This window comes from Nicotiana tabacum, chromosome 5, assembly GCF_000715075.1.
Source record: "Nicotiana tabacum cultivar K326 chromosome 5, ASM71507v2, whole genome shotgun sequence".
NCBI lineage: Eukaryota > Viridiplantae > Streptophyta > Magnoliopsida > Solanales > Solanaceae > Nicotiana > Nicotiana tabacum.
Window position 1 is genome coordinate 145,771,166 of NC_134084.1, and position 72,089 is coordinate 145,843,254.

The following is a 72,089-nucleotide window of genomic DNA, read 5'->3' on the forward strand; positions in this document are numbered from 1 at the left end:
AACTACAGTTATCAGTCGAGTATTCAGATGGCTCCTTATGAGGCTTTGTATGGGAGGCGGTGTATACCTCCAATTGGTTGGTTTGAGCCTGGTGAGGCTAGACTATTGGGTACAGACTTGGTGTATGACACTTTAGACAAGGTGAAGGTAATTCAGGAAAGGCTTCGTACAATGTAGTTGAGACAAAAGAGTTATACTGACAGGAAGGTTCAGGATGTGTCCTACATGGTTGGTGAGAAGGTTCCATTGAAGGTTTCAACCATGTAGGGTGTTATGAGATTTGGGAAGAAAGGTAAATTGAGTCCTTGGTTCATTGGGCCTTTTGAGGTACTTTGCATGATTGGGGAGTTGGCTTATGAGCTTGCTTTTCCACCCAGCTTGTCGAGTGTTCATCTGGTATTTCAAGTTTCTATGCGTGCAAGTATATTGGAGATCCGTCTCATGTATTGGATTTCGTCACGGTTCAGTTTGATGATGATTTGACTTATAATGTTGAGCTAGTAGCTAATTTGGGGTGTTAGGTTCGAAAGTTGAGGTCAAAGGATATAGCTTCAGTGAAGGTGCAGGGGAGAGGTCAGCCCATAGAGGAGGCTACCTGGGAGACCGAGTAGGAGATGCGGAGCAAATATCCTCACCTGTTTGAGGCTTCAGGTATGTTTCTTGACTCGTTCGAGGACAAACGTTTATTTAAGAAGGGGAGGATGTAACGACACCGCTGGTCATTTCATCAGTTACCGCTCCGTTTCCCCCATTTCTGCTTCTTATTGTTTTGTTCAGCTGTATTATATGTTATCATGTTGGTTGGCACGGGTTCGGAAAGGTTTTGGTAAGGTTTGAGAAACTTAGTCTTTTTTGAGTAAGCTTAAGTTGGAAAAGTCAACCGGATGTTGACTTAGTGAAAAACGGCTCGGATGTGAGTTCCGATGGTTCGGATAGTTTTGAGAGGTGTTTTCAGACTTAGGAGTGTGATCGGAAAGTGTTTTGAAGGTCCGTAGTAGGTTTAGGCTTGAATTGGCGAAATTGAGATTTTGACATTTTCTAGTTGATACGTGAGATTTTGACATAGGAGTCGGAATGGAATTCCAGGAGTTGCAGTAGGTCCATTATGTGATTTGGGATGTGTGTGCAAAATTTCAGGTCATTCGCACGTTGTTTGATAGACATTTTTATCAAAAGCGAAATTTGGAAGATTTTTTTAACCTTAGGCTTGAATCCGATGTTACTTGGTTGATTTGATGTTGTTTTAGCTGTTTTGAAAAATGGTATAAGTTTGGATAGTGGTATATGACTTGTTCATGTTTTTGGTTGATGTCCCAGGGGCCTTAGAGTGATTTCGGATGGTTGACAGGAGAATTTAGAGTTGAGTTTGTCAGCTGATGTTTATTGTTGCTGTCATAACCGCACCTGCGGTTGGGAGGCCGCAGGTGCGATGCCCGCAGAAGTGGCCAAGAGGGAGGTCAACTGGTACCGCAGAAGTGTCTATTAGAGTGCACCTGTGATAGCACGGGTGCGGGCGTTTGGTCATAGATGCAGAAGAGGGCTTTTAAGTAATAACCGCAGATGCTGTCACGCAGGTGCGTATTTGGGACCGCATGTGTGTATTCCTGGGCCAGAAAGTATATGAACCCTCTTTCATGATTTTCAGCCTTTCTTCTCCATTTTTAAATCGATTTTGGAGCTTTTGAGGGATTTTGAAGAGGGAATCAGAGGGAACTTCATTGAGGTAAGATTTTTGAACATAAAACTCGTTCCTATGGTGTTATTTTATTGATTAGGCTTGAAATTTATGGAAATTGGTGGGTAAATATTAAAGAAACTAGGGCTTGAGATTGGAGACCTTTGATTAAGGATTTGAGGGGTCACTTGTGGTCGGATTTTAGTACTTTGATATGGATGAACTCGTGGGAGGATAAGGAGTTTATTGATGTAATTTTTATCGGATTCCGAGACGTGGGCCCTGGGGTTGGGTTTGGTTAATTTCGGGATTTGTGTTGTAATTTGATTATTTTTGCATGGGCTTCGTTCCCTTGGCATATTTTGACGTAATGATTCTGATTTTAGATAGATTCGATGCGAGTTGAGGCCGAGGCGAGAGGCAAAGGCATCGCGGGCTAGAGTTTGGACCCGATAGAGGTAAGTAATGATTGTAAATGCTATCATGAGGGTATGAAACCCCGGACATCACATCGTTGTGCTACTTTGAGGTGATGCACACGCTAGATGATGAGGGTGGGGTCGTACACCATTGGGGGTTGTGACTTAGGCAGTTCCATATGATTGTTTAACCGCGTATTTGATTGAAAACTATTTGCTTTCATCATGTTTTTGGTTGAATTCCATATTTGGGACTTGTGCCAACTGTCTTGGACCCTTAGGGAATTTTTACTACTATTCCTCACTGTTTTGACGTCATATTTGTACTCAGTCATGCTGTTTTCTACTGTTTTCACAACTCAGTCATATTACTTTGTTTTGATATCATAAATGATATTTTGGGCTGAGCATCATATTTTACTGTGCCCGAGTGGCTTAGAGAGATTTCTGACTAAGCGAGGTCAAGGGTCTGTGTTGTGAGGTTATTATGGGATCGGGCTGCGTGCCGCAACGGTATTGTGTTGATTCATGATTATGATGCCGAGAGCCTGTTTGATTATGCCACGAGATGGCTTGTTATTGCGCTTGGGTCGTAAGGGGCCCCTCCCGGAGTCTGTACACCTCTAGTGAGCGTGAGTACCCAGTGTGAGATATGCTATAGCCCGAGGGGCTGATGTTGTTCCATGTTATTGCCTGAGGGACTGATATGAGTGATTGTGAGATAGCCCAAGGGGCTAGTTCTGTTGGTATTTTGCCCAAGGGGCCGATTATTTTTTTCTATCTTTTCTCCATATTTTCATTCACTCGTTGAACGGCTAAAAGATGTTTTAAAAAGGTTTTTATTGAACTAAGGCGTTTCTACGAGCTTTTACTGTTATATTGCATTGTTTTGGTTTCATACTGCCTCGTTGTAGCATTTTGCTGTGTTTTACGTGTTTTATTATCGCTCAGCAGCCTTTTCTTTTATTACTTACTGAGTTGGCGTACTCACATTACTCCCTCCACCCTGTGTGCAGATCCAAGAGTCTCGGGTCACGCTAGCGAGAGCTGATTTGCTTCCACCGCAGGCTTATTTGGAGTTAACTAGGTTGCTGCTCGGCATTCGCAACCCAGTGCTTCTCCCTCCTATCTTTACTTTCCTTTTTACTAGCTCTACAATAAACAGTGTAGTCCTTTTTCATACTCTTAGACGAATGTTTAGATGCTCATGACTGGTGACACCCCGATGTCGGGCTGTGTTATTTCCGCAATTGTTCTATTTCACATTTTATTTTGGGATTTATAGCATATTAATGACTTAAATAATATTACTATAATTTTTCAATTGATATTGGGGGTTTGTGTCGACTGGCCTTGTTTCACGATAGGCGCCATCACGACTGGGTCCGGTTTAGGGTAGTGACAGAACCATCTATTTAACTTATAATAAGTGGGGATCACATACCTTGAGTTGCTTGAGAAAAATCTCCCCTTGAAGATCTCCAAAATTTTCCAAACCAAATGAAAATTGGAGAAAAATGGGCCAAATCCCCGTTTTAAAGAAACCTCACTACCCAGCGCCATTTTCGCACCTGCGACCTTGTAGGTGCGAGACCCCTTTCGCTGTTGCACTTGCGTAGATGCCGCCAACCCTCCGCACCTGTGGTCCTTCCTCAAATTGCCCAGCTCCGCTTCTGCTACTCCTAGGCCGCTTCTGCGGCTCCGCACCTACAACAAAAACCTCACAGGTGCGGTTACACTAGATATTAGCTCCTCAATTCTTCTTCAAATTCCAAATTCGATCTGCTAACCACCCGGAATCTACCCGGGGCCCCGGGACCCCGTCCAATTATACCAACCATTTCCAAAACATAACGGGAACCTTCTCGATGCCTTATATCACATCAAACAATGCCAAAAACATGAATCACACCCGAATTCAAGCTTTATGAACTTTAGAACTTCGAACTTCTTCGTTCGATGCCGAAACCTATCAAATCACGTCTGATTGACCTCAAATTTTTCACACAAGTCATATTTGACATTACAGACCTAATTCAATTTTCAGAATTGGGATCTGACCGCGAAATCAAAAAGTCCACTTCCGGTCAAACTTCTAAAAAACCTTCACATTTGTAACTTTCGCCAAATGATCCCAAAATGACCTACGGACCTCCAAATCCACTTTCGGACGCGCTTCACCATACAAAGCTATTCCCAGACTCGGAATCCCAAACTAACATCAATAACATTGAAATGCACTTCAACCCAAATTTATGAAATTCTTCCAAAATGCCAACTTCCATAATATGCACCAAAATGCCCCCGGGTCATCCAAAACCCGATCCGAGCATACGCCCAAGTCCGAAATCATCATACGAACCTACTGGAACCTTCAGATCCTGATTCCAAGGTCGTTTACTCTAAAATTCAATCTTAGTCAATTCTGTAAACTTAAAGCTTCCGAAATGAGAATTCCCTTTCCAAATTAACTCCGAATTCCCTGGAATTCAATTCCGACGATGAGTACAAGTCATAATACCTGAAGTGAAGCTGCTAATGGCCCCAAACTGCTGAACAATGTGATAGAGCTCAAAACGATCGGTCGGGTCGTTACATGCTCGCAACACAGAAAGGTAACTCATAGATCCCCCTGATTACTAATAGCTCAATAACAACCGAATCAATACATCCCTCACCAATAGCAACTCAAAGTCAACAAAGTCATCTCGATGCCGAACCCACATCCATATAGGTCTACCAATGAACCACACATCAACTCTAGTTACCCACAATAAATAAATAATCCTCCGAAGGATCACAATGACTGAAGCATAGCACATACTATTATCTAAAAAAATTACCCACATCTTTGCCATCCACAACCATGAGCTAACCTGTATATGAGAACTTCCAGTCTCCAAGTCCATAAAGCACATGAATTACCATATCTGATCCCAATACCGCCGCTCGCATATATAACACACCTCTAGTACTTAATCATCTTATGAGAGGTACACCTATAATTCTTCTGAGCCACCAAGAAAACTCGAATATCATCCATCTATCAGACAAGATAGTACCATAATACCAATAAAGCATCCGTAACTCAAACACATCGCCCTTTCTGAAATGTTATACCCTCATCAAGCCACACCAATCAGTAATACCATTTCCATTTCCTTAATCATCTGAAACTTCACGTGCTGCCTAAGAATTTTATGACCTTCCTATCAGAACTAAACCGTAACCTTACGCAGGCAATTCTCAATCCTCCAGAACATACATCATAAACCGTACTATCCTAGGATAACCATGAGAATTTCATATCCCTTCCGAGATGTAAGAAACTATGTAATCCACTAGCCAAGAACTTCCCATTGATCCCATGCTCCTCACGCCAATAGGAAAAATATACCTCTCTAACTGTGGTGGAAACCATTTAGAACTCTCTGAATTCCATTTGCATAAATCAAAATTGTCAGGACTGAGTCCTTCTAACTCAATCGGCAGGTCACTAAAACCTAAAAGAATTGCCGCGAATCACCTGTAGAATCTCATTACCTTGTAAGCATCCAAGAACTAATCATATATTTACCATATCGACTCGGCCTACTACAAAGCTATCCTATCTAACCGAGTTTCCTTATAATTTACCTTCAACTTGATACTCCTTCTTGCTATAACATTATAATTCCTCAACCCATATTTACCACACGAGATCCCAATATAAAGCCACACCGTCCTACAGTCCATAAGCCGCTGAATACTCTCTAGATATTCCCAACAACACCACGTTCATAATGCTTACCCTGAAGAGACTTCCTACGAATCCAAAGTCATTACATTCACCTTCCTGATATTGATATACAGAATCCCATAATTAATATAGAATTACCACAAGTCTTGACATCTTCCAATGAAAACTCAGTTTCTAGCCACATATACAACTTGAAAATATCCAATTGTTACATGTAAAATCTTGAACACATTAGTATCATTCTCGAGAGTCATTCACTCTATTCCAACTGCAATTAGCCTGATCAAATGAACAGAACCACCCGTGCCTAAATAGCACTCTGACACCGTAGAGTGTAACCTCATCTTAAAACAACCAAGCAATTTCCTGCTCTATGCACCGAGCATACATTACCAACAACAACTCAAGATATTCGTGATTCTCATACACCTATGAAGCATATTATAACCTTTGTCAAGAATTTTCCTTTACTCGAGCCATCTTCGGTCTCAAACTCCGTAGGCCATAACTGATTCTCCCGCACGCCTCAAACTGGAACCAACATAGCACATAACCGTGCAATCAACTAATCAATAGCGAACTTCTTTACTTGGCTCGAAGCCATAGACCAAAACATACACAATAACTCATAATGCATGCACTCTATTGCTGCCATAATACCATAGTGAGATTAAACTCAATCTTTAATAAGCTTGTGAAACACAGACCATCTTGTACTTTAAATCTTCTGCAAATCTCGCATTCACTCTCATAGCAGTTAAACCCACTCTCTTAAGCGACCCAAATTTAAACTCCAACACATATAATTTACTTGTAAATGAGATCTTCTAACAGACAACATAAGGATCACACAACATCAGAACACTCCACAGGAGATAACCCCACATGCTTTGCCTCAAACTAACATTTTTGTATACCTTCCACCGTCATAAACGTTACGCAGTCACGTAATCTTCCTAAGTCTGAACTCATACTATAACATGAAATTTACTTCACTCCCAACTAGAACACATGAAAAGATTCTTCACACACCCATAACTCAGGGCTATACCTCAAATCGAGATGAAAATCAAGTACCTAATAGTTCTTTTATCCTCCAGCAAACCCTTCTCGTCGTTTCCAAATCATATGACTACACCTCGCATTCATAACATACTCATCACGTATCTATCCAGTAATTACTCCCCTTAATAGGGACACAATAGAACATATAGATCTAGAAGCACGCGCTCACGAAATCAATAGCTCAAGGCTCGAGCTATAGGCAAAAATCCGACCTCAAGTCTTCTAGACTGGCCCAACATCAACACACAGAGATCACATCTCGCCCCCTGATCGGGGAATCACAAGCCATCGATGCACATTGGATACTGAGCGCTCATGTGTGCATACGAAGTCATGGAAGTAATTCAAAGAGTTACTTTTAAAGTTGAATCAAGGACGCAGAATAAGAATTAAAGAATGTGAAGTTTTTCCAAAAGGTTTTGTAGACTCCAGAGGATAAGTACAGACGTATCCGTACCGATCCGCGAGACTCTACTAAACCTGTTCATGACACGTGAGACCTATTTAACCTAGGCTCTGATACCAACTTGTCACGACCCAAAATCGACCCGATCGTGATGGCGCCTATCGTGAAACTAGGCTAGCTGACACAACTCCCGAATCAACCATTTTCCAATAAAAGTTGTTTTTATACCATTTATAAACAATAGTTCTAATAATGAAATTTTAAAGAAAATTGCGTAATAATTACACAAGCCCGACATCGGGGTGTCACTAGTCATGAGCATCTACCAAGGTCAGAATACAACTAGAGCCTAAAAATATATTAAGTACAGTAATGAAAATGAGAGGAAGGGAAACAATGCTGCGAACTTCGTGCAGCCACCTTGCTAACTCCGGCGACTCTGCCTCTAAGCAATCAACACCCGCCACCAGGTTCCGAAATACCTGAATCTACACACGAGGTGAAGGGAGTAATGTAAGTACTCCAACCTAGTAAGTAATAAGAGTAAATAAAGACTGAGTAGTAAGAAAACACGTCAACCACATCATAGCACTATAGTGATTACCACATGTTCCCAAATCAGGATACCATTCAAATCATTTAAATGTTAAACTCCCAACTTCAGTAAATCCTTTAAAAATTATCTTTCTAACCTTTTCAATATAGGCTTAATGAAATATATATATAGTGAAGATGATGAAAATCATAATCGGCCCCTCGGGCAAAACATAGTTCGTATACAGCCCCTCGGGCAAAACATTCATAACTTAAAAAATTCAATTTAAATGAAAATTGTTTAAATAATTTGTTCAACATTTTCAATAGAGGCTCGGTCTAAAGATGAGTGAAAGCAATAATTAAATCAGCATATTCGATAGAAATTCACTTTAAGGAAGAGTGAAAGACACTAAGTTCATAACCAGGCCCCTCAGGCACGCATCACTCACACATATGTGTGTATATATAGCCCCTCGGGCGAGCCTCTCAGTCACTAGTGACTCAACTCTTACCACTCACAATCACTCGTAAACAGCCCATCATGCATACCTCACCATCACTCATGCCTCCCAGTCACTGGTCACTCGTCACTCGTCATTTGGCACTCGCACTCAGTAGGTACCTGCGCTCATTGGGGATGTGTGCAGACTCCGGAGGGGCTCCTATAGCCCAAGCGTTATATCAAGCCACCTCGTGGCATAAATCAACCAGGCACACACACACACACACACACACACACACACATATATATATATATATATATATATATATATATATATATATATATATATATATATATATATATATATATGCAGCCTGATCCATAGATATATAATCCTTAAAACCAGGCCCTTGGCCTCTCTTAGTCATTAACCTCACAATCAGACTCTCGGTCTATCTCAGTCATCAACCTCACAATCAGACCCTTAGTCTATCTCAGTCATCAACCTCACAATCAGACCCTTAGTTTATCTCAGTAATCAACCTCACAATCAGACCCTTAGTCTATCTCAGTCATCAACCTCACAATCGCTCGGGTCATTAATAAATTAGGGAACTCAGGCCAAACATTTTTCACATTTTAAGAAGTAATGTAACAAAACCAGATTTAAACGATAATAGGTAAAACATGACTGAGGATATGCTTTCAAAACAAATAGAGTGAGGAAAAGTAGTGAAAATTCCCCTAAGGGTCTCAACAGGTCAGCACAAGGCCCCTAACATGGCATGCAGCCCAATATATAATATCAATCTCTAAAATATGGAATATCATAAGATTTCAAATCAAATACGCGACTTGACAGTCGTACAGGACGGACCAAGTCACAATCCCCAACGGTGCACAACTCCACGCTCGTCATCTAGCGTGTGCGTCACTTAAAATAGCACAACGAGGTGAAATTTGGGGTTTAAAACCCGTAGGACAGTATTTACAATCATTACTTACCTCGATCCGGTCCAAACTCTAGCCCGCGATGCCTATTCCCTCACAAATCGACCTCGGGATGCTCCAAATCTAGAATAATCAGTACATAACCATTAAAATATGCTAAGGGAACAAAGCCCACTCGAAAATATCCAATTTATATCAAAAATCCCAAAATTTTTCAAACCCGACCCCCGAGCCTATGTCTCGGATTCTGATAAATTTTACATCAATAGGTTCCTTATCTTCTCACGAGTCTATACATACTAAGAACCTCAAATCGGACCTCAATTGCCCCTTCAAATTCCAATTTACACTCTCCAAATTCAAGCCATAATTCCTTAATTTTAGGCTTAATTTCCATGATTAATTAGGTAGAATTTACACAAGAATCGAGTATTCAGTTCAAAAAACATACCTCCAGGTGTTATCTCTTGAATCCCTCTTCAAATCCTCTCAACAAACTCCAAAATCGCCCAAGCCAAATGAAAGAAATGGGCCAAAACTCGTGTTTAAAACAATCTGCCCAGGCTTAATTGAGTTGTACCTTGCGCTGCACAGGTTGTACATCCTATTACAATTTTCCCGTGCTATACACCTTCTGTTAAAATGCTCATAACTCCTTGTGTAATTATCCAAATGACAAACGATTTGAAGATTTAGAAACTAGACTCGAATATCTTTCATTTTATAGGTTGAAAACCATATAACTCTTTATATATTTCGAGATATGAGCTTCTAAATTCGGCTCCATGCATCAGAAAATTCTGTCGAAACTGCTCCACCAGCAATCTTTAATCGATCTTAACGTTCTGATAAAATATCCAAATTATGAATGTTTATCTTTCTGGAAACTAGAATGCAAGCACAACAACTTTTATGTTTTGCAAAATTTCAGATTCCTTATAAATTTCGATATATAAGCTTCGAAATCCAGCTCCGCGATTGCACTAGTTGCTATCAAAACAGCTTTCTGCAGAAAATTTCAGCAACTCTTTAGTCCGAAATTCATTCTGTTAACCTTCTGAAATCCACCCAAGACCCTCAGGACCTTAACCAATTATACCAACATGTTCCAAAACATGATACGAACTCGCTCGAGGTCTCAAATCACACCAAACAATGTCGAAATCATGAATCATACTCCAATCCAAACTTTATGAATTTTGAAATTTCAAACTTCTACATTCGATGCCGAAACCCGTCAAATCACGTCCGATTGACCTAAAATTTTGCACACAAGTCATATTTTACATTACGAACCTTCTCTAACTTTCGGAATTGAAATCTGACCTCGATATCAAAAACTGAAACTCTCGGTCAAACTTCTCAAAAACCTTCAAATTTCTATCTTTAGCCAAATGAACTACGGACCTCCAAATTCACTTCCGATCACGCTCCCAACTCTAGAATCACCATACGGAGCTACTCCTAGACTCAGAATCCCAAACGGACATCGATAACACTGAAATGCACTACAACCCAAACTTATGAAATTTCTTCCAAAATGCTAACATCCACAATAGGCGCCAAAACGCCCCCGGGTCATCCAAAACCCGATCTGGGCATACACTCAAGTCCGAAATCATCATACGAACCTATTGGAACCTTCAGATCTCGATTCTAAGGTCGTTTACTCTAAAATCCAATCTTAGTCAATTATTTCAACTTAAAGCTTCCGAAATGAGAATTCCCTTTCCAAATCAACTTTGAATTCCCCGGAATTCATTTCTGACCATGCATACAAGTCATAATACTTGAAGTGAAGCTGCTTATGGCCCCAAACTACTAAACAACGTGCTAAAGCTCAAAACGATTGGTCGGGTCGTTACAATATTATTTATGTACTCATGTTACATCAGGTAACCAATCCGACGGGTATATTTGATCCCTGTTTCGAGACTATATGGTGAGCTGCCCTTCTGAGCCGTATTGCAGCAACATTTGACCGTGACACGCACTAGTAGACTTATGATTTTGGGTTGTATTTCTACAGTTATGATTTCATTTAGTTGTTTTCATTTTTTATTGCCTTAAAAAAGTTATTTATTAAATCCTTTAAATTTAAGGAAAGTTATCTGTTTGAATAACTTAATAAAATTTTAAATCACTAGATAGTTTGGTTTGCCTAGCGGCGACGCTGGGTGCCATCACGGCCTATAAGAGAATTGGGCCGTGACAGGTTCCTCGCATTTGTGAGAATGATGCTCATACAGTGTATAGTTTTCTTAGAAAAAATATTTTTACTAGATTTGGCACACCTCGAATCATCATTTGTTATCAAGGAACTCATTTCATGAATAGGCAATTTTCTTCTTTGCTATCAAAATATGGTGTGACTAACAAAACTGGAACACCATATCATGCTCAACCACAGAGGCAAGTTGAAGTTTCCATTCACAAGTTAAAAAGCATCTTGAAAAGACGGTTGGAATTTTAAGAAAAGTCTGGTCTTTAAAATTAGATGATGCATTATGGGCATACCGAACGACGTTCAAAATGCCAATTGGAACATCCCCATATAAATTTTTCTTTGGAAAGGCTTGCCATTTGCCAGTTGAATTAGAACATAACGCTTTTTGGGCACTGAAAGCATTAAACTTTGAATTAACTTCTGCTCGTAAAAAGAGATTTTTTCAGGTTAATGAATTGGAAGAACTGGGGTTGAAAGCATATGAAAATACAAAAAAATTCAAGGAAAAAACAAAAAAATGGCATGACAATTTGATCTGACAAAAATGTTTCAAAATTGGAGATCAAGTACTTCTTGACAATAGCAGGCTGAGGCTATTTCTAGGAAAATTATAATCTTGGTGGACATGTCCTTATAATGTTACAGATGTTGCTCCATATGGGGCAATTAAAATTCAACAGATCAATGGAGGAGACAGATTTAAGATAATTGGTCATATGTTAAAGTTGTATTTAGGAGGACATTTTGAGCAACAACCATCGGTAACCTTGATAGCCAAAACATTCCGTTGTTAATAAGTCGAGATGACGACATTAAACTCAGAACTACAATTTCCTTACCCGTAGCCATTGTGGGTGAAGCAATGGAACCTCATAAGCCAATAAAATTTGTATGAATAAATGCTTAACCAATTGATCTAGTTAATATCAAGATTATTGTATAACCGGGACATCCCATAAAGGCCTTTACAAAAACAGAGCCATCTATACAAGAGTAATTTCATGGTGGTCGATATGCCTAAGTCACTGGTCGGTTAACCATCTAATTGTGTAAATTAATTATTGGCTCAGGTAAATTTTCTGGTGTATATCAAAACCCGGACCCTATGATTGTTAAGGTGTTAAATTAGCCCAGTCTATTACACATAAAACATGTGTAGTTACAATTTCTTTCAAGCTTTCTTCTGTGTCTGTAAATTTGAAAGCTAATGTTTTTTTTTGTTTTTTTTTTTGTAAAAAAAAAAGTTCATTATTACTTTATGTATTTATAAAAAAACAAAAGAAAGGGGTTTCAATTTTCGTAAATAAAGTACTACTTATGTATTATTCTCTTTTATGGATTATTATTTTATTGTGGGTATTAAATTCACAAAATAAGATCTCTTTATTTTTTAAATATTAACTCTTTTTTTCTTGAATCACATAACTTCCAAGTTTATTATTCTGATTTTGTGAAAGCAAGGATTTGCATCTTCAACTCAACAAATTATTGGAATTGAGAAGAGTTATGAACTGATAGGTAGATTTAGTAATTCTTTACTAGAAATTGCTCAGAAATATTTGTCAAGGCGAAATAGTAGTTGACACTAATTATTAAAAAAATGAATTAGGGTTTCTTTGATTTCTTATTTTTTGCTTGAAAATGCAACCAAAACAAAAACAAAAATGTATACCTAGTACCCAACTCTGAAGCCTGTAAACCACTCTTTCTTGTCACACGTAATCGAAACCAGTAAATTATAGATACCCATATATCTATAATTACTTCTTCCTAATTGTTTCTCTTCAGCAGAAAATGATGAAATTTATTAAAAAAAGAGTGTGAGAGAGAGAGAGAGAAAGAAAAAAATGGCAGCAGAAAAGGCATAGAAGCAGTATACATATAGATTCTTCATATATAGAGAAAACCTCTATTGTACAGAAAGTATTGTTCCAAAAAAAAAGAGGAAATTGCTTCAAATTTTCAGAATATATATTGATTCAATAGCTACAAAAAAAGAGTCATTATAAATATTTTTTTTATCCTACCACCCTGAAGCTTAACACTACAAACCGAAAAAGCCCTAAAAGATTTCAGAAAATAGTTTTTAAATTACATTAGTGGCGATTTACATAATGAGCAAGCCCATGGATAAAGAAGTACAATTCTTATTGATGGTGGCCATAAATTAATCAATTCTTAAGAGTCATAGAAAGAAGAAATGCAAGTTCTTGCCAAACAAAGATTGAATCATAAGAAAGGTAAATATTTTGTGAGGTTGAAAAGGTTAATTAGTATTGGGAAATGAGAAAATCCGTATCTTGAATATGTTTTCTCTCCACGAGGCAAACAACGATATTTTGTAACGAACCGACTGGTCATTTTAAGTATCTACACTTTGCTCGGTGTTTTAAGGGCTCGAGTATCTCCACATGATGTATTATAACTTGCATAAGTTATCGGTGTTGGTTTTCAAGTTATCCAGAATTGATTTGGAAGAATAAACTACAAGATTTAAGCTCTAAGTTTGAAGAGTTGACAGAATTTGACTTTTTAGCATTTGACCTCGAAATAGAGTTCCGTTAAATTCGTTAGATCCGCTGGATAATTTTGGAGTTAGGAGCACATCCGGATAGTAATTTGGGGGTCCGTAGTCAAATTAGTCTCGAATTGGCGAAAGTTGAATTTTTGGGAAGTTTGACCGGGAGTGGACTTTTTTATATTGGGATCGAATTCCGATTACAGAAGTTGGATCAGGTTCATAATGGCAAATGTGAATTGTGTGTAAAATTTGAGGTCAATTGGACGTGGTTTTATAGGTATCGACATCGGTTGTAGAAGTTGAAGTTTCAAAATTCATTGATTTCGACTTGAGATGCGATTCGTCGTTTCGAGGACGTTATGCATGATTTGAAGTATTAAGTAGGTTCATTTCGTCATATAGAACTTGTATGAAACATTTGGCTCCATTTGGAGTTGATTTGATATGGTTTTGACGCTTAGTTGCGATTTTAGAAGTTCTTGAAATTAGTTTGATTTTCATGCATTTGGGAATCCGATTCATGGTTTTTGAGGTTATTTTGATGATTTTATCGCGCGAGCGAGTTCGTGTTGTGTTTATGGACCTGGGTGCATGGTTGGTTTTGGAGCTTTGGGGGCTCGGATGAGTTTTAGATTGGTTTCGAAATGATTTTTCATGATATTTGAGTGCTGGTACTGGTGTCATCGCATTTGTGATGTTTTTGTCGCAAATGCGATTATCGCAATTGTGAAGTAGCCTCACATTTGCGAAGCTAGGCGGCTAGGGAAAGGACTCACATTTGTGAAGAATTTGCCGCTTTTGAGAGGCCTATTGAGTTCGCATTTGTGGACATAGTATCGCATTTGCGATAAAGGCTTGAGCTTGGTTAGTTCGCATTTGCGACCAGCTGGTCACTTTTGCGAAGGTCCAGTGTTTGTATTGCGACCATTTTTTGTCACATTTGCAATGGCGGCAGAGAATTTCAATCTTTACTTTTGTAATGAGTTTTTCGCATATGCGGGGTTTGCAAATATCGCAAATGCGACATCTGCAGCCTCCATATAGCTGAGAATTCTGGGACTTAGCTCCATTTTGTTATATTTTGAACCCTAGCTTCGATGAGTGGCGATTTGTAAAGGGATTTTCATAAAAAATCATTGGGTAAGTACCTCTAATCTATTCTCAACTATATTTCATGATTATACATAATATTTAACATCAAATTCATGAGAAATCTAGGGGAAAATTTGGGGATTTTGTCAATATTTTGAAAAATGAATATTTGGGATTTGAGAGTCGAATAGGACTCGGATTTAGAAACAAAACACATATTTGGACTGTGAGGCTATGCGTAGTCAAGACCTACCTATCACGACCCAAACCGATGGGCCGCGACGGGCACCTGATACCTTACTCGACCGAGTACCAACGTAACGTATCTTTCTTATTACATCATTATATACACGTGACATACGGGCCTAATAGGCCAACATAATCATTTATACTCAAAACATAGGCCGACAAGGCCGTACAATTTTTCACATATACGACATATGTCTACAAGCCACTAAAAGTACATAAATATCATAAAGGTCGGGATAGAGTCCCGCCATACCAAACAATACACGTCTAAATCATACTAACCAAACAAGCAACTCCGAAGCAGATAGAGCGCACCAACATCTTCCGTTGAGCTGATAGCCTACTTGGAGGGTTCTCGACCTGTCTATCGGGACCTACGGGCATGAAACGCAGCATCCCCGAGCAAAAGAGATGTCGGTATGAATAATGTACTGAGTATGTAAGGCACATAAATAAATACATAAGAGACATGGAAGACATATGGAGTACATGACAACCTGTGAGTCTAAATAACTTTGTAAATTATAAATTACTTTCAACATCATGCATATTCGTATGAATGTCATGTCGTCCATAGGTACATGTTTCATAACATCATCAGCCTCTGAGGGCATCCCATCATATCATATCGGCCACTGTGGGCAAAATCATCATCGTATACCAGCTGATCGGGTGGTGGTGTGTATATAACGCAATAACCTTTCCCATATTCCATATACATATATACATACATATCTATGCGTATATAATTCCATTTGAATCATATTCACAAATATAAGCGTATATAACGCCGTTTGAATCATATTTCAGCCACTGTGGGCAACATCATTATCATATACCAGCTGATCAGGTGGTGGTGCGTATATAACGCCATAACCTTTTCCCATATCCCATATACATATATTTACATATATACGCATATATAATGCCATCTGGTCATGGGTCAATGCACATGTATAATGAGTGAAATGCATGAAAATACATAATAATCTTGATATTCTTTCCGGATAAACTTTTCCAACTGCGTATTATTCTGAGACCCATGAACAAAAGATAAAAATAATTCTCATGAGGAATCAAGAATATAGACACCCCTACTATTTCTATGAATAGAGTAATTTATAGAAACTGTACATATCCTCGTTTCTTCAGTATAATTTGGACCATGCCAAAAGAAAGAAGGGATATCTTTAACATACTTGTTTCTGAGAAATTCTTGAACGGAATTGTTCTTGCTTCTTTAAAATATATAAACGAAACTTGGCTTTGAATTCGTTGAAATTCTTGACGAAATTGCTCTTGAATGAAGCCTTTCTTTATAAACGAAATCTGATTCGGCTTCAACGTTTCCTTTGAGCCAGAGGAATAAGGCTACTGAATCTTCAACTAAGGAATTGATACATAATATAATAGACCAAGGAAAAATGCTTATTCGTAAGCACTATTTGGTGAGACTTATCTTTAAGTCTTGCCTTTTAGTTACATTTTCATAGCTAGCCACATGGAAATAATGGCTAATGAGTCATTTTTTGCCATGATGGATTTGTGACACATTGTTTTGGGTATATTTTATAAATATTTATTCACTTATTAGTTAATCGGGTAATGTCCCATTACCCGATAATTAATTAATTACCTGCATAATATAAAAATTACCATAAATTACTTAAAATTCTATTTATTTTTAAAAATTCTTCATATATATCTTATATATTATACTAGCGTGGTTACATAGTACCTTGCATGGTACTAGTTCATAATTACCCGGTATTATCGCTCGACCCGTATTTTATTCCAAATTGACCACTTTCAATGAAACTTGTTTTCTTCGACTTGCTTCCCCTCTCACCTTCTCAAATTTATTCATAACTTACAATCCTTATAATCTGCAAATAATCTTTTCCTTGGACTGATGTCAATTACCTTACAACAAATTCAACGTAAAATACAACAGGGTGCAACAATGTCGTAACTTATTACTGCAAAGCGTAATATCACCATAATGTAATACTGTTGGGTACATCACTGTTATAACTTAATACTGCAGGACGTAACATCAATCGTAATATATTACTGCTAAGTAGTTGCTCTGTGAATTAATCCAAAGTCTAGGGTATTCCCCCCCCCCCTTTAGTCTTTTCTCTCATATCATGACCTGTGGTCAAAATCTTCCTAATCTTGCAACTTCTGTTGCCTCCTGTCATGCAGCATGTATGACCCTGGCTTTGTTGGTTCACTTATGCGATTCATACTTCCTTTTTCCTTTTATTTTTTTGTTAATCTTTAGGCGTTACTTTGTATATACAAAGTTTAATAGGATGCCTCTCTGGGCTTGTATAGGTATACTGACGTCCTTTGATCGATACTTTGTAGAACTTGCGAATATGGCCATATCTTATTTCATAGATCCACTACTAAAAAAACCAGGGTTTAGCGACGGACAAAATCTGTAGCTAAACAGAAAAATCCGTCGCTAATCTCATTTAGCAACGGATTAGCGACGGATTATCAAAAGATTATTCTAGCAACGAGCATTTTAGCGACAGATTAGCGACGACGTTCGTAGCTAAATCCAATTTTTTTTGTAGTGATCTGGTTACCCATTCGCATGACTTTACTGCATTTACGTGGGTTACAGTATACCATAATTTTTGCTTTAATCTACCTTTACTAAGGTATGCTTACCAAGTTCCCAGTTACTTTTGTTGCCTACTCTTTAGGTATAAATCTCAATCCTTCAATGCCCCTTCATTACCGTTCGTCTTAAGAATCATGGCCTAGCCTCATGTCATACTTTGTAACATATATCTGACCATTGTTGATTCATCTCAATGTTGATCTATAATCCTTTACTTGAAGACTTGAAACTTCTTACGTAATACATTACCTCTAGGGCTTACGTTGTATTGAGGAATATTTGAAGTGATTTCCATAATCATATTTCATAGTGTCTCAATGTGATTCACCTTATGGGGGTATCTTTATTTTGTGCCGCCAGCCAAATCTTTTTCTCCTTCTTTTCTTCTATTTTCACTTCCTTTTTTTTCAAATCATTATTCAAACAAAGGCCCAAACGTCATTCTTTATCTATCACAATTATCCCCTCATTTTATTACTAGGTCAGCATTTCATTCTTTCTAAATGCTATTAATCTTAGATTCCTTTGAATTCATTCAGGTTATACTGAACATTCAATAACTTAAATAAATCATTATCTCTCTTATTTTCATGGACTTATTCCTTAGGACTTATCCATTCTCGTTACCTTTTCACTTGCCTTTCCTCATTCTTACTCATGTTTTCTTAAAACTTATCACTCTACCATACTTTAGCTTGTGACCTATAAATATCCATTTATAATACTCGCAACTTTCCTTCAACTTGCTTGCACCATAGATTTCCTTATGTTATTCTGGAATGTCAAGCGATACATCACATCATCACCAAATCTTCTCTATTCTCTTAACTAGATCTCTCAGTACATAGAAACCATAGGTTGGAAGACATGCCGCCGAAGATGCCTCTATCATTCCCGGTTATTTGACTCTGTGCTTATAGCCTTCTATCCAAAATATGGACTATTCACAACTTCCTGCATTTGAGTATCTGGTACGTTGTTCACTTTTACCTTACCTACTTAAAATCTCGTACCATATCTTTTATCTCCTTCATAACCTCTCTTCCACTTAGGTGTAATTCACTTCCGTAACTTGAAGCTCTATTATAATACTTGCACCTCTAGTACATACACAATCCGGTTGGAGCTTTGTACTGACTTCTTATGAGGTTGGTACTTCTTCTTGAACATGGTTGGTGTGTTATTTCTCTTGAACATATGATATTAAGAGTGATTCTGTCATATTTTCCAGCACAACATCTATAATTCTTTTAGGTCCAATAATCAGACTCCTGATTTACTTAGATGATGTAGTTATTTAGTTTCCTCTTCCTTCTGATCAGCCTTTACGTAGGCTTAAGCTATCTTCCGATCTGTGGCTCATGGTATCAGTGATTACCTTAGCATTTCATAGGCTATATGGAATATCCATGATACAATCTTCTAACAATTCAATCTTTTGTCTATGCCCTGGGCTTAATTCTTTCTTTTAACTTATACCAGGGTCTTTTATGGTTGTATGATGCAAGTATAAAACTCCAAACTCTTAAGTGCGTTCATAACATCACCAACTCGGGATCATTGATCGAATAATTTATTTCGTTCCTTCTTAGCTTTCTTCAATGTAAGCTATTACCTATACTGGTCTTTCTGCCCCCTTGTTGCGTGCATACTTATCTTATCTTAGTTCCCATACATGTCATAGTTTTTGTGCAACTCATATGACCTTCGAATTTTTACCTTTAATTTTTTCTTCTCATTCATTATCCACGGTAGGGGCCACTTTACTTTTGAGTGGTTACAATGTTGTTGTGAGACTGTTGTTACACGACTCTTTCATTTTTAGGTCATTGTGCTTAGGTTGAAGCCTTCTTCCTTATTTCCTGAGCTAGTTTTTCGTTATAGTATTTAGGGAGAATCCTTGATTCCTGTAAAGTTGTGAGCTTATTATGGACCTTTTTATGTTATTCGTTGCCTATAATTATCCGTAGTTGCTTACCTCCGTGCCCTTGTGCTTGTAGGGTTGCTTATGAACTGATATTTTAATTGTCTCCCCAGTGGAACTTTTTTTATTCCCGTAACATTCATATGGTACCTTTAACAATCTTGACTCCTATCTAAATATATTTCAAGTATAATAACATTACTGCGAAGCTGAATTCACTATATTGGGTCTTACTATGTTTATCTTGCATGATCTATTGATTCGTCTGTAACCTTCTGTCTAGCCGTAACTAGGCTCTTCCTTAATCGATTGCTAACTACTCGTTGGCCCATTCTCATATAAATATTCCACATAGTTTATCTTTTTTCCACCAGTCCATGCTGACTTCTATTACTCTGGGGTCTAACTTTTTCTTCTGAATCACGTTAGCGTCGCGAACTTGTTTCTCGAAGTGAGGATATGACTTTATGGATTATATTCTTTTTTTACCTCAAGTCCTGTCACTTCTCGTCTTTTCCTTCAATTGACTATCGACTCTGAAATACTGTCATCTTTTGGACCTACCGTTGTCATCCATGTATCACATCTTACTCTTAATGCTTGTTTAGCTCTCTTCTTATTTCCCGCGAACATTTCTGCTTACCACTTTATTCTGAAAACTTCAACAAAATATTCATTTGTGTTTTAGTTCCCCTTTGCACCATCCGCTGGCTTTTTGGGCTGCCTAGCATTATCTCTCTACTAGGGACGGGAGCTATACTAAGATACTATTTATCCTTTTCAGGTTTCTAGTACATGTCTTTGTAATACTCATGTCTAGCTGTACTATTTTAGAGTGCACCATCTAGGTATCCCTTAAGGAGATCTCTTATCACTTTTTGCAATGTCCTTCGGAAATGTCAACTGACATAATTAATTCATCCATCATATCTTCTTATACTACTTTTGTTAACCTCCATAGGGCCTATCTGGAAGGGGTGCAACCAATTGTATATACCTCCGTTACTATTGAATATAACTCAAAAAACTTATGTTCCACTGCCTCAATTATAAATGTTGTTAACCTTTATTAACTGGGTGCCTCGTACCCTTTTTCACCTAGCTCCTTTTACTTACTGAAACTTGTACTTATCTTCTTAATCTCTCATTGTCTTTTACCATAAAGATAGATAGGCATTATTTCTTTAAGGCTTTTTATAAGGAAGCTTACACCATTCAATACACTCATGACCTATGAAAGACCTAATATTTACTTATCGTAGGCATCATACAAAAATTCAATTCATCTAACTCAGCTCTTCCACAAATATCTCTCTTTCCAGCCTTTTTTCTGGATGTAAGTATCGTTTTATTACGAATAAAATAAAATTTTGGAATTTGAATCATATAAGTGAGCTCTACCACATGATCTAGAGTAAGAAGAAAGAGTGACAATCCTTTATGCCCTGTAGCCTCCTGCTTATAAGTGTGGTGCACGACACACCCATAAACAAGACTCTATTAGACACGGCTTGTAGATTCCCTAGGATAGAACTGCTCTGATACCACTTTTGGTCACGACCCAAACCGATGGGCAGAAATGGGCACCCGATACCTAACTCGACCGAGTACCACCATAACATATATTTCTTATTACATCATCATATACACGTGACATACGGGCCTAATAGGCCAACATAATCATTTATAAACTCAAAACATAGGCCGACAGGGTCGTACAATCTTTCACATATATGACATATGTCTACAAGCTTCTAAAAGTGCATAAATGTCATAAAGGTCGGGTTAGAGTTCCGCCATACCAAACAATACACATCTAAATCATACTAACCAAACAAGCAACTCCGAAGCAAATGGAACACACCAACATGATCCGCTGAGCTGATAGCCTACTTGGAGGGATCTCGACTTGTCTATCGGGACCTGCGGGCATGAAACGCAGCATCCCTAGGCAAAAGGGATGTCAGTACGAATAATGTACCGAGTATGTAAGGCACATAAATAAATACATAAGAGACATGGAAGACATATGGAGTACATGACTCAACCTGTAAGTCTGAATAACTTTGTAAATCATAAATTACTTTCAGCGTCATGCATATACGTATGAATGTCATGTCGTGCATAAGTACATGTTTCATAACATTATCAGCCTCTGAGGGCATCCTATCATATCATATCGGCCATTTTAGGCAAAATCATCATCGTATACCAGCTGATCAGGTGGTGGTTCGTATATAACGCCATAACCTTTCCCATATCCCATATACATATATATATACATACATATCTATGCGTATATAATTCCATTTGAATCATATTCACAAATATAAGCGTATATAACGCCGTTTGAATCATATTTCAGCCACTGTGGGCAACATCATTATCATATACCAGCTGATCAGGTAGTGGTGTGTATATAACGCCATAACCTTTTCCCATATCCCATATACATATATTTACATATATACGCGTATATAACACCATCTGGTCATGGTTCAATGCACATGTATAATGAGTGAAATGCATGAAAAATACATAATAATCTTGATATTCCTTCCGGATAAACTTTTCCAAATACGTATTATTTTGAGACCCATGAACAGAAGATAATAATAATTCTCATGGGGAATCAAGAATATAGACACTCCTACTATTTTTATGAATGGAGTAATTTATAGAAACTGTACATTTCCTCGTTTCTTCAGTTTAATTTGGACCATGCCAAAAAAAAGGGATAGCCTTAACATACCTGTTTCTGTGAAATTCTTGAACTGAATTGTTCTTGCTTCTTTAAAATATATAAACGAAACTTGGCTTTGAATTCGTTGAAATTCTGGACGAAATTGCTCTTGAATGAAGCCTTTCTTTATAAACGAAATCTGATTCTGCTTCAATGTTTCCTTTGAGCCAAAGGAATAAGGCTTCTGAATCTTCAACTAAGGAATTGATACATAACATAATGGACCAAGGAAAAATGCTTATACGTAAGCACTATTTGGTGAGACTTATCTTTAAGTCTTGCCTTTTAGTTACATTTTCATAGTTAGCCACATGGCAATAATGACTAATGCGTCTGTTTTGGATATATTTTATAAATTTTTATCCACTTATTAGTTAATCGGATAATGTCTCGTTACCTAGTAATTAATAAATTGCCCGCATAATTTAAAAATTACCATAAATTACTTAAAATTCTATTTATTTTTAAAAAGACTTCATATATACTTTATATATATTACTACCATGGTTACATGGTACCTTGCATGGTACTAGTTCATAATTATCGGGTATTATCGCTCGACCCGTATTTTATTCCAAATTGGCCACTTTCAACTAAACTCGTTTTCTTCGACTTGCTTCCCCTCTCACCTTCACGAATTTATTCATCACTTACAATCCTTATAATCTGCGAATAATCTTTTCCTTGGACTGATGTCAATTACCTTACAACAAATTCAACGTAAAATACAGCAGGGTGCAACACTGTCGTAACTTATTACTGCAAAGCGTAATAAAACCGTAATGTAATACTGTCGGCTACATCACTGTTGTAATTTAATATTGCAGGACGTAACATCAATCATATTATATTACTGCTGAGGGTAACACCATCGTAACATATTACTGTAGAGCATAACATCGTCGTAATATAATACTACAGGACGTAACATTGACATGATATTGCGGGGCGTAACACTACCCTTGGACCCGGGTTTTGACTGGGCGAGCTCGGGGGTTGACTTTCGTTGACTTTTTAGAAATTGGGTAAAAATTATAGCTTTATTAATTGAAATTATTTTCTCTTGTATTGTGTGATGTATTCAGGTTGTCTTTGGCTAGATTGAGCCGAGCGAAGGCGAATTTGTAAAATAAAAAGCTAAATTGAGTATTGAATTAGCCGAATTGAGGTAAGTGTCTTGCCTAACTTTGTTGAGAGAATTTTTCCTACTATTTGATATTGTTTGCTTCACGCGATGGTGATAAATATATGAGGTGCCGAGCGTATATCTATGTGTCAGGGTTAATCATGCTCGGGGGTAGATTATGTAAAATTGTGTCTTATAGAATTACGTGACCTTCTGGCTTCATGCCTTACTTGTCTCCTGGATACAAAGAACATAATATTAAATGTTAGAAATCCAGACTTAGCTAGTATTAAATGTTAGAAATCAAGACTTAGCTTATTATAACTTGATCAAATATGATATAATTATGAGAATACATTGATGTGTCTAATTTGACCATCACTATGCATAACTATTAGTGCATTACTACGACCGATATTCTTGAGATACTAGATTCTATACTCGTGTTGTAGATCATTTGTCAGATTTGTTGAAACACTTGAATAATACATCCCTTGAGGGTTAATTGAACTATTATTGGCATTGGGAAGTTTTGATTAGAATTCGTTTCGAATATCCGTTTAAACACTCCCCTTGATGTTATTTATGCTTCATGCCTTGTTTTTCATTGATATACATATGCTTGGTAAGGAAGAGTGTAAAGCACGAAGGGTGATACCGTGCTATTGTATATACATTATCATGTGAGGGAGAGTGTAAAGTATAAAGGGTAGTGTCGTGCCATATCATTATTGAGAATAAAAGCACTAAGGGTGATGCCGTGCCATATAATTGAGAATAAAAGTACTAAGGGTGATGCCGTGCCATTTCATTTATATTGTTATTCTTTTATATTATCGTGAGATCATGGTACGATGGGTGTTTTCCTGCAGGTGAGAATGAGATACATGCATTATGATATGATATATGTTTCTCGTGTATACGTTCATGGCTTTACCTTGAGCTATTATTGTCGTACTTATAGATCTTGTGTGATTTGTTGTTATTGTCCTGTCCTTGATCTCTATCTCAACTGTTGTTGTGTTACCCATATATTCTACTTGTTTAACTTGCAAATACCATGCTTACTTCTTGCTGTTATGATTATATCAATGTCGTATTTATTCTGTTTCACTTTGCGATGTGTATGCAAAATTTCAAGTCAGTCGGACGTGGTTTGATAGGCTTTTTGATCGAAAGCGGAATTTAGAAGATTTTGGAATTCTTATGCTTGAATCTGATACGAATTTGGTGTTTTGATGTTGTTTTAAGCATTTTGAAGGTTGTAACAAGTTTGAATGATGTTGTGAGATATGTGGGAATATTTGGTTAAGGTCCTGAGGACATCAGGTGAGTTTTGAATGGTTAACGAATCAATTTTTGGACTTTGGACTTGGCAGTTTTGCTGGTTTTTGTTGCAGAGATTTTTGTTCATCGCGTTCGCGTAGGGTACATCTCATTCGCGAAGGGTGTTTCTATGTGATGATGATTTTATTCTACGTGTTTGCGAGGAAGAGGCCGCGAACAAAAAGGTAAAGGCATCATGTGCATCGCGGACGTGTGACTGGGGTCACTTTCGCGAAGAGAAGTAAGGTCGTTGGGCACCCCAGGCCCTTATGCTATGCGTTCACGAGATTTGTATCGCGTTCGCGAGATGCTGGTATGGCGAAGCATCACGATCGCGTGGAGTTGTCCGCGTTCGCGAAGGGAAAAGTGGAGATCCAGTGAATTTGGTCTACGCAAATGCGAGAGGGCCATCGCGTTCGCGAAGAAGGAAAGTTTACCTGGGGAAGAATGTTTAAAAGTGGGTTTTGCGATTTTTGGTCTATTTTCTCCATTGTTGAACGATTTTAGGAGCTTTTGAGAAGGATTGAAGAGGGAATCGAAGGGAAACACTTAGAGGTAATATTTTTTGAACTCTATAATCGATCCTATGTTAATTCTTACTTTTTTAAGCATGAAATATGTGGAAATTAAAGCCTAAAATTGGGGAATTATGACTTGAATATGGAAAGTATAAATTGGGAATTTGAGGGGGAAATTGATGTTCGATTTTGATGTTATTGGTATGTATAGACTCGTAAGAGGATGAGGATTCTATTGATATGACTTTTATCGAATTCTGAGACGTTGGCCTGGGGGCCGGGTTTGAGCAATTTGGGGATTTCTTGAGTTAATTTAATTATTTTCACCTGGGCTTTGATTCTTTAGCGTATATTGATGATAGATTTGGAGCATTTGGAAGCCGATTTGAGAGGCAAAGACATCGCAGGCTAGAGTTTGGACCGGATCGAGGTAAGTAATGATTATAAATGTTGTCCTGAGGTATGAAACCCCAGATTTCACATTATTGTGCTACTTTGAGATGACGCACACGCTAGATGACGAGCATGGAATCGTGCACCATTGGGGATTGTGACTTGGTCCGTCCCGTACGACTGTTAAGTCATGTATTTCATTTGAAATCTTATGATATTCCATATTTTAGAGACTGATATTATATTTTGGGTTGTATGCCATATTTGGGGCCTTGTGCCGACCTGTTGAGACCCTTAGGGGCATCTTTATTATTTTTCATTACTCTATTTGTTTTGAAAGCATATCCTCAGTCATGTGTACCTGTTTATTGTTTAAATCTAGTTTTATCACTTTGCTTCTTAAAATGTGAAAACTGTTTGGGCTGAGTTCCCTGTTTTACTGATGGTCCGAGTGATTGTGAGGTTGATGACTGAGATAGAGGGGGGGTCTAATTGTGAGGTTGATGACTGAGATAGCCTGAGGGTCTGATTGTGAGGTTAATGACTGAGAGAGGCCGAGGGCCTGGTTGTGAGGATTATATATTTATGGATGGGGCTACACGCCAGAACAATATATATATATATATGGATCGGGCTGCATGCCGCAGCGATATGTTGGATTGGGCTGCATGCCGCAGCAATATAACGCTTGGGCTGTAGGAGCCCCTTCGGAGTCTGCACACCCCCAGTGAGCGCAGTCGACTATATATATATATGGATCGGGCTGCACGCCGTAGAGATATATGGATCGGGCTGCACGCCGTAGCGGTTACTATATGGTACCTATTCAGTGTGAGCACTGATTGGTAAGAGTTGAGTCATGACTGTCTGAGAGGCTTGCCCTAGGGGCTATATATATACATGTGCATGAGTGATGCTTTCCCTGAGGGGCCTGTTTATGAAATTAGTGTTTTTCACTCCTCCATAAAGTGAGTTTCTATCGAATATGTTAATTTAATTACTACTTTCACTCATCTTTAGACCGAGCCTCTATTGAAAATGTTGAACAAATGCTTTAAACAATTTTCATTTAAACTGAAGTTTTTAAGTTATGAAATGGTTATGAATTTTTGTTTTGTCGAGGGGCTATATACGAACTATGATTTGCCCGAGGGGCCGATTATGATTTTCATCACTTTTACTATATATATATTTCATTAAACCTCTATTGAAAAGGTTAGAAAGATATTTTCCAAAGGATTTTAATGAAGTTGGAAGTTTAACGAAATGATTTGAATGGTATCCTGTTTTGGGAACATACTATAATTACTGTGGTGCTATGACGTGGTTTACGTGATTTCTTACTGCTCAGTCTTCATTTACTTTTATTACTTACTGAGTTAGAGTACTCTCATTACTCCCTGCACTTTGTGTGCTGATTCAGGTATTTCTGAACTCGGTAGTGGGTGTTGATTGTAGACATGTGATTTTTGACCCTCCCCAAGATCTTTTATATATTAGCGTAAAATATTTAATTTAGGCATAATATATATATTTTAAGTAATTTTGACTCTTTTACTCTATTTTATTACAAGAAAACAAAATCACAAAAATAGGTTCATTTATGTTTTGTAGTCATTTTTAATTAAAACAAATCTTAAAAATATATACAACAATAGTATCGTATTTTTATTTTAATATGATATTTTGAAAATACCAAAAATTTGTTTTAATGGTTAGTTTTATTTTAATAATTATTTGAATAGTAGAAACAATTAACAATGGGCGCGTATTTTTAATCTCATTCGCGGCAAAAGAATAGAGCTTGGGCTCGAGCAACCCATCTTTAGGCCTAATTTTGGACCTAGCCCATAATTCCTAGGCCCATACCCCTTAACCTAAAATCCTACCACTAACCTAGACCGATATATATTAAACAAAGCCTAAAAAACTAGGGGGAAGAATGGACAAAAGGAGCTGAAAAGATCAGAAAGCTGCGTCGCAGAGACACAAGAGAAACGACCCACCCCCACACGGATCATCTTCTTCGCACCCCACCACCCCCTGAAACCAACGACCCCAATCTCCAAATCTCCATAGCCGCTGAACACTGAACGCCCCCCTCCCCCACATTTCTTTTTTTTCATAAAAAACAAAAAGACCGCTAAGAAAATCGGATCCGCCACATTTTTAGGAACAAGCAAACAGACCTCGTCGTTCTTCTTCAACGCAGCCTCAGCCATGGCTTTTTCTCCAAAGAAATGAAGCAGCCATTACACTCACACACACTTGTATACACTTTGTTTAAAGAGTCTAAAGCTGACAACAAATCCAGATTACTCCCAAATTGTTCGATTGAGGCACTGAGGGGGGTTTCGAAGTTTTGTTGCCGTCTGAGGCGGCTCGTGGTTCTGTCCGGACTGATCGTTTGCTTCAAATTCTGATCGAAGTCGTGGTTTTCTTTTGTTTCATGTAATTGCCGGAATCTCGTTATTAATCGAAAACTGCTTTTCTCAGGTTCGTGCATTTACTACTCTACCTGTGTTAATTTATTTATAGTGAACAAAAACCTTGGGTGAGCCATTGTACGATTGATCGAATTGTCAATTTCTAGTGATTCTAAGTGTTAACACTTTGTTTGTCGATATTGAAGACGATGTGGATTTGATTGAGTTTTTCTTGGGTTGCCGTGATATTTTCTAATTTCTTGACTTTTGGTTGTTAGGTTAATAAGAGTTCTGTGGTCACGATTATATGTTGAAGTCGTTTGCTCTAATATCTGTGTTATTGCATCATAAAACAAGTGAAGATGATAACTGTATATAACTAAGAAATAATGCTCAATAGATGACTACATGCTTCTGTTTGTTATAAAAGTTGCGAATGAAGTAAATTTTCTTTGCATTTTGTTTCATTTAGTTGATTTATTAGCAAATTGTTAGTTCATATGATCACGTCGTTTATCTTAAATTAGTTTTTAGGATATTAATTAATTCAAAGACATCGTAGTCTGATTTAGTTAAGTAAAAATCCTTTTAAAATAATTCGAGGCGTGCCGTGCCAAATAAAATCTCAAAATGCATGGCCCTTATTTAATTGATATTTGATTCCTTAGAATTCGAGGCGTGTCGTGCCAAATAAAATCTCAAAATGCATGGCCCTTATTTAATTGATATTTGATTCCTTAGAATTCGAGGCGTGCCACCTAGTGGACTTTCCATGGCCCTTGCAAAGTTGCAAACGCGTAGTTGTTTTAGGCGCGCTAATTTAATAATTTACGTTCCTAAACTCGGGTGTGCATTTATGTGACCCAAAGCCAAATCTCCACGAAGTCGAAATGTGTCGACAACCGCGGGTGCATTGATTGCGACGTGGTTCGAAACGCGTTTTCACGACGTCGCAATTATTTTAAAATAAATAATGATAAAAAGTGGTTTACAAATAAAAGGCACATAAGCTAGCATGTATTAAAAAATGAAATTAAACACAATAGTTAAGCGACCGTGCTAGAACCACGGAACCCGGGAATGCCTAACACCTTCTCCCGGGTTAACAGAATTCCTTACGCGGATTTCTGGTTCGCGGGTTGTTAACAGAGTCATATTTTTCCTCGGTTCGGGATTCAACCGGTGACTTGGGACACCATTAATATCCCAAGTGGCGACTCTGAATCATTAATAATTAAATCCCGTTCTGATTGTCCTTTAATTGGAAAAACTCCTTTACGCCCTTACCGGTGTAGTGAAAAAAAGGAGGTGTGACAGCTCTGGCGACTCTGCTAGAGACCGAACCCAGAATCTCTGGTTCAGGGTTCAGAATTCGAGCTTAGATAAATTGCTATATTTAATTGTATCTGATTTTCCTACATGTTTTGTGTTGAATGTGCTAAATGTTACTGCTTTGATATTATCTGAACTGTATATAAACTGTGCAGACACCTTTATCTCTTCACCTCCGGTGATGTGCTTACTGGTTGAGACTCCCTATTCTGTTAGTGTCATACCTTGAAATAAGAAAGAGGCCGGACAAGTTACGAAGCTGGATGGCCTTTTGGTTCCCGGTAAGTTGCCCCCTCCTCGACTCGAGTTGTCCGCTCGGGTACACAGTCTAGAACACTGACCCAGGTTTTGAACATAGAATAACGTGACTTCATGCCGGATCCCTAGTAGGAACGCTTATTTGCATCACGTTGCATTTGACTTAGGGGACTCAACACAGAGGTTGGGTCCGTCTAGGACTAGCAATCTGAAATGAAAAGACCATATTGATGCATTCTCTTGTGCTGTGCGTTTATTTGTTCCGAACTTGTATGTTGACCGGTTTCTGAATCTCGAAAATGGTGGAAATTTGAAAAAAAAAAAAGAAAAAAGAAAAAAAGAGAAATAACAGTTAGGGAGTTAAAAACCCAATGCCCAAACACTGTCGAAACTCTGCCGAAATTTTGAGAAAATGAAAAGGGAAAATGCTTTATTTCTAATAATCTGCTTTACTAAAAGCAAAAAAAAATATAGAAAAAAAGGAGTCTTTTATTTCGGAAAGTATCTGCTGAAAAAAAAGAGTCTTTTATTCTTAGTTTGGAAAATAGGTTGTTTATTGTTTGTTGAAAAAGAAAAATTGAAAATGAAAAAGAGTATTGTTTTAAAATAGTTCGGTTAATTTGCCCGAACTACGCATGGTTTGATTCTCACAGGGCGTGAGATACATAGACAACCTTCATCGGGTCCAACCTCCCCTTTACAAAAATAGCCCAAAAAATATCAAAATTTTAATTTTTGTCATAAATAAACCAAGTGATGCCGTTTTTGTCAAAATAGCCAAATGTTCCCAAACTGGGCACCGGAAGGCTGACTTTGCGCAAACAGCCACCTTTGGTCATATTTTGATTCTGACCCTCACAACCTTAAAATCTTCGTCCCCGAGGCGCTGGAAGGCCGTGTTTGCAATACCGGATCGTTTAATTTAATTTGGAAAAACAAGAAAAAAAAAGTCAGTAGTCAAGTGAATACCGTTCAGATTTTGGGTCAAAATTGGCATATAGGGGAAGGAATCTGTCATTTTTGGGGTTTGTATTTCTTTTGATTAGAGTATATGGGTCGTTTGATTTTCGAGTCTGTATTTCATCATTAAGTTGATTAGTTTTTTTGTTATTATAAAAATGGAAAATTCCAAAAAATGTTTTATTGTCGTTTACATTTTATTTGCAAGAACTACGCACGATCTGATTCATGAGGGGTCATGATACGTAGGCAATCTCCATAAGATTCGACCGCAACCAAAAAAAAAAATTAATGAAAAATGGAAAAGAAGAATTGAATAAAAAAAATGGAAAAGATGTTGTTAATAATGAGGACCAACTCAATCCATTCTAACATGTTTTGTTTTGAATTGTGAAGAAAGTTGAGGTGGTTGGTTTGTGGTAAGCTGGAAACAGAAGATCTGAGGAAAAATGATAACTGACATCGAAGCTGTTATGAATGCTCAAGAGACTCAGGGTCAGAGGGTTCAACAAGGGTCTACTGTGGTTGAGGAAAATAGAACACTGAAACAACAAATGACCAAAATACGTCAAGCCTGTGCCAATGGTCAAGGACAGCCTTGTCACGAGTCACGATTTGCTACACAGCAAGAACAGTACCACTATCCCGAGTACCACTCGTACTTGTTTGAGCTTCCTGTAAACATCGAGAAGTCTGCCCGAAAGAGAGTACAGGAAGAAATAACCCAAAGAGTGAAAAGACTAGAACAACGGTTGAAAAACACGCAAGCAATGGCAAGTCAAAAGAGCGTTGCCTTCAGAGATCTATGCATGTTCCCCGATGTCCACTTGTTGCCTGGTTTTAAGGTTCCCAAATTCGAAAAGTACAATGGACATGGAGACCCCATAGCCCACCTGAAAAGGTATTGCAACCAATTGAGAGGTATGGGAAGAAATGAAGAATTACTTATAGCTTATTTTGGGGAAAGCCTCTCGGGAGTAGCATCTGAATGGTTTTTTGATCAATACACATCTTGCTGGTACGTCTGGGATGACATGGCACGAGCCTTTGTCAAACAGTTTCAATACAACATCGACATCGCCCCAGACCGCATTTCCCTTTCTAACCTAAAAAAGAAACCAACTGAAAGTTTCAGGGAATATGCCATCAAATGGAGAGAGCAGGCAGCTAGAGCTAAGCCACCCATGGATGACCATGAGTTAATCACTATCTTTATACAGGCTCAAGAGCCAGATTATTTTCAATACATGACATCCGCAGTGGGTAAATCCTTCCCGGAAGCAATCAAAATGGGAGAAATGGTGGAGAACGGTCTTAAGACAGGCAGAATTATAAGTCAAAGAGCTCTTAAAGCTGCAGCTCTAGCTGTCCAAATTGAAGCTGGTAACACGAATGAGGGGGATGAAGAAATCATGGTGATATCAGGGTCGAGAAGAGGTCCTAGGAGAACATCTCGAAGGTATGTGCAACCTCATCAAGTTTCCCATGACCCCCTTAAGCATTACTATCTACTTCCAAACCCCCCATACTTTGTTGATCCTTCCCAGTATGTTGCCCAGCCATCAAATCACCCAAGAAAGCGAGCACGAGTATCACAAAATCTCCACCCGCTCCCGCAAAAATTTCAGCTACCTTATAACCCACATCCAAGCCAGGGGTATAGAAAGAAACAAAAGTTGAAAGATAGTTTTACACCAATAGGAGAGTCCTATGCAAGCTTATTTGAGAAGTTAAAACAACATGACATGATTGCACCCATTCCTCCAAATCAGGTGGACCGACGTGCGAGAAGCTTTGACTCATCTAAAAGGTGTGAATACCACTCCAATGCCTGGAGCACAATGTGGAAAATTGTCAGGATTTGAAAAGAGAAATAGAAAGGATGATCCGGGAAAATTTGATTCAAGATAGTGGCACCCAGAATATCACGTTGCATCCCTTACATGAGGAGGCACACTTGGTAGGGATGATGCCCGGTGACATAGGGTATGAGAATCCTCGTGGGAACTTGTTGACTGAAGTTGAAGATACTGACGCAGATAGTAGTCATGGCAATATGGATGCGAAGCTTAGTGGCTAAAATGTTGTGCTTGGTAATTGGAAAGATGCTCCATTCCTAAGTCAGCTGGGGAGGAGCTTTGGTGGTCCATTTTGCTGTCATTTCTGTTGTCCGGGTTATTTGCAGAGTTGTAATCCGGATATTGTCTTGTGATCAAACCCACTTATCCTAGCTTGTTTAGTCGCAGTGGTTCGTTTAAGTGTTGTCCATGGATGTTTCAGGTTCATTCTAGGGTTGTAGTCCAGTTTGTTTGCTTGTTTTGTTATTCGAGTTATTTCATCGTTGTCTAAATGCAAAATTCTGGTCTTTTGTTACTTCCAATCATTTTTCTTCGTTTAGTTCTTTTCTATCCTTTTGTTTTGTCTTTTGTCTAATGCTGGTTCTAGTGCCATGACATGCACGCATAATTCTCAGTCGGATCTTCAAAAGTTGCGAAGCAATGAGACCATTTTGAAAGCGATAGGGGCACCTGAGGAAATGAGAACAAATTTGGACGTTTTGAGATTGTTTGACGCCCGAACCATGTGAAACTGGGGCAGATAGAATATAAAGAAACCCTAAAAGCAAGTTGGCCAAATCGACAGGGGGCCGGTCGTGGTAATAAGAGTAAGAGTGTTGCCCAATGGTGCATTATATTTGACAGATGTAGCAGGAAAATGTGTGAAAATGGCCATCAACTCTGAGGCGGTCAGGATATACTATGTGTAATTTCTGTGCATTAGTCGTATTGGTTTGCCTTAGCCATGTCTTGAGGATTGAAATGACGAAGGCATTTTGTTCTGCTATCCAAACACTTTTTTCCATTGTTACCCCTTATGAGCCGTGTTTATTTTCTTTCGTACCCCTCTTTCGGAATCAATGACACAATTAAGAAACACAATTGCCGCAAATAAGCAAATGAAAAGAAAAAAAAGGAAGGAAAGAGAAAAAGAAAAGAAAAGAAAAGAAAATAAAGAAAAGAAAAGAAAAGAAAGAAAAGAAAAGAAAAGAAAGGAAAGTGAAAGAAAAGAAGAAAAGAAGAACAGAAAAGAAAAGAAGAGAAAGAAAACATAAAAAAAAAGTAATTCCTATGACGTGAACTACGTTTGACTTGATCCCGAAAGGGTACGTAGGCAGCCTCTATGAGGTTCAGTCATACCAAAATAAAAATCCAAAAGTCCCCAAGCAAGAAACTGGGGCAGAAATTGTGGTAATTGTGAGAAGTTGGATTCCGAAAGTTGTAATTTTAACCCATTTTGAAATTGTTTTGAGTCTTTTATACCCTTTCTTTCTAACCCATCCAAAAGCCTACATTACGGTCCAAAGAAAGACCTTCTGATCAGTCTTTGAGAAATGCCAAGTCAAGCAGGTAAGGTAATTCATGTTAGGGACAACACTCCGGTCCAAACAAGGAAAATGAAAATGAGAGAATCTTATTAATGAAAGTCCTCATGGGTATCGCAAGGTGATGAAAGCTGGGAGAAATAAGAAATGAGAGAGTCTTATTGGTGAAAACCTTCACGGGCACCTTGAGGCGACAGTAAGTTGAGATAAAGAACGAAATGAGAGAGGTTTGATGGTGAAAACCCTCTGGGGCACTACAAGCCGAATAAGGAATGCGAATCAAATTGGATAAGCGGAGCAATGAAGCCCAGTTTCACAGCAAAAAGGAACAAGAGATGAACATCAGATTTGCTTAACAGAATAGGTTGCAGGTGCATGTCAAGGTCATTAGAGTCGGTATCCACATCCGATAGGTTTCTACTGTGTAGTTTTCTTGTTAGGAATCATATCTTACTATTGTCCTTTACTTTGTTCCTTTCGTTTTGTTTATTTCCCCTTTTTGAGTCTTTTGGTCATAACAAGTGAGGAATGACTTCAAAATTTTCCACCAGCTTTCCAATTGCACAAAATGGGGTCACAAGTCAGGAAAAATAGCAAGAGCACTGAGCTGGTCATAATCAACATACTTTGGGATCCTTATGAAACACAAAGTTTGGTAGATGTCGGTTAAGGAATAATGCAACAGATAGAGGGTATTGGGATTGAACGGGGAAAAAGGGTATTTCAGTGACACAGATGACGGGGAAAGTGGTTAATCAGTAAACATGCAAGTCCTTCAAGAAGAATCAGTTGTCACAAAAAACATATGGGGTCAGATAAGAAGACTAGAAGTAATAATTAAGAGATAGTCGTCAAGAAGGGCGGAAGTTATCAGCCAAGTTTTAAAGATAGTCGGACAACGCAAAGCATGGAAAGGAGAAAAGGAAAGTCATCCCAACGGGAGTACCACAACCAACTACCGCACTTTTAAACTGACAGAATTTTCTTTGATTTGAAACAGGAGCATGGAAATGTTATTGATGGCAGAAAGATATGCTACAGGAGGATTATCAAACTGGGGCAGAAAATTTTCTGTCGTGTTGAAATTTTTTTTTCCGGGTACCCATCTGAAGAACATGAAGGTCAATACAAGTGTTTTAAAAAAAAGAGAGAAAAAGAGAGGGATGTAGTTTTCAGGAAAGAAACACCAGTTCTAAGAAAAGTAATTTTTGGAGGAATGAAACACTAGTTTTTAGGGAAGAGTTTTTTTTAAGGAGGACAACACCAGTTTTAGGGAAGCAGTTCTGAAAGAAGATAATTTAAGTTAGTGGGTAGATAAAACAAATTTTGAAGGAAAATGGTTAAAAGAAATCTTAGTCTGATGAATTTTTCACCTAAGATAAAGAAATCTTAGTCTGTTGAATCTTTCACCTAAGATAAAGAAATCTTAGTCTGTTGAATTTTTCACCTAAGATAAAAATCTTAGTCCGATGAATCTTTCACCTAAGATAAAGGCAGAAGTTGGAAAAACGAAAGGAAGGCATAATTTGGGAAAAGATGAAGGCATAATTTGGAAAAAGATGAAGGCATAATTTGAGGAGAAAGAAAGGAAGGCATAATTTAAAGAAGAAGAAGACAGAAGTCGAAAAAAAAAGAGGAAAGTAGTTTTCAGGAAAGAAACACCAGTTCTAAGAAAAGTAATTTTTGGAGGAATGAAACACTAGTTTTTAGGGAAGTGGTTTTTTTTGAAGGAGGACAACACCAGTTTTTAAGGAAGCAGTTCTGAAAGAAGATAATTTAAGTTAGTGGGTAGATAAAACAAATTTTTGAAGGAAAATGGTTAAAAGAAATCTTAGTCTGATGAATTTTTCACCTAAGATAAAAATCTTAGTTTGATGAATCTCTCACCTAAGATAAATGCAAAAGTTGGAAAAATAAAAGGAAGTCATAATTTGGGAAAAGATAAAGGCAGAAGTAGGAAAAGAAAGGAGGGCATAATTTAGATAAAGGCAGAAGTTGGAAAAAAGAAGGGAAGGCAGAATTTGAGGAAAAAGAAAGGAAGGCATAATTTGAAGAAGGGGAAGACAAAAGTCGAAAAAAAGAAAGGAAGGCATAATTTGGAAAAAGATGAAGGCAGAATTTGAGGAGAAAGAAAGGAAGGCATAATTTAAAGAAGGGGAAGGCAGAAGTCGAAAAAAGGGAAGGAAGGCATAATTTGGGAACAAGAAAGGAAGGCAGAATTTGAAAAGAATGGAAGTTGGAATTTGGAAAATTAAGAAAGTCGGGATCACAAAAATGGACCTAGTCTGATGAATTATCTACTTGAGTCAAAATCTCAGTCTGATGAATCTTCCTCCTGAGATCACACAAAAATGGACCTAGTCTGATGAATTATCTCCTAGAGTTACAATCTTAGTCTGTTGAATCTTTCTCCTAAGATGAAAATCTTAGTCTGATGAATTATCTCCTAGAGTCACAATCTTAGTCTGTTGAATCTTTCTCCTAAGATGAAAATCTTAGTCTGATGAATTTTTCACCTAAGATAAAAATAAAAATCTTAGTCTGATGAATTATTCACCTAAGATAAAGATAAAAATCTTAGTCTGATTGAATCTTTTTCCTAAGATGGAAATCTTAGTCTGATGGATTTTTCACCTAAGATAAAGATAAATCTTAGTCAGTCGAATCTTTCACCTAAAATAAAAATCTTAGTCTGATGAATTTTTCACCTAAGATGAATTATCTCCTAGAGTCACAATCTTAGTCTGTTGAATCTTTCTCCTAAGATGAAAATCTTAGTCTGATGAATTTTTCACCTAAGGTAAAGATAAAAATCTTAGTCTGTTGAATCTTTCTCCTAAGATGAAAATCTTAGTCTGATGAATTTTTCACCTAAGATAAAGAAATCTTAGTCTGTTGAATCTTTCACCTAAGATAAAGAAATCTTAGTCTGATGAATTTTTCACCTAAGATAAAGAAATCTTAGTCTGTTGAATCTTTCACCTAAGATAAAGAAATCTTAGTCTGTTGAATTTTTCACCTAAGATAAAAATCTTAGTCCGATGAATCTTTCACCTAAGATAAAAATCTTAGTCCGATGAATATTTCACCTAAGATAAAGACAGAAGTTAAAAAAACGAAAGGAAGGCATAATTTGGAAAAAGATGAAGGCATAATTTGAGGAGAAAGAAAGGAAGGCATAATTTAAAGAAGAAGAAGACAGAAGTCGAAAAAAAAAGAGGAAAGTAGTTTTCAGGAAAGAAACACCAGTTCTAAGAAAAGTAATTTTTGGAGGAATGAAACACTAGTTTTTAGGGAAGTGGTTTTTTTTGAAGGAGGACAACACCAGTTTTTAAGGAAGCAGTTCTGAAAGAAGATAATTTAAGTTAGTGGGTAGATAAAACAAATTTTTGAAGGAAAATGGTTAAAAGAAATCTTAGTCTGATAAATTTTTCACCTAAGATAAAAATCTTAGTTTGATGAATCTCTCACCTAAGATAAATGCAAAAGTTGGAAAAATAAAAGGAAGTCATAATTTGGGAAAAGATAAAGGCAGAAGTAGGAAAAGAAAGGAGGGCATAATTTAGATAAAGGCAGAAGTTGGAAAAAAGAAGGGAAGGCAGAATTTGAGGAAAAAGAAAGGAAGGCATAATTTGAAGAAGGGGAAGACAAAAGTCGAAAAAAAGAAAGGAAGGCATAATTTGGAAAAAGATGAAGGCAGAATTTGAGGAGAAAGAAAGGAAGGCATAATTTAAAGAAGGGGAAGGCAGAAGTCGAAAAAAGGGAAGGAAGGCATAATTTGGGAACAAGAAAGGAAGGCAGAATTTGAAAAGAATGGAAGTTGGAATTTGGAAAATTAAGAAAGTCGGGATCACAAAAATGGACCTAGTCTGATGAATTATCTACTTGAGTCAAAATCTCAGTCTGATGAATCTTCCTCCTGAGATCACACAAAAATGGACCTAGTCTGATGAATTATCTCCTAGAGTTACAATCTTAGTCTGTTGAATCTTTCTCCTAAGATGAAAATCTTAGTCTGATGAATTATCTCCTAGAGTCACAATCTTAGTCTGTTGAATCTTTCTCCTAAGATGAAAATCTTAGTCTGATGAATTTTTCACCTAAGATAAAAATAAAAATCTTAGTCTGATGAATTATTCACCTAAGATAAAGATAAAAATCTTAGTCTGATTGAATCTTTTTCCTAAGATGGAAATCTTAGTCTGATGGATTTTTCACCTAAGATAAAGATAAATCTTAGTCAGTCGAATCTTTCACCTAAAATAAAAATCTTAGTCTGATGAATTTTTCACCTAAGATGAATTATCTCCTAGAGTCACAATCTTAGTCTGTTGAATCTTTCTCCTAAGATGAAAATCTTAGTCTGATGAATTTTTCACCTAAGGTAAAGATAAAAATCTTAGTCTGTTGAATCTTTCTCCTAAGATGAAAATCTTAGTCTGATGAATTTTTCACCTAAGATAAAGAAATCTTAGTCTGTTGAATCTTTCACCTAAGATAAAGAAATCTTAGTTTGTTGAATTTTTCACCTAAGATAAAATCTTAGTCCGATGAATCTTTCACCTAAGATAAAGGCAGAAGTCGGAGTCAGTCGAATCTTTCACCTAAGATAAAAATCTTAGTCTGATGAATTTTTCACCTAAGATAAATTTTAAATTTTAAGATACATTTTAGTCTTTAATTTTTTTTTAAAAAAAAATTGCATTCCAGTCTTATCACAATTCAAGTTTTAGCAATCAGGAGCCCGTCTGAAGAACGGAGGTGATACAATTCAAATTTTAGTTTTCAATCGATTCTTTTTGTCTTCTTGAAGTCAGGAGCCCTCCTGAAGAACAGAGGCATACAATTCAAGTTTCGGTAGTCAGGAGTCTGCCTGGAGAATAGAGACATACAATTCAAGTTTCGGAAATCAGGAGTCCGCCTATATAACAGAGGTATTTCAAGTCAAGTTTTAGTCAAATTCTTATTAATATCAAGTAACATGTACCCAGTTTCCAAACTGGGGCAGAAAGTTTTCTTGGTTCGTTTATTTTTATGAAGTCAGGAGCCCGCCTGGATAATAGAGGAAAACATTTCAATTTCAAGTTCAACAGTTAGGAGCCCGCCTGGATAACAGAGGAATACATTCAATTTCAAGTTCAGCAATCAGGAGCCCCGCCTGGAGAATAGGGTCAGTTTTTACTTTAGTCAAGCTTAGTTTACAGTTTTCCTAGTCTATTCTTTAGTTTAATTTCTTCATTGCATTAATAATACAGGTGGTTTACAATTTTGCTAACAACTCACAAATCTTCCTAGTGCAAACTGGGCAGAAAATTTCTTTGTTTTGTCTATTTTGTTGTAATCAGGCGCCCACCTGGAGAACAAGGGAAAACAACTCAAATTTCTAGGGAAAACAGTTTCGAAGGAAGACAGTTCGAGTTTCAGGGAAAATGGTTCAAAGTGTAAGGGAAAATAGTGTCAAGTAACAAGGGAAGATAGTTCAGGTTCAGCAATCAGGCGCCCACCTGGAAAAAAAGGGAATTCAATTCAAAATGAAATTCAGAAGTTAATGAAGGATGTGAGGTGCTCAAGACATGGCCGAGGTCACAAGCACTACATGTCCGGTCCTGACCCAAAAGCTGTAGAAGAATGAGCTAGCACCTGCAGCTAACAAGTGTCAAGGTTCAAATCTAAAGTCTGCATGAAGAACCATTCAAGACTCAAGATCAAGCTTCAGAAGACTTATAGATAGGAATCTTGTAGCTCATAGTCGATAGGCTTAACTAGTCTTTTTCATATTTTGATTTTTGATGTAATAACAGGGACAGCAGACCGGAACCTCGATGGAACGGCACCTCGACCGGATCTCCACCTCGGCATACTCCGTCATCTCACTCATTTCTGAACTACACGTGGCCTGATTCCTTTATAGCCAAGGTTATGTAGGCAGCCCAGATACCAGGGCTCGGTCACATTCCCCTCTCTTTCAGTTTTAGCCTTTCCAAATAAGGGTCGGGTCAAAAACCTGTCTAGTCAGTCTTTGTCTGAAAAACTCTGTACGTTTCCAGTCAAAGAGGGGCAGCTGTAGACATGTGATTTTTGACCCTCCCCAAGATCTTTTATATATTAGCGTAAAATATTTAATTTAGGCCTAATATAGATATTCTAAGTAAATTTGACTCTTTTACTCTATTTTATTACAAGAAAACAAAATCACAAAAATAGGTTCATTTATGTTTTGTAGTCATTTTTAATTAAAAAAAATCTTAAAAATATATACAACAATAGTATCGTATTTTTATTTTAATATGATATTTTGAAAATACCAAAAATAGATTTATTTTAATGGTTAGTTTTATTTTAATAATTATTTGAATAGTAGAAATAATTAACAATGGGCGCGTATTTTTAATCTCATTCGCGGCAAAAGAATAGAGCTTGGGCTCGAGCAACCCATCTTTTGGCCTAATTTTGAACCTAGCCCACAATTGCCAACCCCATAATTCCTAGGCCCATACCCCTTAACCTAAAACCCTACCACTAACCTAGACCTATATATATTAAACAAAGCCTAAAAAATTAGGGGGAAGAACGGACAAAAGGAGCTGAAAAGATCAGAAAGCTGCGTCGCAGAGACACAAGAGAAACGACCCACCCCCACACGGATCATCTTCTTCGCACCCCACCACCCCCTGAAACCAACGACCCCAATCTCCAAATCTCCATAGCCTCTGAACACTGAACGCCCCCCTCCCCCACGTTTCTTCTTCTTCATAGAAAACAAAAAGACCTCTAAGCAAATCGGATCCGCCACATTTTTAGGCACAAGCAAACAGACCCCGTCGTTCTTCTTCGATGCAGCCTCAACCATGGCTTTTTCTCCAAAGAAATGAAGCAGCCATTACACTCACACACACTTGTATACACTTTGTTTAAAGTGTCTAAAGCTGACAACAAATCCATATTACTCCCAAATTGTTCGATTGAGGCACTGAGGGGGGTTTCGAAGTTTTGTTGCCGTCCAAGGTAGCTCGTGGTTCTATCTGGACTGATCGTTTACTTCAAATTCTAATCGAAGTCGTGATTTTCTTTTGTTTCATGTAATTGCCGGAATCTCGTTATTAATCGAAAACTGCTTTTCTCAAGTTCGTGCATTTACTACTCTATCTGTCTTAATTTATTTATAGTGAACAAAAACCTTGGGTGAGCCATTGTACGATTGATCGAATTGTCAATTTCTAGTGATTCTGAGTGTTAACACTTTGTTTGTGGATATTGAAGACGATGTAGATTTGATTGAGTGTTTCTTAGGTTGCCGTGATATTTTCTAATTTCTTGACTTTTGGTTGTTGGGTTAATAAGAGTTTTGTGGTCACGATTATATGTTGAAGTCGTTTGCTCTAATATCCGTGTTATTGCATCATAAAACAAGTGAAGATGATAACTGTATATAACTAAGAAATAATGCTCAATAGATGACTACATGCTTCTGTTTGTTATAAAAGTTGCGAATGAAGTAAATTTTCTTTGCATTTTGTTTCATTTAGTTGATTTATTAGCAAATTGTTAGTTCATATGATCACGTCGTTTATCTTAAATTAGTTTTTAGGATATTAATTAATTCAAAGACATCGTAGTCTGATTTAGTTAAGTAAAAATCCTTTTAAAATAATTCGAGGCGTGCCGTGCCAAATAAAATCTCAAAATGCATGGCCCTTATTTAATTAATATTTGATTCCTTAGAATTCGAGGCGTGTCGTGCCAAATAAAATCTCAAAATGCATGGCCCTTACTTAATTGATATTTCATTCCTTAGAATTCGAGGCGTGCCACCTAGTGGACTTTCCATGGCCCTCGCAAAGTTGCAAACGCGTAGTTGCTTTAGGCGCGCTAATTTAATAATTTACGTTCCTAAACTCGGGTGCGCATTTATGTGACCCAAATGACGAAGTCGAAATGTGTCAACAACCGCGGGTGCATTGATTGCGACGTGGTTCGAAACGTGTTTTCACGACGTCGCAATTCTTTTAAAATAAATAATGATAAAAAGTGGTTTACAAATAAAAGGCACATAAGCTAGCATGTATTAAAATCAAATGAAATTAAACACAACAGTTAAGCGACCGTGCTAGAACCACGGAACCCGGGAATGCCTAACACCTTCTCCCGGATTAACAGAATTCCTTACCCGAATTTCTGGTTCGCGGACTGTTAACAGAGTCATATTTTCCCTCGGTTCGGGATTCAACCGGTGACTTGGGACACCATTAATATCCCAAGTGGCGACTCTGAATCATTAATAATTAAATCCCGTTCCGATTGTTCTTTAATTGGAAAAACTCCTTTACGCCCTCTTCTGGGGGTGTAGGTAGAAAAAGGAGGTGTGACATTGATCACTTAGAGGCAGAGACATCAGAGTTTTAGCAAGGTAGCTTCCTCGCATTCAGAGCAAAACTTTTCTCCCTCTTGTTTTCATTAGACTGCATTTAGTGCATTTTTCAGACTTTTCGTTGTATTCAGGTTTTAGTAGATGCTCATTACTAGTGACACCCCGATGTCAGGCTTGTATATTTATTTTGCACTATTATTTTAAATTCACATCATTATATTTTTGATTAATAAATGGTATAAGAATAACTTTTATTGAATAATGGTTGGTTCGGGATTTGTGTCGGCTGGCGTAGTTTCACGATATGCACCATCACGACCGGGCCTATTTTGGGTCGTGACACTAGTAAACTTCAAAGGCCTGCTGGATGACAAATCAGCACTCATTGGCGATACCCAAGACTCCTGGATCTACAATCAGGGTGCAGGGAGTAATGTGAGTATGCCAACTCAGTAAGTAATAAAAGTAAAGGCAGCGGAGTATTAAGAAAACACGTAAACCATAGCATAATGCTACAACAAAATAGTATCTAGAACAATGCAGTAAAACAGTAAAACTTGTGAAAACGTCTCAGTTCAGTAAAAACTTTTTTAATACATCTTTCAGTAGTTCAAACGAGTGATGAAAACAGTGAGAAAAGGATAGTAACATAAATCATCCCCTCGAGGAAAAACAAGTACCATAACCGCTTCTCGGGCAGAATACCAACAGAACCAGCCCCTCGGGCTACCTCACAATCACTCGTATCAGCCCCTCGGGAAATAACATGAAACAACAACTGCCCTTTGGGAAATATCACATCTCACATTGGGTACCCGCGCTCACTAGGGGGTGCAGACACTAAAAGGCCTCCTATAGCCCAAGCGCTATAACAAGCCATCTCGTGGCATAATCAAATTGACCCTCAGCCTCATAACAAGCCACCTCGTGGCGTAACAAATCAGGCCATCGGCCTCATAATCATGAATCATTACAACATTATTACGCCGCGCAGCCCGATCCCATAATATTCTCACCACACAGGCCCTCGGTGTGATTCAGTTAGAAATCTCTCAAGCGACTCGGGCAATGGTAAAACATGATGCTCAACCCAAAATATCATTTAAAATATTAATATCGCGGATAATGGCTATTTAAACATTTTGTCCAGGTGACCCTTTCCTTCTTCACGAATGCGGTCAACGCCTCGCGTTCGCGAAGCACAAAGTCCGTTGACCACTTAAATCCTTCATCACAAATGCGACATCCTGAACGCGAAACTCCTCAACCCATCGCAAATGCGACCTCTAGCTCTCGAACTCGAAGCTCAAATGAACCGAGACACAAATTCTCCCATTTACTCTACACGAACGCGGGCAACTCATCGCGTTCACGATGAACGCTGAACCCAACCCTTCACGAACACGGGACCCATATCACGAACGCGAAGGCCAAAATTCCTGCCTCACAATACATCCCTTCACGAACGTAAGAGTCCACTCACGAACGCGAAGGCCAAATGTCTGAAACACCAACAACAGAAATCTGCAACTTCTCCAACATGAATTTGATCCGTTCAACTACCCGAAACTCACCCGAGGCCCTTGAGACCTCAACCGAACATGTCAACATATCCCATAACATCATTCAAACTTGTTCCAGCCCTCAGAACGCTCAAAACAACATCAAAACACCAAATCATCATCGGATTCAAACCTAAGAAATCCAAAAACTTCCAAATTCTGCATTCGATCAAAAAGTCTATCAAACTCGTCTGAATGACCTGAAATTTTGCACACACATCACAAATGACACAACGGACCTTCCCCAACTTCCATTACGACCCTATATCAAAATCTCATCAATCGAAAAATGCTAAAATTCCAAAGTTTGCCAGTTCTAGCCTAAATCTACTCCGAACCTCCAAAACCCATTCTGATCATGCTCCTAAGTCCCAAATCACCTCCTGAAGCTATCCGAACCATCGGAATTCACATCCGAGCCCTTTTTCACATAATTCAACATTCGGTTGACTTTTTCAACCTAAGCTTACTCAAAAGAGAGTAAGTATCTCATTCCATTCCAAAACCTCTCCGAACCCAAACCAATCAACTCGATAACACATAATACAGCTGAACAAGATGATAAGATGTACAAATGGGGAAAGCGGAGAAGTAACTCATGAAATGATCGGTCGGGTCATTACATCCTCCCCCACGTAAACAAACGTTCATCCTTGGACGGGTCAAGAAACATGCCTAAAGTCTCAAATAGGTGAGGATATCTGCTCCGCATCTCTCGCTCGATCTCCCAGGTAGCCTCCTCCACGGGGCCGACCTCTCCACTGCACTTTCACTGAAACTACATCCTTTAACCTTAACTTTCGAACCTGACGCTCCAAAATAGCTACTGGCTCCACATCATAAGTCAAATCATCATCTAACTGAACCATGCTAAAGTTCAAAACATGAGACAGATCGCCAATATACTTCCAGAGCATGGAAACATGAAATACTGGATGCACACTCGATAAGCTGGGTAGCAAAGCAAGCTCATAAGCCACCTCCCCAATCCTCCAAAGCACCTCAAAAGGCCCAATGAACCGAGGACTCAATTTACCCTTCTTCCCAAATCTCATAACACCCTTAATGGATGAAACCTTCAATAGAACCTTCTTACCAACCATGTAGGACACATCCCGAACCTTCCAGTCAGCATAACTTTTTTGTCTCGACTGCACTGTACGAAGCCACTGTTGAATCACCTTCACCTTGTCTAAGGTATCCTGCACTAAGTCAGTACCCAAAAGCCTAGCCTTACCCGGCTCAAACCAACCTATCGGAGAGCTATTCCATCTCCCTTATAAAGCCTAATATAGAGCAATCTGTATACTCAACTAATAACTGTTGTTATAAGCAAACTATGCGATCGGTAGAAACTAATCCCACGACACTCCAATATCAATTACACAAGTGCGCAACATGTCCTCCAATATCTGAATAGTGCACTCGGACTGCCCGTCCAACTGAGGGTGAAAAGTTGTGCTCAACTCAACCTGAGTACCCAACTTTCGCTGTACAGACCTCCAAAACTGTTAAGTAAACTGAGTACCTCTATCTGAAATAATGGAAAATGGGACACCATGCACACGAACAATCTCCTGGATATATATCTCTGCCAACCGCTATGAAGAATAGGTAGTACACACAGGAATGAAGTGTGCGGAATTGCTCAGCCGATCCACAATCACCTAAATAGCATCGAACTTCTTCAAAGTTTGTGGGAGCCCAACTACAAAGTCCATGGTGATCCGCTCCCACTTCCACTCTAGAATATCCATATGCTGAAGCAAGCCACCCAGTCTTTGATGCTCATATTTCACCTACTGACAATTTAGAAATCGTGCTACAAATTTTACAATGTCCTTCATTCTCCTCCAACAATAAGGTTGTCTCAGATCCTGATACATCTTCGCGGCACCCGGATGAATTGAATATTGCGAGCTATGGGCCTCCTCCAAAATCAACTTCCAAAGCCCATCTACATTGGGCATTCATCTCCGGCCCTGCATCCTCAATACCCCATTATTACCAATAGTTACATCTCTAGCATCATCGTGCTGAACTCTGTCCTTAAGAAAAAGCAAGTGAGGATCATCATATTGGCGCTCTCTAATGCGATCAAATAAGGAAAACTGAGAAATCACACAAGCCAATACCCGATTGGGCTCCGAAATAACTAACCTCACGAACCGATTGGCCAAGCCCTCAATATTAACTACAAGAGATCTCTCCTAAACAGGATTATACGCCAAACTCCCCATACTCACCGCCTTCCTACTCAAGGAATCGGCGACCATATTGGACTTCCCCCAATGGTACAAAATAGTGATATCATAGTCCTTTAGCAGCTCTAACCATCTCCGCTGCCACAAATTGAGATCCTTCTGCTTGAACAAGTGCTGGAGGCTACGATGATCAGTAAAACCCTCACAAGACACACCATACAAATAATGCCTCCAAATCTTTAACGCGTAAACAATGGAAGCCAACTCCAAATCATGAACATGGTAGTTCTTCTCATGGGGCTTCAACTGACGAGAAGCATAAGAGATAACTCTACCCTTCTACATCAACACACACCCAATACCAACTCTCCAAGCATCACAATACACTGTATATGAACCTGAAGCTGATGGCAGAACTAACACCGGAGTTGTGGTTAAGGCAGTCTTGAGCTTCTGAAAGCTCTTCTCACACTCATCCGACCACATGAAAGGAGCACCCTTTTGAGTCAACTTGGTCATGGGTGATGCGATAGATGAAAATCCTTGAACAAACCGACGGTAAAAGCCCGCCAATCCAAGAAAGTTGCGAATCTCTGTAGTTGAGGACGGTCTGGGATAAGTCTAACCACCTCTATCTTCTTCGGATCAACCTGGATACCTCACTGGTCACCACGTGCCCCAAGAAAGCCACTAAACTGAGCCGAAACTCACACTAGAAGAAGCTTTAACTCTTCCCTCAATCTCTGCAACACAACTCTCAAATGCTCTGCGTGCTCCTCCTGACTACGCGAATACATCAGAATATCATCAATGAAAACTATGACAAATGAGTCGAGATAAGGTTGAAAGACGCTATTCATCAAATGCATGAACGTTGTAGGGGCATTGGTCAGCCCAAAAGACATCATAAGGAACTCATAATGACTACATCGGGTCCTGAAAGCTGTTTAAAAATATCCGAGTCCCTAATCTTTAGCTGGTAATATGATGAACAAAAATTAATCTTGGAGAACACTCTCGCTCCCTGAAGCTGGCCAAACAAATCATCGATACGAGGCAAAGGATATTTGTTCTTGATTGTTACTTTGTTCAACTATGTGTAATCAATGCACATCCTCATCATGCCATCCTTCTTCTTCATAAATAGAACAGGCGCACCCCAACGCGATACACTAGTCTGAATAAACCCCTTATAAAGGAGTTCCTAAAGCTGCTCCTTCAACTTCGCGGGTGCCATACGATACGGTGAAATAAAAATGGGACCCTTTCCTTCTTCGCGAACGCGGTCAACACCTCCCATTCGTGAAGCACAAAATTCATTGACAACATAAATCATTCATCATGAAGGAGAACGCGAACACAAAGCCCCTCAACCTATCGCAAATGTGACCTCTAGCTCGCGAACGCGAAACTCAAGTTAACTGGGTCCCAGCTGCTCCCATTTAGTCTACGTGAACACGGGAAACTCATCATGTTCGTGATGAATGCTGAACCTAACCCTTCGCGAACTCGGGACCCATATTGTGAACGTGAAGGACAAACTTCCTGCCTCACACCACAACCCTTCGCGAACGGGAGATCGATTTGATCGCACGAGTAAGTTCATATGATGTTTTAGAGTTAGTATGCATATTTGGTTTGGAGCACTGAGGGCTCAGGTAAGTTTTGGATAGGCCACAGGATGTTTTTACACTTAGGAAAAATTGCTGGTTTGTTGTTTCTGGTGTGATGGTGTTTTGTTCTTCGTGTTTTCGAAGGAATCTCGCGAACGCAAAAGGAAAGTCAGTCTGAAGGAAAATTCCTTCTATGCGAATGCGAAACACAAGTCACGAACGCGAAGCCTTAGGGGTGTTACCCTTCGCGAACGCGGACCTGCAATCTCAAACGCGTAGGCCTTTTGGACGGAGACTGGGGGAAAGGGATTTTCTTCAACGCGAATGCGGCCAATTGACCGCAAACGCGAAGGCCATTTAGGCCTGACCCATGGCGAACGCGATGAAGGCTTGCCTAGTCTTTGAAAACAGAACCAAAAATGGGCAGAACTCATTTTTATCATATTTTCGAACTCCCAAGGCTACAGGCGATTTTCTTCACAATTTCATCCCCAAAGTGTTGGTAATCAATTCTAAACTTTACTCTTTCAATCACCCAATGTTTTTCATCACTTTTTAATCAAAAATCAGAAGTTTCCATGGTAGAAATTAGGAATTTAGGTAGAGTTAGGGATTTCCGAATAATTAGAATTTAGACCTCGTTTTGCGGTCGAATTTTGAAACTAATTGCATATTTGGGCTTGTGGGTGAATGCGTGATCAAGGTTTGGTCCAAACGTCGAGTTTTGACCAAGCGGGCCCGGGGTTGATTTTTAACTTTTTGGGAAGAATGATAGAAAACCTATAGTTTAGCATTGGGGTTGAATTCTTTAGCATTTATTGATGCTGTTAAATTAATTTGGGCTAGATACAAGTAATTTGGAGGCAAATTCTAAAGGAAAGGCGATGTTTGAGGCTTCAGTTGGCCGTGGAAGTTCGACGTCAGTGTTTGGTCTAACCTTAACTTGAAGGAATAGGTATTGTGCTTTAATTGCTATGTGCTAGTGTAGTGTACGACATATAGGTATAATGACGAGTATATATACGTCGTTGTCAAGCATGCCCGTGAGTTTTAAATTGTAATTGTTGTATTCTTAATAAGTACTACAAATGGCTAAGTTGTTGATACTCTGTGTTGATCAAGAATTATCATTATTCTCGTGGTGTTTGTTTATTTCTGAGTATTGGTTCCAGTTGAGGTTTCATTTGTGAAGTTAAATGTTGGTTCAAGTTTGGTTATAGCTGATTCCCTTGCCGGAACGTATTTTATTCTTACTATTGGGTCCCTTGCCAGGGAGTGTTTATTCTCATTGTTGACTCCCTTGCTGGGATATTGTTGTTTCCTTATTGTTCCCTTGCCGGGATTATTTTGTGATTGGTGTTGAATTGTATATTGGGATCGGTTGCACACTACAAAAATATTATATGGGATCGGGTTGCCTGCCGCAACATGGAGTAATAAGGGAGGACCGAAGGGGTCGGGTTGCCCGCCACAACAGTGATATATGACTGGATCGAGTTGCACGCCACAACAGTGATATATGATCGGATCGGGTTGCATACCGCAACAGTGTTATATGATTTGGATTGGGATGCACACCACAACAATAAATAATAAAAGTGGATATTGATTTGTTACCGTTTCCCTATTCTTACTGATACAAACCTTAAAATGTTCTTTATGTTTTTTTCTCCTGAGTTACTATTGGTACTCGATTTTCCCCCGCAACATGATTCCCCTTCCCAACTTTAACTGTTAGTTTCCGTTCTTATTACTTGTCGTATATGCTTTAACTGCACAGGTTTAGTTGGTAGTCTTGTCCTAGGCTCGTCACTACTTCACCGAGGGTAAGCTCCACACTTACTAGCACATGGGGTCGGTTGTGCTGATACTACACTCTACACTGTGTGCAGATCTCGGTACTGGAGCATATGGATCTTAGCTAAGGGTTGCTGCCTTCAGCCCATCAGGAGACCCGAAGTAGACTTGCAGGCATCCGCAGGCCTTGGAATCCCCTTCCTATCTAGTTTCTTTCTGTTCTTTATATTCTAAAGACAGACATGTACTTTCTTGTTCGGACTCTATTTGTAGTTTTCTTAGATAGTCCGTGAATTTGTGACACCAGTTCTGGGTGGTTAAGCTTATGGATACATTTTGGTATTAGCTTAAATTGTTAAATTTCTTTTTTTCCGCATTATTATTCTTCCGCTGTTTATGATATGTTGACTTAAAATTGCTAAGAGGTTTAAAATAAACAATAAAAAGGGTAAATAAATTGGAATAGTTGGCTTGCCTAGGTTTTACTAGTAAGTGCCATCACGACTCCCGAGGGTGAGAAATACGGGTTGTTACAAGTTGGTTTAAGAGCTCTAGGTTTCTTAGCTCTCACAATTCACGGACAAGCTTGGCAGAGTCTGAGGGATCGGTACGGAGACGTTTGTACTTATCCCATAGAGGCTGCAGAGTTAGGAACAATTTCACTTCTATTCATATTTGTCGTGCAGTTTGGTTTCTCAATGCTAATTCAATTTCTACTCAATTATTTAGAATATGGAGAGAACACACGCTTCTTCATCCACTGATCAGTAGCCCGAGCCCCCAAAAGTAGTTCCCATGAGGGGTAGAGGGCGAGGCCGAGGCAGGGGTAGAGCTCAGCCCAGAGCAGCAGCATCAACGGCGGAACCTCAGGTAGTATTTGATGAAGAGGTTCCAGCCCAGACAATTCTGGTGGGCCAAGCTCAGGTCCTAGAGGGGATCATTGCTACCCCTGTTCTCCAGAATGCTTTGGTCCATCTAGTGGGCCTTATCGAGAGTGTCACCCAGGCAGGCTTACTTCCTGTAGCACCAGCCATCTCTTAGGCTAGGGGAGGAGCACAGACTCCCACTACCTGCACTCCAGAGCAGATGGCTCCCCAGTTTTAGACTTCAGCAGCTCAACTAGTTGGAGCAGTTCAGCAAAGTGTGGTAGCTTAGACCGGTGATGGAGCAACTATGTCTGTCGATGCTGCTTTTCGCTTGTTAGGTTGCGCCAAGACTTGGTAGAGGGATTATTGTTTGGTTAGGCTAGTTGGGTCGCCCGCCTTGACTTGGAATCAGTTCTTTCAGCTATTTCTTGAGAATTTTCTTCCTATCACTCAGAGGGAGGACTATCGTAGGCTGTTTGAGCATCTCCAACATGGTTCTATGACCGTCACTCAGTATGAGACCAGATTCAGTGATTTGGCTCGCCATGCTCTTAACATACTTCCTACCAAGAGAGAGAGGGTGAGGAGGTTCATTGAGGGACTTGCTCAGCTGATTCAATTGCAGATGGCTAAGGAGACTGGGAGCGAGATTTCTTTTCAGGATGCAGCCAATGTGGCCAGGAGAGTTGAGATGGTTCTATCACAGGGTAGTGGTCGGGGGTCTGTCAAGAGGCTCCGTTATTCAAGCATGTTTATTTGTGGATCATCTGGAGGTATAGATTCTTTTGGTAGGGGCTATCCTCCCAGGCCATTTTATTCAGCACTTCAGACTTCTCATGGTGCTTCAAGTGATCGGGGTTCTCATATGCAGTATTCTGATAAGCAGTCCTACCGTACACCATCAGCTCCTATCAGAGTGCCTCCTTTTTAGAGCTATTCCCATGGTCAATCGGCACGCTAGGGTCAGTCTCAGTTCCCACCTGTAGCACTCAAGTTGATGCTTTGAGTGCGGTGAGTATAGTTATATCCAAAGGGCTTGCAAGAGATTAGTTGGTGTTCAGTCGCAGTAGCAGGGTTTCCGTGCCATGGTTCAGGCACCAGGTGTACCATCGCCCACTCAGCCAGCTAAGGGTGGGGTAGAGGTGCTATAGGTGGAGGTAGAGGTATTAGAGTGGAGTTCAGGCCGCTAGAGGTGGAGGCCAGCCAGCAGGAGGCCGTCCCAAGGACGTAGTTTAGAGTGGTAGGGCCCAGCCCCGATGTTATGCTCTTTCAACCAGGCCCGAGGCTAAGGCCTCCGATGTAGTTATCACAGGTACCGTTATGGTCTGTAGTAGAGATGCTTCAGTTCTATTTGACTCAGGGTCTAAATATATGACATGATAATCTACTAAAAGGTCTGACAGAAATATCATAGATGTGGAAAATACGGGAAGGTCTGCAAGTATAAACAAGTAACCGACAAAGCTAACACATAAAAGACTGCTAATATCTGACTGACTGGATTATAGTCTACGAAGCCTCTAAAGAATACTGAAAATGCTAACTGTTTACAAGGATAAGGTCCCCGGTATACCTTATTAACGGAAATACTATAATGACTGAAAAAGGGAGGGATAATGCCCCAAAAGACTGGGGCTCACCAATAGCTGATACAAGATGTCCTAGATGCAGGCCCCGGGCAGAAAGAGACATTAGTATATGTGAATTGCATTGGTATGTAAAACAACTGAAGGAAAGAACTGTAAATACGGTAATTGATAACTGATAGCTGAACTAAACATAGGAATTAAGGTTATGAATACTCCCAGTTCTGAATGATGAACAACCTGTTTATCTAAATATTATACTACGGCCTCAGGCCATATGTATATGTGCACAACTGAGGCGTCGTGCCCATGTATACGTATACATAACTACGACCTCATGCCCAAAGATACATAAAGCATAAACTGTGGCCTCAGGCCTATTCAAGAATATAAAATCAAGAACTGAGAATCATATTGAAATATATGATACTGAAATGCTGAATCACACTGAGTTACATAATACTGGAATACTGAATAGGACTAGACTGAGACATGTATTCTTGAACTGATTATGAACACTGAAACATTAAGTGTTTATGACATGCTGAGTAAGCTATACTGAGACTCAGGGACATCAAGCCCAAGTCTATATTGAATACGAACTGAAATCACAATGTTCGGAATGAAAGTCATGAATGAGTTTTGAAGCTAGAGAATAGAAGTTCTACAACAATTTAAGGAATTAGGCTAAACTATATTTCTGAGGCAATTAGTAACGTGTGAAAAGAAACATAATGTAGGGAGAATTATTAACATTCAAAAACATAGAGAGTTAGCCTCACATAGCTTAACTTCATGCTCTTGAGCGCAATACCACGTTTGTCAACCCTTTCAACTTTAATCTATAGCAATACAAGGCAAAGGGATTCCATATTAGCTATGATGCTCATGTTTTGGTCACTTAAGCATCTTATCAAACACTTGGTGAGAATAAAGCTTCATAGTCCTTATTAATGGTGTCTCCACACCCAATAAACAATTCCCTTGCTCCTAGATAAATTCTAAAGTCTCAAATGGTTAGAATAAACATTCAACACCCCAAACCTATAATCGTTCATGCTTTTCTATGAAACTCATCAACTCATATCTCATGAACTAGGGTTTATAATGATTAAACAAATGCTAGAATCAATTAGAGAGTGAAGACAATACCTTTTTGAAGTTCAAACCCTTTGAATTCGAGTTATAGGCTTCCTTCTCTCAACAATGATGTCCCAATCAAATATCTAATGATATGGAGGGTTTACCCATATTAACAAGATGTTGGAAAATTGAAATTAACTTAGAATCACCATTAGAACTTACCTTAGGCGGTGGAGGGAACCTTAAGGAATTAGGTTTTTGAGAGTTCCCCTTTCTAGAGTAAGATTTTATGTTTTGGGGCTATGGGGGACGAAGTATGGCTTTAAAATTACCCCCCATGAGCGCCCCTATGCACCTATAGGCCTGACCGCGCACCTGACCACGCAAAATGGCAGTAACACTTCCATAGGAGCGCAGTCATGCTCATGGCGCTCATCTTGTACACTGTTCTGTAAAATGCGCATAACCTTTTGCACAGAGATCCGTTTGGGCTACACAATATATTGTTAGAATACAACTTTCGTGTTTTGAGTTTTCCCAAATACCTTACACGTTTTTGACTAAACCTCCTGCAAGACTGATCTTTTGTAAACTTCGTAGATTTTATCAAATCTTGTACACCTCACTCTTCGTCTTAATTCTAAAATAATTATTTCCACCCATAATCATACCAATGGAACTTCACATGTCCAAAATATAACCTTACTACTCATTTAGCACATTCACACCTAAGCCGAATTTATGGGGTGTTACATTAGATTTTGTTAATCTGTTATGTAAATTTCAAACAGATTGTGTAATTATTTGTACTAGTTTTATAAATTTCAAGTCTTAGAAGCTCATGATTCGTACAACCAGTTATTGGGTCAATTTATAAATATTCAGATAATTATTCACTATTTTCCTATAATATCATTTGGATTGTATTTTCTGTTATTTGGCTTACCTAGAGGATCGAGTTAGGTCCTATCACGACTTGCGATATTTGGGTCGTGACATTTTTTAAGAGAGGTGTTAAAAAAAACTTTTCCTCGAGGACGCGTAAAAGTTCAAGTGTTAGGGAATTTGATGAATATAAATTATTCATGTATTTTCATACGTATAAATAAGGATTTTTAAATAAAACATGAATAAATATATTCAATTCTCCTATACACTCTAACATGTTTTGCGGAGGAAAGAGGACTACAAGCAAAGCATTGAGAAAAAAGAGCAATGCTACAACATCAAATGTTGAAGTCACAACATCAAGTGTTGAAGTTACAACATCAAGTTTTGATGTCACAACATCAAGACTTAAAGTTACAACATCATCTTACCTTTGCTACACATTTTCTATAAACAGAATAATAATTCTTGGTCTCTATTTTGTCTTTAATATTCCTAAGTCCTAGTAGTTGTCCTTTTGTGAAAATAATATCTCTGCATCAATTCTTCTAGCTAAACTAGTTTCTTTTTCTTACTTCATAATGGAGTAACATTTTTCGTTGGGATAGTTGATGAAGCTTGATATATATATATATATTATAATACTATTTCAGTTTAATATATTGTTTTTTGAAACTTTATATTTATATTTTATATTGTGCTGTAATAATGGTTTTTAACTAATCTTTGATATCACTTCTATATATTTTATCTCTAAGTTATTACTATATTAATTTTTTAATTCTCACAGAGCAAAATTAACATATAGAAACTACTGAATAAAATAGTGGAGTGAGAGTAATTTTTAGTAAGCTATTATTAGAAGTCGGTAATCTTGCTTGCCTAAATTTTAATTCTCACTGATGAATTGCAGTCGCATGAGTATTGATTTTAGTAAAAATATTCTAATGAAGTTCTTACTATCTTTTAGCACAATTAAGACCTGAAAATATTTCGGTTTAACCGTCACTAGTTTTAACTCAATTAATTACATAACCTCACGGAGTGTTATTAGTTAATTACTTCTTTATTACATAAGATATAATTGTATTAGTAATAAGCAATTATCCTTTAGATAAATACATGTAGAAAGTGAGATTTTATTATAATATATTATCAAGTGAATTCAACGATTCCTAGCTCTTTTAAATTATAAATCTTTCGAAAGTTGTTTAATTTTGTTAAGTATTTAACAAGTTTTAATTCCAAAACTATCCATTAATCTGATTCTCTCAACTAGTAGTTAAAATATTTTAAGTCTTTATCTTAGTTTTCCAATCTATGTGGGATAATATCATAAACTATACTAGAATTTGACAAAGCACGAGCAGGAAAATCCTATACACATTGGCCTTGTCTGTGTGAAGCAACGGTGGGCTCCATAGATATTGCTTGAGTTCCTCCAATGCCCGTTGGCACTCCGGGGCCCGCAAAAAATTGTTCGTCTTATTTAGTAGCACAAAGAATAGGTGACTCTTATTTGAGGATCTCGAGATGAATCGCCCCGGGGTGATTATGCGTCCGGTTAATCTTTGCACCGCCTTCACATTGTCTACGACCATGCTATCTTCGATGGCTTTGTTCTTGTCTGGGTTTATCTCGATTCCCCAATTGGATACCATGAACCCGAGGAATTTACCTGATCTGACTCCGAATGCATTTTTCTCCAGGTTCAACTTCATATTGTACTTAATCATTATACTGAAGGTTTATTACAAATGCTTTAAATGGTCCTCTGCTCACAGGGACATAACCAATATATCGTCAATGTAAACTTCCATTGATTTCCCTATTTGTTCTTTGAACATCTGATTTACTAGGCGTTGATAAGTAGCACAAATATTTTTTAATTCGAATGGCATTACGTTATAGCAGTATGTGCCGTACTTAGTGATGAAGGAAGTGTTTTCCTGATCATCTTGGTTCATCCATATTTGGTTGTATTCAGAATAGGCATCGAGAAAATTGAGGATCTCGTGGCCGACCCTGGCATCGATCATGCGATCGATGTTGGGCAAAGGGAAATAGTCTACACACATTTTTAATTTATTCCCCTTTTTAGGGACTACTACTACATTTGCTAACCAATCCAGGTAATTTATCTCCTGAATGGATCTCGTCCTTGATGAAAGCATGTTTGATTTTGGATTGGGGTGTCACGACCCAAACTGGAGGGTCATGACTAGCACCCGGGCCATACTTGCCAAGCACCAACGTACATTTTATCTAACCTTCCTTATTATTTTTAAGGGCCGACGAGATCAATATAAATGATCGATATGGATCATGACCAACCAACAATGAAATATAATGGCATGAACATACTTAACATGGAATAACCAGACAGTCAGGAAACTGTATATGAGGTACGAGCTACTACGCTGCCATGAAATACTATACAACATAAATCAGCCGACAAGGCATACCAAACTATACATGAGTCGACACCTATTTATGAGCCTCTAAAGGAATATAAGTGTTGCAACATAGCCGGAATAGGGCCCCGACATATCCATAACGTTTATAACAAAAATGCATACCAAGACCATAGCAAGTTCGGAGAAGGGATCTCGCCAATAACTGCTGAACTGGGCAGCCTACTGTGGTGGGGAAGCTGCGTCTACCCTTCTATCAGGACATGCAGCACGACATGCAGTGTCCACAAATAAAACGGACGTCAATACGAATAAAGTACTGAGTTTGCAAGGCAGGAAAGCATAAGTATGAATAGTAATATGAATAAGCATAGAAAATATGCAACCTATAACATTTGGGTACCTGTGTGGGCTACTGACATGAATACATGATACATACATATATATACATAAACTTTTAAAACACACGCCTCTGTGGGCATCATCATCATCATATCGCACCCGGGCTCAAAGAGGACTCGATAAAAACAAACCCGGCCATCATAAGGCTCGGTACAATCGTACCCAGCCACGTGGAGCTCGGTAAAACCCAATTGATCAGTGGTTGCACAATAGGGGAAGTACCCAGCTGACTATAGCTTGGTAGAATAAAATAGATACATATATATAATGTATGCTCGTCTTATGGAATCATGTTCTAAACCTTTCGGAGTGACGTAAGGTCGGTATCCTCTGTATACGTTATTAGGACTAACTCTTCACTTTGTACCTATAAGAATCAGAAAGTACAAACAACATTGATAACATAAAAATAAGAGAAGCAACATCAACATCAATCCTTCCATAAGAGGGGAAACAATGTAAGTACTGCTAGCTTCTAAGAGTAGAGTATCTTTGGAAGCTCTTTCATTACATTATGTACAATCGGAGTCGTGAAAAAGAAGGAAAGGGATAGACTCACATACCTTGTATATACTACCCAACCTCAAGCTATGCAAATGTCACGACTCCTTAGTCTACAATAGGAGAAATGACACTATCGTTAACGTTTAAGCGTCGTAACTATTATGTACCGACCACAACCTATTTTATGATGAAACAGACAACACTTCCCATATTTATATGACTTACCACAAGTGAAAAAAATCACCGAATAGCACAAACAACATCAATATTAATCATATTGAGCCTCCCAAAATAGTGCACCAACTGACAACATTACTACCAAGCCTTTCGATATATATTTCACAAGTTCTAGCTCCAATGACTTAGCCGCAACATGGATAATCTTAAATACATATAGAGTATGAGGTTCCTTACCTTTATACAAAAAGAAAAACTACAATTTTACCTTAATTTTCCACGAAATATCCCTCCAATGCTGCCACAACAACAACGAAGCAAAACTAGCAATCAATTAGGGTTTTCGGTACTAGAAACACTTTAGAAGGCTTGAAATCACCTAGGGTTGATATTAAAAACTTGAGGGAGTATTTACAGAAGATAGAACCTCTTAAAACAACCTCCCACACGAGCTGGAACAAAATAAAAATGAGCAACAACAAGAAGAACAAGAAACTTACTAGCGCCACGAGATTCCCGACAATTGATTTGAGTTGTTTGCCCTTTGTTTGGATCTTGAATCTTGCGAGAACCTTGAGAGGGTATTTTTAGGGCTCTAAGATCTGAATATAGTGAAAATGAATAACTTAAAATGAGTTCTAGGCATATTATATATATCCATATCTCTTAAACCGACTATGTGGGACCCATAGAGAGGTGCTTGGCCAAGCTCGCCAAAACGCGAATATCTCTCTATTCCGATATCGTCGCGATGAACGGTTAAATGCGTTGGAAACTAGATTCATATATATTAAATTTGGTGGGTAGATCACCCCATAATTCAAAGTAAATTAGGTGAAAAGCTTAGTAACATTTGACCTAAATTTTAAGTAAAATTATGAACGTAAGTTGCGACAACTTTGGTCAACTTTTGTTTCATAACTCTTTTGACCTCAAGAGTTATGATACGGATATTATATGATCCAAATACCTTAAAACACGACCTCTTGAGTGTATTAGGAACCTCTAGGTTTACCGGAAAGTACGGCTGACTACATCCTTGATTCGTTTAACTTCTAATACTTGTTAACCACCCTTATACACCTTTGTGTCATTTAAGACCAATAGGATTAACTTCTTATTATCTCAAAGATAATCTCTTCTTGGATTTACATTGACTAACTTACGGCATAAACTAACGTACGTGAATATGGGTTGTAACATGGGGTCTCTTTTTCTGTTTGGCCGGGTGGAATTTCGGGTCTAGACTCAGCGTGTAAGTAGCTATCTCCGGTGGGATCCCTGTCATATCAAGATGGGACCAAGTGAAAAATCCATGTTAGCCATAAGAAATTGAATGAGTTTTTTCCTTAACTCGAAGATTAACCCCGTGCCCAGGTATACCTTCCGATCGAGTAGACGTTCGATCATTGTGACTTGTTCCAGCTCCTCAACCATTGATTTAGTAGCGTTGGAATCGTCGGGGACTATAAAAGCTCTGGGAACCCCGCAACCATGTTCTTCATCAGTCCCCTGTTTATCCGATTGGGTCGTAGTCGGTATCGATAATTGCTATTTAGACTTTTGCTTTGTATCCGAACTTGGTTCATTTGATGTTGCTAGTGTTGATACTGGGATCACTTCTTCAACTGCAAACATTTTCTTTGCGGCGGGTTGCTCCCTAGATATTGTTTTGATACCTCCTATCATTGGGAATTATAGCACGTGGTGAAGATTCGAGAGTACTGCCCTCATGTTTCGGATCTATGGCCTCCCGAACAGGGAGTTGTACCTCATGTCTCCTTTGATCACACAAAACTTATTTTTCGGGATGGTCCCAACAGTATTCACCTGTAATGTTTTCTCTCCCTTAGTGTTTTTACATTCCATGTTGAATCCGTTTAGAACCCGGACGGCAGGCACGATTTGATCTTGTAGGCCGAGCTGTTCTACGACCCTCGATCGGATGATGTTGGTTGAGCTACCTAGATCAATTAACACACACTTAAATCGAGAATTATTTATGAATATAGATATTACTAATGCATAATTGTGAGGTTACAAGATCCCTTCAGCGTCCTCATTGTAGAAAGACAAAGTTCCTTCTGGTATGTAATCTCGAGTCTGTTTTTCCCTAGTGATAGATACATTGGTGCGTTTTAGCATTGGACCTTAAGGAACATCGACCCCACCGATGATCATGTTAATGACGTGTTGAGGTTCTTATTGCTAGGTTTGTCTATTAGAATCCCTATTTCTGAAATGGTTCTTGGCTCGGTCACTCAAGAATTCTCGAAGATGCCCACTGTTGAATAGTCGGGCTACTTCCTCCCTCAACTGTCGGCAATCATCAGTTTTATGGCCATGAGTGCTATGATATTTGCACATTTGGTTAGGATCCTTTTGGGAAGGATCAGATTGTTGGGGTCGAGGCCACTTGGTGTCTTTGATGCATCCGATAGCTTATACAATGGTAGTAGCGTCGATGTTAATGTTATATTCCAATAACCCCGGTGCTTCCTTAGGTCCGATAGGCATGGTGAAGTCGTTATTTCTCACGAGTCCTCGGTTGCTCTGACCTCAGTCACTTCTCCTTTCTCTTTGCATAGAATTTTGCCCTGATTCATTATTTATTTGATCTCTATTGTAGGCTGGTACCGATCCCTGTTCGAACTTGGTTCACAATCGATATCTCTCTTGACTCAGTCGATGGGTCTAACAGGATAAACGGACCTGAAAGGATCCCCCAATTGATCATCTTCGACTCTGATTTTTGATTGATTTCATTTATGTATATCAGCCCAAGTAGCAGCCAGATACTCTATCAGATTCTGCTTCAACTACTATGAAGCCACCGAACTTCGAACATTGAGTCCTTGGGTGAAAGCTTGAACGACCCAATCATCAGCAACCAGTGGCAGGTCCATCCCTTCCATTTGAAATCGGGACACAAACTCTCCGAACATCTTATTATCCTTTTGTTTTACTTTGAATTGACTTCTTAGTCTAGACCTTGATAGCCCCAACTTGTGCTTTCACAAAAGAGTCTGCAAGCATAGCAAACGAGTCAATAGAATTATGAGGTAAGTTATGATACCATATCATAGCCCTCTTCGACAGGGTCTCTCCGAATTTCTTTAGCAAGACAGATTAGATCTCATCATCCTCCAAGTAGTTTCCTTTTATGGCGCATGTGTAGGAAGTGACATGCTTGTTTGGTTCAGTCATTCCATTGTACTTTGGAATCTCGGGCATGCAGAATTTTGTAAGGATCGACTTTGGAGCCGCAGTCGGAGGGAAAGGTTTTTGTACGAACTTCTTGGAATCCAAGCCTTTAACTATTGGCGGTGCTCCAAGGATCTAATTATCCCTGGAATTGTAGGTTTCCACCTTTTTGTCGTTTGCTTCGATTTTCTTCTCCCTGATTCTATTCGTTTCGTCAGATCCTTGAGCATTTTTATGATCTCGGTGTTAGTACCCGACTTATTTTCATTCGACCTCTCCGCAACCGATTTTTCTCTGGGAGTAATTTCTCGGGATGGATCGGGTTCAATTCTGCTCTGTGTATGACTTTGGTTTGTAACTGAGCTATCGCTGCATGTTAAGCCTGTAACATTTCAAAGATCATCTGTAGATTGATCCTTCTCCTTCATTGTTTTGAGTATTTTGCGCTGTTCATCGGGCTCCACCACAGATACTATTTTCGGGGTCAGTAGGCAGGTTTGTGTCGATAGCCACATGCGAGTTAGTGTCCAATGGGTCTGCAACTAGAATTCCGATGGGATCAGCGGGTGGTACCTCATTACGGGGCCCTGTGTTGTTATTTTCATCATGGTGACTGGACTCATTGTCAGAAGGTAGGGGTGCCAATTGTGAGTTTGACATTTTGAGCTTTAACCTGAAATTTGAGACACTTCAAAGAACAAGTGTAAATTTGTCACGACCCAATTCCATTATAGGCCATGATGGCGCCCAACACCGTTGTTAGGCAAGCCAACACTGATCAACTAGTGATTCCCATTTAAATGATTTATTAAGTAATAGATTTTCCTTATTTGTAAAAAAAGATTTAGGAGTTTTGCAATTTTAACATAAATAAATTGAAGCAATAAGTATGATTCATAATCATGTAGGCAACCCAAAACCATAAGTCTACTAGTGTGTGTTCCAAGACCTGGTGTCACAAGTATGTGTGCAATCTAGTAGAATATACAAAACAAATGCTAGCCTAGTGTCTGAAAGGAAATAGACAGAAAATATAAGTATAGGAGAGACTCCAGCTACCGCAAAACGACTCTAAAGGGCAGCTCACCGGGAAGTCTCAAGCTGGGGAATTAAGTCTACGGGCCAGACTAATAGCCAGATTCACCTGCCTCAAATCCTGTACAATCAAGCACAAAAGTGTAGCGTGAGTACATAAAAATATGTACCTAGTAAGTATCTAGTCTAACCTCGATGAAGTAGTGACGAGGGTTCGACCCTGACACTTACTAGGGCCAACAATATAAATATATGTGATTCTAATTTGGCATGATATATAGACCTACAATAAACTCGGAACAAGAAATAACTGAACAATTCTTTCATCATATTTGGGAACCCAAAACGCTTCCTTCATTTAAAACAAATGATCTCTAAAATAGTAAATTCATGCCAACTATAAAAAGGGCTTCCAGTTCTATTATCACACACAAATTCCATCGAGGACGTTCAGCCCGATCCAATATAAAAATGTAAATTGTGCACAGCTGAGGGTCGAACGACGTGAACCATGGATGCATCTATTAACCTGCCGAGGCGAATGGCCCGCTCCTATGAGAGTAGTGGAAATAGTCACCCCGCTCGCGGAATATACTTGCGACGTGGTTAAATATAAATATAATGTAACTTTTCTCAATTCTTTTCAAAATAATAATTTACTTGAAACCTTTGAAATCTTGAAATCCTCAACTTAGTTCCATTCAATGCAAATCAACAAATATGTTCAGATAATGGTATCCACAAAGCATGGTGTAAGCCTAAAACTACTCGGACATAACAGGAAGAGTAGCAACGTATGGACTATTGTCACTTCGTGCGTACGTAGCACCAACAAATAATCACATATTAATTAAGTTCACCTATGGGGAAATTTCCCTCTTACGAGGTTAGAAAATACACTTACCTCACCTCAAAGCCTACTTTCCGGTCAAAGCTTATGCCCAAACCCTCAATTAGGTGCCGAACAATCCAAACTTATCCAAATAGCATGAAAACTAATCTATATGCTTAAAGGTTCATATCCCAACTATTAAGGTAATTTCCCAACTCTAAATTCAAGATTCCAAAAATTCATCCCCAGGACCACGTGCCCGGCTTTCGGAAATTTTCGAAGAAAGTTGTTACCCATAATCTTAGGAACATAAATATATGATTTTCATTAAGTTCCATAATCATTTTCGTGGTAAAACTCCATTTTTATAAAAAATCTAGGTTTTCCTCTAAACCTATGATTTTCACTATTTTACATTTTATAATCTACCCATAAACTATGTATTAAATTCACATTAGGTAGAAATTAGTTACCTCACAAATCTAGGTCAAAATCCCCTCCTTACGAGCTCTCAAATCGCCCAAGAGTGGAATAAATGACCCCAAAAATGCCTAAGTTCAATTTTTAAAACTCATTGCCCAGCTACCTCCTTCAACGCGAACGCGGAAGGGGCCTCGCGTTCACGAAGACAAACGGCTCAGACCCTTGAAGGCTCTACTTCGGGAACACGACCAGAATCTGGCGAACACGAAAGCTGGTTGTCCTACCCTTCGCGAACGCGAAGAACAAAACGGCAGAGCCCAACCCAGGCTATTCTACGCAAACGCGAGTCGCCTTAGGTGAACGCGAAGGTCACCGGCCCCAGACCTTTGCAAACGTAGACTAGCTATCGCAAACGCATAGAAAACTTTCCCCCCAGTCCCAATTCCTTCTACGAACGCGATGGTCCCTTCACATTCGCGAAGAAGGAAACCAGAACTAGGCATTTCTGGTTGCTCACACTTTGCTCCGAGGGGTCCGAAACTCAATCGAGCCACTCAGGACCCTGTCCAAACGAACTAATAGGTCTGTTATCATAATACGAACTTGCTTGAGCTCTCGAAACACGAAAAACAACAATAAAGCCAAGAATCATACCCCAAAACCAAATTGAATCAAACTTTGAATTTCAAGTTTTCCAAATTCTCCAAATGCGTCGAATCATACTTAGACTACTCGGAATGACACAAAATTTTTCCCAAGTCTTAAATGACATTACGGAACTATTCCCGGTCTCGAAATTCTGTTTGGACCTCGATATCTCCAAAACCCTCTCCAACCCACATTTAAAGAACTTCCAAATTCTTCAAGAACCAACTTTCACTATTAGGCGCCATAATTCTCCCAGGTCATCCAAAATCCGATCCGAACATACGCCCAAGTCTAAAATCATCATACTTACCTATTGGAATAGTCAAATCTCGATTATGAGGTCATTTACTCAAAGCGCTGATCGAAGTCAAACTTGGACATTTAAGCCAACCTTAAGAAACCAAATGTTCCGATTTCAACCCAAACTCTTCCAAAGCTAGAACGAACCCCTCCCCTCAAGTCATAAATCAGTAAAAGCAAGTATAGGAAGTCTTATTTAGGGGAACGGGGAACTAGAAAGCAAAACGACTGGTTGTTACATTCTCCACCTCTTAAACAAATGTTTGTCCTCGAATAGGTTTAGATTCATACCTGAAGTGCTAACTAAGTGTGGATATTTGATCTGCATGTCCTCCTCGGACTCCCACATCGCCTCCTGGACAAGTTGGACCCTCCATTGAACCTTTATTGTGGAAATCCTCTTGGATCTCAATTGGCGATCCTGTCTAGGAACAATAGCAACCGGTTCTTCCTCATAACCCAAACTCTCATCTAGTTGAATAGAACTGAAGTCTAACACATGAGACATGTCAGCGTGATATCTTCGGAGCATAGACACATGAAAAACTGGATGAACCCCTGATAGGCTGGGAGTAAAGAAAGCTCATAAGCAACCTCCCCAACTCGCCTCAACACTTCAAATGGGCCTATAAACCTTGGGCTCAACTTGCCCTTCTTTCCGAATCTCATAATACCCTTTATCAGTAAGACTTTCAAGAGAACCTTCTTGTCGACCATAAATGATACATCATGCGCCTTCTGATCCGCGTAGCTCTTTTGCCTGGAATGCACTGTGCGAAGTTGCTCCTGGATCAACTTTACCTTTTCCAAGGCATCCTTCACCAAATCAGTACCATATAACTTAGCCACGCTGGGATCAAACCACCCGATGGGAGAACGACATTACCGACCATATAAAGCCTCAAATGGAGCCATCTCAATGTTGGACTGATAACTATTGTTGTAAGCAAACTCGGCTAAAGGCAAGAATTGATCCCATTGTCCCCCAAAGTCAATCACACATGCTCTTAGCATGTTCTCAAATACTGAACTATTCGCTCTGACTGCCTATCGGTCTGTGGATGAAATGTTGTGCTGAGCTCTAAACGTGTCCCCAACTCACTCTATACAGCTCTCTAGAAATATGAAGTGAACTAAGGTCCTCTATCTGATATCATGGAAACAGGCACACCGTGCAATCGAACTATCTCCCGAATATAAATCCGGGCCAATTTCTATAAAGTATATGTAGTAACAACTAGAATGAAGTGTGCCGACTTGGTCAACTTGTCGACAATGACCCAAACTACGTCAAACTTCCGCAAGGTCCGCGGCAACCCAACTATGAAGTCCATAGTAATATGCTCCTATTTCCACTATAGTATAGTTATCTGGTAAAGTAGGCCACCTGGCCTCTGGTTCTCTTACTTGACCTGCTGGCAATTTCGGCACCTAGCTATATACTCAACTATGTCTTTCTTCATCCATTGCCACCAATAATATTGTCTTATGTCACGATACATCTTCAAGGCACCTGGATGAATAGAATACCAAGAACTGTGTGCCTCCTCTATAATCCTCTCTCTCAAGCCATCGACATTAGGAACACACAGATGACCTTGAAGTCGTAGAACAACATTCTCGCCAATAGAAACCTCCTTGGCACTACCCTGTAGTACCGTCTCTCTAAGGGCTGCCATGTGCGGATTATCAAATTGCCGAGCCTTGATCTGCTCCAATAGTGCAGGTTGGGCAACAACACAAGCAAGAACTTGGCTGGGCTCTGAAATGTCCAACCTTACAAGTCTATTAGCCAAGGACTAAATGTCCAAAGCTAATGGCCTCTCCTCTGCTGAAATGAATGTCAAGCTACCCATACTCTCTGCCTTCCTGGTTAAGGCATCTGCGACCACATTTGCGTTACTCTGATGATAAAGAATGGTGATGTCATAATCCTTCGGTAACTCAAGCCATCTACGCTTCCTCAAATTAAGATCCCTTTTATTAAAAAAATGTTATAAGATGCGATGATCAGTGTAAACCTCACATGACACCCCATAAAGATAATGCCTCCAGACCTTAAGAGCATGAACAATCGCGACTAACTCTAAGTAATGCACAGGGTAATTCTTCTCATGAATCTTTAGCGGACGTGAAGCATATGTAATAACTCGCCCATTCTGCATCAAAACACAACCTAAGCCAACGCGTGATGTGTCACAATAAACTATATACATCCCCGAACCAGAAGGCAACACTAGAACTTGTGCTATGGTCAAAGTTGTCTTAAGCTTCTGAAAGCTCGCCTCACAATCATTGGACCAACGAAATAGAGCACTCTTCTAGGTCAATCTAGTCAAAGGTGCTGCAATGGATGAAAAGCCCTGCACAAATCAGAGATAACAACTTTTTGGGATCCACCATAATACCCTCTCCTGATACAAGATGCCCCAAAAATGTCACAGACTCTAGCCAAAACTCACACTTGGAGAACTTAGCATACCACTTCTGTTCTCACAATATCTGGAGCACCACTCTCAAATGTTGCTCGTGCTCCCCCAGGCTACGTGAGCAAATCAAGATGTCATCAGTGAAGACAATAACAAAAGAATAAATATAAGGTCTGAACACCCAGTTCATCAAATCAATAAATGTCGTTATGGCATTAGTCAAGCCAAAAAACATCACTAGAAACTCATAATGGCCATATCTAGTACGGAAGGCAGTCTTCGGAACATCTGAGTCCCAAATCTTCAATTGATGGTACCCCGATCTCAAGTCATTCTTAGAAAACACCCTAGCACCCTGCAACTAGTCAAACAAATCATCAATACGTGGCAACATGTACTTGTTCTTTATGGTAACTTTGTTCAACTGGCGGTAATCAATACACATCGGCATATCTCCATCCTTCTCTTCACAAATAGCACTGGTGCACCCCAAGGTGATACACTTAGTCTGACAAATCCCTTTGCTAATAATTTCTCAAGCTTCTCCTTCAGCTCTTTCAACTCTTTCGGAGCCATACGATACGGTGGGATAGATACAGGCTGGGTACCTGGATCCAAATCAATACAAAAATCAATATCGCGATCTGGTGGCATGCCTGGAAGGTCAAAATGAAACACATAGGTGAACTCCCGAACTACTGGCAATGAATCAATCGTTGGAGACTCTACGGTGGTATCCCGAACATAGGCAAGATAAGCTAAACAACCGTTCTCGTCCATATGTCAAGCTTTCAGAAAAGAAATATATCAACTAGTTGTACTAATAGAGGAACCCTTCCACTCCAATCTTCGCAACTCTAGCATTACTAAAGTAATAGTTTTGGCATGGTAATCAAGGATGGCGTGATATGGGGATAACCAGTCCATGCCCGAGATGACCTCAAAATTGATCATATCAAGTAATAGAAGGTTCGCTCTAGTCTCATAACCACAGAATGTGACCACAGAGGGCTGATAGATCGGATCCACAACCACAGAATCGCCCATAAGAGTGGAATACATAAACATGAGTACTGAAGGACTCACGAGGGATATCCAGGAATTGAGCGAATAGAGATGATACATATGAATAGGTAGACCCTGGATCAAATAATACTAAAGCATCCCTACCGTAGATATAAATAATACTTGTGATCACAACATCTGAGGCCACCGCATCTAGTCTGGTTGGAAAAGCATAGAATCTAGCTGGAGTGCTGGCTGGTTGGTGTCCGCCTGACTGAACAGTAGTTGGCTGACCTCCCCCTACCTAGCCTCCACCTATAGGATGGCCCCTACCTGCCTGCCCTCTTCCTCTAGGCGGTCGGATGGATAGTTCTGTAATCATAGTCAAATGACCCTACTGTACTACCTTGTCCCAAAGTCTGCGGCAAAATCTCTTCATGTGACCTGGATCCCCACACTCGTAAAAACTCCTCAGTGCCATAGACTGCTATCCTGAAGTCTAGCCCTGATGGCTTGAATACCCACATGGAGGACCATGGATGTCTGGTGGGCGGTATGAACTCTCTGGCAAGGCACTGAAATAGGCACCGGTAGAACCCTAATGAACTGGTGGGCGATAAGAACTCTATGGCATAGTACTGAAGTAGGGTTGTGTTGGAGCACCCCGAGTAGGGTGTGGTGCTGGATATGTGGGCCTACTTGGCTGACCCATCCCAAACGGACCTCTGCCCCTAGCCAAAGTACCTCTAAACTCTCTAGAGAATCAAATCCTCTTGTTCTACTGCATCTTCTCTCTACCCCTCGAGCGGTAGCCCTCAATCCTCCAAGCAATCTCTACTACTAGCTGATAATCGGTACCCATCTCAACTTCTCTGGCCATGCTAGCCTGAATACTAGGGTGAAAACCTTACACAAATCTCTGCACTCTCTCTACATCCGTAAAAAGTATCATAAGTGTATGGCGAGACAACTCAGAAAATCTCACCTCATAATCGGTCACTGGCATCTGACCCTACTCGAGTAGACCTCGCAACTCATCCCTCTAAGAGAGTTTAATATACCTATCCAATATAAACTGTGTAAACTAGTCCCAATTCATGGGAGGAGGACTCGATGGTCTTCAAAGAAGGTAAGACTGCCACCATCTGCGGGCCCTGCCCTCCAGCTGGAGAGTAGTGAAATCCACTCAGTAGGACTCCAATATCCTCATGTTGTACAGTTTGTCCCTACACCGATCTATGAAGTCTTAGAGATCCTCATGCCGCTCACCCCCGAAGATAAGAGGGTGTATCCTAGTCCATCTGTCTAATAGATTTTTCAGATTGCCATCCACAACTGTTCTACGCTAAGGTGCAGCCGTGGCAACTAGCTGAGCTCCGCCCACAGGTAGTGTACCTGGAGTCGTATATAATGTTGTTGCATGCCTATGAGCCTAAGTAGTAGGGGTCTATGCTCCCCCTCATTCCTGAGATGTTCCTGGGTCTGCTAGAAATAAACTAGCCTAAGTCATCGTGTCCATGAACCATAGCGTACGGTGCATGACCTCCTAAAAGCACGGTGCGGTCATGAAATCTACCGGGGTTGGCTCTGTGGCAGGCATCTTGCCTTGCTCCTCTATGATGGGATCCTCCATTGGATCTGATAGTGGTGCTATTGGGGTAGCTCTTGGATGCCCTCGTCCCCTGCCTTGGGCCGGTACCCTCCCCTTGCCCATGCATCGGCCACTAGAAATAGGGGGAGCAGCTCCTCCCGGATCTGGAATGTTACATCTCTCATTTTCGTACGTTAAAGTTTCGTCTTCAGTTAATCGACGTAGACTCGGGATGGGATTATCTTGATATTAACATATTTATGCTATTTATAACAAGCGATAAGTAGGTGCCATAAAGGGTAAAGGGTACACGAATCAAAGAAAATGAGTTTTGTTGAAGGTTGTCGATTTGGAAAAAAATAAGGTCTGAGCTATAATACCAGATATTTATGGACTAGTACCATACAAGGTACCATATAACCAAGATAGTATGATGTATAAAGTATATTAAAAATGAGTAGTATTTTAAGTAATTCGAGATAATCCTTAACTATGTGGGTAATTAGTTAATTTTTGGGTAAGGGGACATTACCTAATTAAATAATGAATTCCAAGATAAGGTTAAAAAAATCCCACCCCCACGTCGCAGCAAGCTACTACTAAGACATATGACTCTTAGTCATACTGTCTTAGGTAGCTATCTAAAGTAACAAGATATTAATGTGTAAGGCATTCAAGAAATGGTCCAGACAGTAAGGTCTTCAATCAAGCTCTAGTACATGAACAATGGATCTTTATTTCTAACCAAAAGTTAACTTCTTTTACAAACCAAAACTAAACAACTTTAGTAGATCATCTTTCTCAACGAGTATTCAACAGCCTATATAATGAGTAAACACTAAGCAATGGAAGCATGGAACCCCTAAGAAAAGGGTGGAAAATAATGTATCTCGCACACAAACATAGAAGCAACACATAGGATTCATGAACTGGACACAACAACTCATTACAATCAGATTCTAAAACACTACATTAGCAACGTGAGATTTTGTGATTGTCACACCTCCTTTTTACCAACCCCGGAAGGGGTATAAGGGAGGTTTTTCAAATTTAAGTGACAATCGAAAGGGGATTATTATTTAAAATCAGAGTCGCCACTTGGGATAGTTTATGGTGTCCCAAGTCACCAGTTAAAATTTCGAATCGAGGAAGTTGACTCTATTTACGGTCTGCGAACATAAAAATCCGAGTAAGGAATTCTATTAATCTGGGAGAAGGTGTTAGGCATTCCCGAGTTACTTGGTTCTAGCACGGTCGCTTTGATCATACATGGCTTATTAAATTGTCTAATTACTTATTTAAGAACCTATGTGCTTTTACCTTTTACCGCTTTTTAATTAAGAAATTTATCTTGAAACGAGTCACGCGTACGTGTACTCATTTGCTTGGCGCGTGAAAAATCATGTCACGCGAACTTGTCCACAATTAATAACGCTTTATTATTACTAAATAAAATTTGGCCGAAGTTGCGCGAACGCATACTCCGGTTTTATTTTTTAGAAATTGTAATCATGTCATGCGAACGTGTCCACAATCACAATGATATATTGAATGGGCCTAGTGCAACTACGAGCATTTATCATTTTTATATCTAGGTTATGAGATTAATACGAGGGCTATGTATGATTAAATTATGGATGGCACACCCTGGACTATTATTAGCCTAAGGTAAAATAAAAAAAATAAAAAAAATACTAAAAGAAATGATCCAAAGCTCCACTTGTTATAGCATTTCCGCTTGAAAACACAATTCTTATGGACATGATTTCTACAATCTCGTAATAAAAGAATCTTAGAATATCACGACCCAAAATCTACTAAGGGTCGTGATGGCGCTAGACACCATTGTCAGACAAGCCAACAACCAATAACTAGAAACTTCTTGTTTTAAAACTTATTGAAATCGTTCCTTTTATACATTTAAACAACAAGTAATGAAATTCATTGAAATATGGAAATGTCTTTAACAAATTTAATATTGAACGATCCTGTAACCATCCCAGAACCCGGTGTCAAAAGTGCATGAGCAATTTCTAAGAAATAATGTAATACAACAACCGTCCGGAATATAATATTGGATAGAAAATAAATATAGTAATCCGAAAGAGACTTGCTGGTTGTGGGTCATCTCGGAAATGCAGCTCACCTAAGTCTCCGAGTCAACCATGCTGCTACGCCCATTAGGCCACTAGAGATGCATGTGCCTCTACAACAAAAATAGGCAGAAGTATAGTATGAGTACAAAAGATAACGTGCACCCAATGAGTATCCCGTGTAATCTCGAAGAATTAGAGACGAGAGGTCGACTTCGACACTTACTAGTGGTCCAATAATGTTATATCAATCACAAATTAAATCGTGAATTTTTATAAACATGATTATAATATGATAGGTTGAAGCAAGTAAACAATTCTCTCTTTTATAGGAAATTTCCAAATTTCTTTTCATTGTTTATACATATATTCTTAAGCTAGGAAGAGGCAACAACAACTTCAATAGGTTTCAAGGCAAGCAATACAAGTATGCGCAAATCATGCCGAGATCGTACAGACCGATCCAACAGAAATGTAAAATTGTGCACTGCCGAGGGTCGAACGACATGAACCGTAGATGCATCTATTAACCCGCTCGCGAACCATACATACAACACGGTGAAATTTAAATAAACAATCACCCTGCTCGCGAATCATACATGCGACGCAGGTACACATAGAAATACATGCTCAAACAGCCAAGTAAGAATTTGTCGGGGAACATTTATCCAAATAAAAGCCAATTCTCTTTTAACAATTTAAGAAAATGAAGTTTA

At 39.0% G+C, this 72,089-nt stretch overlaps 1 protein-coding gene across 3 annotated transcripts; it reads left to right on the forward strand.

Moving 5' to 3' along the window:
- The first annotated feature begins 27,798 nt into the window (after nt 1-27,798).
- On the forward strand, nt 27,799-41,473 carry LOC142181262 (uncharacterized). 3 transcript variants are annotated; one of them, XR_012709901.1, is made up of 4 exons: nt 27,844-28,487; nt 29,905-30,030; nt 39,163-39,519; nt 39,645-41,473. XR_012709901.1 is itself a non-coding variant. In XM_075254174.1 (2 exons), the coding sequence occupies exon 2, from the start codon at nt 31,417-31,419 to the stop codon at nt 32,830-32,832; it is 1,416 nt and encodes a 471-aa protein (XP_075110275.1). In that variant the 5' UTR covers nt 27,799-28,487; nt 29,905-31,416; the 3' UTR covers nt 32,833-33,426. The 3 variants fall into 3 exon arrangements, 1 of the variants encoding a protein (XP_075110275.1); XR_012709900.1 differs by having other exon boundaries at nt 27,866-28,487; nt 39,163-41,473; XM_075254174.1 differs by lacking the exons at nt 39,163-39,519; nt 39,645-41,473 and having other exon boundaries at nt 27,799-28,487; nt 29,905-33,426.
- Nucleotides 41,474-72,089: the final 30,616 nt, after the last annotated feature.

Bases quoted from the DNA above. Each gene is read 5' to 3' on its own strand.
- LOC142181262 (XM_075254174.1), top strand. From the start codon at position 31,417: ATGATAACTGACATCGAAGCTGTTATGAATGCTCAAGAGACTCAGGGT.